Raw genomic sequence first — 72,089 nt, 5'->3', positions numbered from 1 at the left:
GATCTTTCACCTTTGATGACTGTATCAATCTCTTCACTTTTGTTTGTTTTGTTAAGGTCCTTTATTTCTTATAGGGTCAGTGTAGGTGTTTCATGTATTTCTAGGAATTAGTCCATCTAATTTACATTATTAAGTTTTTTGACATACAATTGTTCATAGTATCCTCTTATGATCTCTCTTATTTCTTTGGGGTCAGTGGTAATGTCCCCTCTCATTTCTGATTTTATTTATTTGTATCTTCTCTCTTTTTTTCTTTGTCGGTCTAGCTAATGGTTTTTCAATTTTGTTGCTCTTCTCAAAGAACCTACTTTTGTTTCTTTTTAATTCTATTTTTGTTGTTTTTGTTTATTTCTGCTCTGACCTTTCTATTCCTTTCCTTTGGCTTGGTTTGGGATTAGTTTGAAGTTCTTTTTCTAGTTCCTCCAGGTGTGCAGTTAACTCCTCAATTTTAGTTTTCTTCCTTTGTAATGTAAGCATTGAGAGCTATAAATTTCCCTCTCAGCTCTTCCTTTGTGGAGTCCCATAGGTTTTGTTATTTTTTTTGATGGGTAATTTTCATTTTATTTTTTATTTCTACAAGAGTTACTGGCACCTAAATTAAAATATATCCCAGGAAGGTGGGGCAAGATGGCGTCTGAGTGAGTGCACCTTATAATCACTCCTCCAAAGAAGCGGCTGAGTAGGGTTGGAGTCCTGCTGGGCCAGGCTGTTTCGGGTGTTTGCAGGGCAGGAGGTGTCTGGACGTCGACTTGGTGGGATGGTGACAGAGGAGATTCTTGTAAGAGGTAGAATTTTTCATGGAGGTGGGGCTGAATGCGGGACCCTTCCCCCTGGGGCTGGTGGCCCTGCGGTGGTGATTCCTGGAGGCTTTGCTGTGCTGGGGAGTTCCCAAGCCCTGAACGGGCTGCTTCAGGGACTTGCAGGGTGGGAGGTTTCTGGTAGTCGATTTGGTGAGACAGTGATGGAGGAGATTCTTGCAAGAGGCAGAATTTTGGGTGTCTGACATGGAGGTCAGAACTCCTGGCTAGATGCCCTCCCCGTAGGGCTGGCAGCCCATCTGCAGTGGTCCCTGAACTGTTTGTAGTACAGCGGCACCTCCAGGAGGCTGTTTTAGGGGCTTGCAGGGTAGGAGGTGCTGGAAGTCGATTTGATGAGACAGTGACAGAAGAGATTCTTGTGAGAGGTGGAATTTTGGGTTTCTGACACAGAGGTCAGAGTTTGTGAGCGGGACCCCTCCCCCTAGGGCAGGCGCCCAGCTGGGGGGATCCCTGAAGGCTGTGTTGCACAGTGCTGCTCCCAGGCTCCCTGTAAACCAGATGCGTGGTTCCCAGGTCTATGTTCCCTAAACCCTGGTGGTCCACACTCCAGAGTCTCACACCTCTTGAGTCTGTAATATCATAGACTTCCCATCCCTGAATCCACCGCGACCTGAGGTCCATCTGAGGTCCTTGATTATCCTAGCCCTCGGCGTTTGTGTTTTTTTTTTCCCCTCCTTTTTCTTTTTTTTTATTGTCTTGGTTGCTAATATTGCATTATCTCCTGGTCTTTTCTCCCATTTTCTCCCTCAAGGTCCTTTTTCATTTATTTAGGTTTTTTTTTTCTTCTTTTCTTTTTCTTGCTTGTCTCCCTTCCTTCTCTTTTCCCACATCCCTTTTTTTCCTTTTCTCTCTTTTTCTTCTTATTTAATTTAATTTAATTTATTTATATAATAGGTGTTGCAGGGAGCGCTTCATATTTGCTGTGTTTCCTCATCCTCCATTCCCTCGTTTCTGCGTGAATTGATTTTGGCCACCTACACTATCCCCTTTCTCCCACATCTTGCTGTACTCCATCATCTACTCTCTCTCTTACATTCCACCTCCCTTTCTTTGGCCCCCAAATTTTCTAACTTTTAATTTCTAATACCTTTGTTCTGTTTTCTCTCTTTTATCCATTCTTGATATTATTGTCTTTCCTTTCTCTTTCCCTCTCTCATGAAAACACTGGCTTTTTAATTCATACTATATTCCTTCCCATATTCAGTTGACTATCTCATTATAGGTACTCTACTTACTGCTATAACTCTACACAACTTACATGAGTCTAATATCCATTCTCCCAGATCTCATATTGTTGCTCTGTTAACATTTATTACCAATACTACTTTACACATTTTCTTTTCTTACACATTTTCCTTTCCCTGGCCCTAGTATTTTCATTCAAAGTGAACTTAGCCAGCAACAAGATATTAGAGTAAGAAGAACAAAGTGACAAAGAGAAGACATAACACTTAAACAAGGACAAAAACTAATTAATCCCCAAAACTAGACAAAGAAGCTAAGGAACTGATTAAACCCATCAAGATAAAATAATGACCAGACAGCAACAAAAAACTACAAAAAAAAAAAAATCAATAATCAGTAAAACATGGCCAAATCCAATAAACAAACTAAAAACCAGAAAGGGGAGCAGAACATCGGACAAATAATTAATGATCTCAAAATATATATCAGAGACCAACTTAATGAAGTAATGGAAGACATTAACAATATGAAGAAAACACTTGGAGAGGAAATTGCAGACATATGGAAAAAGATAGCAGATATGATAGGGATGAACACCACAGTTCAAGAAATTAAAAACACACTCTCAACAAATAGCAGCAGATTAGAAGAGGCAGAGGAGAGAATTAGTGACGTAGAAGACAGTACATTGGAAAGCAAATAGATAATAGAATTAATCGATAAAGAAGATAGAAAGAATCCAGCTAGGATGTAGGGACCTGAATGACAATGCAAAATACACAAACATACATATTATAGGCATCCCGGAAGGAGAAGAGAAGGGAAAGGGGACAGAAGGGGTGTTGGAGGAAATAATGGCAGAAAACTTCCCAAATCTATTGAGAGAGATGGAAGTACATGTCGAGGAATCACAACACACTCCAAACATCATAAATCCCAACAGGCCCACCCCAAGACATATATGTGTCAAATTATCCAATGCTCAAGACAAAGAGAAAATTCTAAAAGCAGCAAGAGAAAAGAAAACCATCACCTAAAAGGGAGGCTCCATAAGATTAAGTGCTGATTTCTCATCTGAAACCATGGAGGCAAGAAGGCAGTGGTATGATATAGTCAAGGTACTAAAAGAAAAAAATTTCCAACCAAGAATATTCTACCCAGCTAAACTAGCATTCAAAATTGATGGAGAGTTCAAAATATTCACAGATAAACAGAAATTAAAGAGTATGCCAACAAGAACTCTCCCCTTCAAGAAATTCTAAAGGGAGATCTGCAGGAAGAAGGGAAAAAACAGGGGAGGCAGAGTTGGAGGAGAGTGGGAGAGCAACAAAAAAGACAAAAAGAGAAGGAAAAACAAACAAAATATGAAAAACACAAGTCCAAACAAAATATGGCTAACATAAATAATTCCTTGAAAGAAATAACACTGAATGTCAACGGATTAAACTCACCTGTCAAAAGATTCAGAATGGAAGATCGGATAAGGAAATATGACCTATCTATATGCTGTCTACAAGAAACACATCTTAGACCCAGGGATTCATGGAGATTGAAAGTGAATGGTTGGAAAATAATCTTACAAGCAAACAATAACCAAAAAAAAAAAAAAAAAAAAAAAAAAGCAGGAGTAGCTATATTAATATCAGACAAAATAGACTTTAAATGTGAAACAATTGAGAGAGACAAAGAAGGATACTACATGTTAGTGAAAGGGACAATCTCTCAAGAAGAATGAACAATCATTAATATTTATGCTCCTAACAAGGGCACCTCCAAATACATGAGGCAAACAGTGGGAAAACTAGGTGAAAGAATAGATGCCTCTACAATTACAGTGGGGGATTTTAATACACCACTATCAAATTTGGACAGAACATCTCAAAAGAGAATGACTAAAGAAACAAAAACTTTGAACAGTATAATAGAGGAGCTGGATCTAATAGTCATATGCAGATCATTACACCCGAATACAGCAGAATATACATTTTTCTCAAGTGCACATGGATCATTCGTCAAGATAGAGCATATGCTAGGCCACAAAGAAGGCTTAATGAATTCAGAAAGATTGAAATCATACAAAATAATATTTCTGACCACAGTGGAGTGAAGTTGGAAATCTGCAAGGGCCAGAGGCCCAGATTTCACACCAAGATATGGAAATTAAACAGCACACTCTTAGAAAAACAGTGGGTCAAAGAGGAAATCTCAAAAGAAATTAATAAGTACCTTGAAACTAATGAAAATGATAACACAACATACCAAAACTGATGGGGTGCAGCAAAAGCAGTTCTGAGAGGGAAATTCATAGCCATAAATTCATACATCCAAAAAGAAGAAAGAGCAAAAATTGCAGAACTAACTGCACATATGGAGGAATTAGTAAAAAAACAACAAAGTAACCCCAAAGAAATAAATAACAAAAATAAGAAAAGAACTAAAAGAAATAGAAAATAAGAAAGCACTTGAAAAGATAAACAAAACTGAGAGCTGGTTCTTTGAGAAGATCAATAAAATTGACAAACTCTTAGCAAGAATAACAAAGAAAAAAAGAGAGAATATGCAAATACACAAATAAGAAATGAGAAAAGAGGTATCACCACTCACCCCACAGAAATAAAGACTATCATAAGAGGAAACCTTGAAAAACTATATTCCAACCAAAATTTCAACTCAGAGTAAATGGACAAATTCCTAGAACCACGTAAGCAGCCTAGATTGACAAAAGAAGAAACTGATGATCTCAACATCCAATCACAAGTAAAGAGATAGAATCAGTCATGAAAAACCTCCCAACTAAAAAGAGCCCAGGCCCAGACGGCTTCACAGGTGAATTCTACAAAACATTCCGGAAAGAACTAACACCAATCCTGCTGAAACTATTCCAAAAAATTGAAACAGAAGGAACATTGCCTAACTCCTTCTATGATGCCAACATTACCCTAGCACCAAAGCCAAACAAAGACATCACAAGAAAGGAAAATTACAGACCAATTTCTCTAATGAAACTACATGCAAAAATCCTCAACAAAATACTTACTAACCTTATTCAACAACACATTAAATGAATTATACACCATGACAAAGTGGGATTCATTCTGGGTATGCAAGGACGGTTCAACATAAAAAAAAAATCAATCAATGTAATACACCATACAAACAGATTGAAGAAAAAAAATCACATGATTCTATCTACAGATGCAGAAAAAGCATTTGACAAAATACAGCACCCTTTCTTGATAAAAACACTCCAAAAGATTGGAATACAAGGAAATTTTTTGAACATGATAAAGAGTATTTATAAAAAACCCACAGTCAACAGCATTTACAATGGTGAAATCCTAAAATCCTTCCCTCTAAGATCAGGAACAAGACAAGGATGCCCACTCTTTCCCCTTCTATTTAACATTTTCTCAGAAGCACTTGCTCGAGCACTGAGGCAAGAACCAGATATAAAAGGCATTCAAATTGGAAAGGAAGAAGTCAAAATTTCATTATTTGCAGATGGCATGATCCTATACATAGAAAACCCTGAGAAAACTACAATAAAGCTTCTTGAACTCATAAATCATTTTAGTAAAGTCACAGGTTATAAGATCAATGTGCAAAAATCAGTAGCATTTCTGTACACCAATAATAAGCAAGCTCAGTAGGAAATCAAGAAACAAATACCATTCACAATAGTAAATGAAAAATCAAATACCTAGGAATAAATTTAACTAAATATGTAAAAACTTATACACAGAGAACTACACAAGACTGTTCAAGGAAATCAAAGAAGACCTAAATAATTGTTAGGATATTCCCTGTTCATGGATAAGAAGAATAAATATTATTAAGATGTCTATCCTACCAGAACTGATCTACATATTCAATGCAATCCCAATAAAAATCAACACAGCATTCTTTAAGGAACTAGAAAAACTAACTATGAAATTTATTTGGAAAGGAAAGAGGCCCCAAATAGCCAAAGACATATTGAAAAAGAAAAACGAAATTGGAGGAATCACACTACCTGACTTCAAAACATACTACAAAGCTATAGTAGTGAAAACAGCATGTTATTGGCATAAGGAGAGACACACAGACCAATGGAACTGAATTGAGAGTTCTGATATAGATCCTCATATATATAGCCATATAATATTTGATAAAGCCATCAAACCCGCTCAACTGGGAGAGAATGGCCTATTCAACAAATGGTGCCTGGAGAACTGGATATCCATATGTAAAAGAATGAAAGAGGATTACCATCTCACACCTTATACAAAAATCAACTCAGTATGCATTAAAGACCTAAATATAGGAGCCAAGACCATAAAGACTTTGGAAAGCAGTGGAGAGAATCATATACAAGACCTTGTAATAGGAAATGGCTTCATGAACTTCACACCAAAAGCCCGAGCAGCAGAAGAAGAAATAGGTAAATGGACCACCTCAAAATTAAAGCCTTCTGCACCTCAAAGGAGTTTGTCAAGAAAGTAAAAAGGGAGCCTACACAATGGGAGAAAATATTTGGTAACCATATATCAGATAGGAGACTTATAACTTGCTTATGTAAAGAACTCTTATATCTTGAAAATAAAAAGATAAACAACCCATTTAAAAAAATGGGAAAAGATTTAAACAGACACTTCTCCAAAGAAGAAATACAAATGGCTAAAAAGCACATGAAAAAATGCTCCAAATTTCTAGCTATCAGGGAAATGCAAATCAAAACTACAATGAGATACCATCTTACTCCCATAAGATTGGCAGCTATGAAAAAAAACAGAAGAATACAAATGCTGGAGAGGATGTGTAGGAATGGAAACACTCATCCACTGCTGTGGGAATGCAGAAGGATCCAGCCATTCTGGAGGACAGTTTGGTGGTTTCTCAAAAAACTAACCATAGATTTGCCATATGACCCAGCAATTCCACTACTGGGTATATACCGAGTAGAACTGAAAACAAGGACACAAACCGATGTATGAACACCAATGTTCATAGCAACATTGTTCACTATTGCCAAAAGTTGGAATCAACCCAAATGCCCATCAACAGATGACTAGATAAATAAGATGTGGCATATACATTCAATGGAATACCACTCGGCTTTAAGAACAAATACACTACACACATACATGTGATTACATGCATGAATCTTGAGAACCTTATGCTGAGTGAAGCAACCCAGGCATTGAAGGACAAATACTACATGACTTCAATGATATGAAATAAGTAAACCAAGCTGCCTCAGAGAATTAGAGACTGGATGATAGGCTTACAGGAAATCGGGAGGTAGAGGAAGAATATAAGCTGACACCTATGTGGGTGAAATCTATGATAAACTGGAGGTAAGTATTTGTACAAGGAAGGGATAAAATGGGGGCATAAAGTTTCCTTTGGGTAGGGTTTTATGGGCTTGAGGGGGGCTAGGGATGGGAGGATGGGTAATATTGCCCAAGAAATTCGGGGGAGGGTGAGGCAACATACGAACATAGGAGATTGTCAGATATTTGGTTGAGAGTATAATGCTGAGAAAACCTTTACAAATATATAATAAGGAAAGTTATCTGTTTAAGATGCTTAAAGGGGATAATCTGATGCAGGACAGGCTACTAGGGAATATGTGAATGCTCATTTTGCCAGAGTGGGTTACATCATTGGGTAGAGACCCATATAATGAGAGTGAAGGTATACCCACATCCTGGGGAGGACTGATGTCATCAAATAGAGGGAACTGTATCTCTCAAGAGAAATGGTGGCTCCCAGGGCATTAGGGCAGTTGAGCATGTCAAGCCCTCAACACTGTTGCAGGTATCTTTGAATATGGCCCTTCAAGCGATGAAGACTGACTGTCACTGTGGGCCCTAAGGGGAGGAGGAAAGAGGTATTGAATAGATGGAACCAATGTAACTGTGTGGGCAATAGAAGTGTTCCACAAGAGTATGGAAGGATGGATATAAGACATGTAAAATTACACCAAAAATATATAGGGGCAGATAGGCTAAAATGTAAATCATAATGTAAAACATAAGATAAGTAAAAATTTAGAAAATTGTATAGTCAAAAATATAAACCATAATGTAAACACAAATGTTACCTTGTTTGAAAGCTATTGTCTCAATATCTGTACATCAGTTTCAGTAAGTATAGTATAAATATGTAAAAAGATTATTGCTGTGGAAGGGAAAAGGTTTTATGTTGGATATGTGGGAGTACTGTATATTGTATATATGAATTACTGTGATCTAAAACTCTTGTGAGGATAAGCTTAATAATTAGAAAAAAGAAAAGAAATGATAGGATGTAGACACTGAGGAAAGATGTAAGTAGTTGCCTTGTCAAGTTGCATACAGGGCAACACTTATTGCAGTGATGGAAGGTAAAACATCAAAAACAAAGCTTTTGCATTTTTAAATTTTTTGATACCCCAATTTATTTTTACCTTAAATTTTCCAAATTAATATGTATTCTATATCTAACCTCTAAACTCATCGCTATATTCTTATATTTATTTACTCTAAACTCATCGCTGTATTTATTTTACTAATAAGGGAACCTGGCCATATATTTGGCTTCATTTTTCAGGAAGTTTTGGATCACAAGAGGTTCAACAATGGCAGTGGAGGAATACCGGTGTGGGATGTTATTGACAGGGGTCACATGGTTGGCCGGGAGTTCTACAGGGCATATATCCAGGGTACATAAAAATGTTTGGGTATTTTCATAGTGGAAACAATTAAAAACAACAACTGAGGGATTGCTGAGTTCCTAGCCAGGGGAGCTCTATTACAGTCCCTAAAGGAACAGGAACAATCCCCCAAGTGCAAGGGCAACAATCAAAAAAGAAGGAAGGTCCAACAATGAGCCCTTGATACTAATGACTATGCTTGTGAGCCTGTGCACCTGAAATAAGAACAAGGCCTAGAGCTTCAGGGTGCCTTAGAGTTACCTCCTGAGGGCCTCCATGTTGCTCAAATGTGGCCAGTCTCGAAGCCAAACTCTGCATGTAAATGCATTGCCTTCCCCCCAGTGTGGGACATGACTCCCAGGGATGAGCCTCCCTGGTGCCGAGGGATTACTACCAAGTACCAGCTGATGACATAACTAGAAAATGACCTTGAATAAAAGGGTCAACTCGGACCAGCAGAATATCTCAGTCTACATATAATACCAAGAGTTAAAAATGCTTTTTGACCTGAATCAAGGGGGAAATGGAAAGGACAAATGAGTTTATATGGCTATGAGTCTCCAAAAAGGGTTTGGGAGGTTATTAGAGGGGTCGCCCTTATGCACACTTGAGCAGAGTCCCAGAGACAGATAAAGTAGATACAACACCAGGTATTGGTTCTTCTGAGGGCTACAGAGACCCACAGGTTCTATAGTTTTGGCAGATGGAGTCCAGTGCCATGTCAGTTGGCCCTTCTTTGGAGTTTGTGTTTCTGTGTGATGGAGCTGGACTCAGATGTGATCTTTTTTCACAAGCCTCTCCTGTTACATTTACCAGAACTGTAGTTGGTGCTGGGGTTTAATACATACCCAGAGGACCTCAATCTCTGGACTGACCATGTGATAGCCAGGCCCTGAGCCTCAACAGACTTCAGCTCCTACAGTCTGGTTTATTGGACTTACCCCACTCAGCTAACATGGAGTTGAAGAATGTCAACCACCACACCATGGAGCCAAGAGTGCCCACAACTGAAAGCAGGAGGATTGCATCCAGCATCCATGTGGAATCTAAGCCCCCCTTGACATAGATGTGGAGTGGACAAAACCAAGCCAAGGTCCACAGGATGGAGGAATAGAATATGGATTAGAGTGGACTTACTGATATTCTGTTCATGAGCTATTGTGATTAGTAATCGAAGAAAATGTGGCATTGGTGTGGAGAAAGTGGCCATGGTGCCTGCTGGGGTTGAGGAATGGGAGGAAGAGATGAAATGTGGAGGCGTTTTCTGGACTTGGAGGTGTCCTGGGTGGTGCTGCAGGGACATTTACCAGACATTGTATGTCCTCCTATGGCCCACTGGATGGAACGAGGGAGAGTGTGTGCTATGATGTGGACCATTGACCATGAGGTGCAGCGGTGCTCAGAGATGTATTCACCAAGTGCAATGAATGTGTCATGATGATGGAGGAGATTGTTGTTATGGAGGGAAGAGTAGAGTGAGGGGGTTGGTGGGTGTATGGGGAGCTCATATTTTCTTAATGTGATAAAAAAACATAATAGATTCCTAAAAAAAAAAAAAGTAAAATGTATCCCAAATTGAAGACATTATCTTCCCCCAAACAAGTGAAAGTTACATCTTAATTAATGGTCCCATGAAACATTCAGGAATTAATTCTTGAAACCCACTTTCGGCACCACAGAAACCAATGGAACATGTTATTTTCTCTGCACTGTGTACTATTATCTTTTATCACCTCCCAATCTTGCACATGCACATGCACATGCCTACGTTATTCATTTCAGTGTCAGTTTAAATGTTATTCCCTCTGAATTCCTCCTTTCTTGCTATTTTTTAAAAAAGTTACATTAAAAAAATATGAGGTCTCCATACACCTTCATCCCCCTCACCCCAATCCTCCCACATCAACAACCTCTTTCATCATCGTGGGACATTTATTACATTTCGTGAATACAGTTTGGAGCACTGCTGTACCACATGGATAATGGTTTACATTGTAGTTTACAGTCTCCCCCAGTCTATCCAGTGGGCCATGGCAGGACATACGATGTCCAGCATCTGTCCCTGCAGCACCACCCAGGACAACTCCAAGTCCTGAAAATGCTCTCACATCACATCTCTTCTTCCCTTTCCCTACCCTCAGCAGGAGTTAGACTCAGATGTGACCTTTCTACACATGCCTCTTCTGTTACTTTTACCAGAACTGTGGTTGGTGATGGGGTTGGTGTATACTCAGGAGACCTGAATCTCTGGTCTGCCCATGTGACAGCCAGACCCTGATCCTCAGCAGACTTGCAAATCCTACCCTTTGGTTTATTGGACTTACCCCAGCTAACAAGGAGGTGAAAAAGGTCAACCACCATACCAGGGAGCCAAGAATGCCTACAACTCCAAGTAGAAGAATTGCATCCATCATCCATGTGGAATCTAAGCCCCCTCTTGATGTAGAGGGGGACTATACATAATGATCCCAGGGTCCACAGGAAGGAGGAATAGAGTATGGATTAGAGGTGACTTACTGATATTCTACTATGGAACAATTGTGATTAGTAATGGAAGAAATTGTAGCATTGATGTCCCGGAGGTTTTGATATGTTGTGTTCTCATTTTCATTAGCATCAAGGTATCTGTTGAATTCTCTTGCGATTTCTTCTTTGACCCACTGATTATTTAAGAGTGTATTGTTTAATTTCCATATATTTGCGAATTTTACCTTTTTCCATCCATTATTGATTTCCACCTTCATTCCGTTTTGATCAGAGAAAGTGTTTGTATAATTTCAACCTTTTAAATTTTATTGAGACTTGTCTTGTTACTCAACATATGATTTATCTTGGAGAAGGATCCATGAGCACTTGAAAAAATACATCCTGCTACTGTAGGGTGCAATGCACTATAGATGTCTATTAGGTCTAGTTCATTTATCATATTATTCATGTTTTCAGTTTCTTTATTTATTCTCTGTCCAGATGTTTGAGCCAATGCTGAGAGTGGTTTATTGAATTCCAACTTTTACTTTAGAGACATCTATTTCTCCCTTCATGTTTGCCAGTGTGTACCTCATGTGTCTTGGGGTACTCTGGTTAGGTGAATAAATATTTGGTATAGTATTTCTTCTTGTTGAATTGCCCCTTTCATTAATATATAATAACTTTCTTCATCCCTTAGAACAGTTTTGCATTTGAAAACTATTTTGTCCAATTTTAGAATTGCTACACAAGTTCTATTTTGGTTACTATTTGTATGGAATATCTTTTTCAAGCCTTTCAGTTTTAACCTGGTTTTGTCTTTATGTCTGAGGTGGGCCTCTCTTTTTTTTCTTTTAAGAAGCTTTAAATTACATAAATATTACATATAAAATATAGGGGGTTTCCACATATTCCACCCCTCCCCACACACACTTTCCCCTCTTAACAACATCTTTCATTAGTGTGGTACATTTTTTACAATTGATGAACACATATTGAAACATTGTACTAGTTGGATACTATAGTATACATTATAGTTTAAAGTTTGCCCTGCACAATTTTATAGTTTTGACAAAATGTGTAATATCTGTATCTGTGCCCCATATTTCACCTATGCCTTCCTTTCTGTTCCCTCAGAACCTCTGGTGACCACTGCCTTTATATTGATGATACAAGTTCTTTCATTGCGAAAATAGTCATAAGTTTACTTTAATTAATAGTTGCTTTCCACTCTTATGTTTATCTATTCCTCAGTCTTGAGGATTCAGGGATGGTGATGTCCACCCTGTCTCTGACTGAGAGAGGTCTTTGATCCCATGGGGCAGATGGATGAAACTGTCTTGCTGGCAGTTGCAGATGATCTCCACTTCCTGTGATGGGCATTGTCCAACATCATCCTTTTGTTAGTTGTCCCAAGTGAGTTGACTGTGCTGGTGAATAGATGTTGCAACTGTACTGAGATTCAGGGCTCAAATGGCATATGAACAGCCCAAAAAGTTAAGTCTCTGGGGTATATATTTATCAAGTATAGTGATCATTATAGATTCAAATAAAAGAGGCAAAAGAGCCACGAGTAGGGAAATTAAGGAGGAGTCTAACTCTGTTATATTGGGTAAGATATATTCCAAAGTATATTTGCAGAATATTGAGATTATTTGCTCTGCCTATATTGTCTAGATGTCTCTAGAGCCCTCAGGAGCCCTGCTTTTGAGGCACTGTTTACTGTGGCAGTCAATGAGACCCTACTGAGACATGCATATGCATAACCCCTAGAAGAACCTTCTGACTCACTTTGAAGTCTCTCAGCCATAAAAACTCATTTGTATTTAATATTTCCCACTTTAGGTCAAGGGCTTTTTCCAGATTCATCACTAGTTGGTACTTTGCAATAACCTCTTTGTGTCAGGGAGGCTTATCCCAGGAGTCACGTCCCACGCTTGGGGAAGGCAGTGCATTTATATACTGAGTTTGGCTTAAAGAGAGAGGCCACATTTGAGCAACAAGGAGGCTTTTAGGAGGTAACTCTGAAGCAATATATAATATTAGGCTAAATTTCAATATCACTAGCAAAGATTTGTAAGTACAGCCATTAGTGTCAAGGACCTGGCATAATGGTCTCTCCTTCTTCACTAGGCACTGCCCATGTACTCAAGCATTCTTGCTGCTCTATTAGAGAATATAACAGGGACTTCAGAATGGGAATTCAATATTCTTTCAGTTATTATGTGGGACTCCACCCACTGAGACAATGCACCATGACCACTTGAACATATTCATATGCTATAAAGGCATGCCCCAGGTGCACCCTTCCCCTCAATTCCCCATCACTGACACCCTGCAATTGTGATCCTCCCCTGCCACAACTGTGATCCTCTCCTGCCACAGTTGTAACCCTTCTGCAATCCAAAATCTCCTCAAAAACAAAGCCAAAAAATAAATAAAATAAAAATAAAATATTAAAAATAATAATTAAAAATAACAAAATACTAAAATTAACATTAAAAATAATAAAATTAAATTAAAAAAATTTTGTCTCTTGTCACTGTAAATTCTGTTATCTTTTATGTACAGTGACAATTTCTTCTGTATGTTCCCCTGGTATTTTTTTTTCTTTTTCTTCAAAGACGCTTTAGATTACAGAAAAGTAACAGAAAATATAGGATATTCCCATATATCTAAACCCCTCTCCCCTCCCATTCTCTATCATTAATAACATTTTACATGTGTATGGTACATTTGTTACAACTGATGTACAAATATTGATACTTTGCTACTAACCATGGTCAATGGTATACATTATGGTTTACATTTTGTTTGTACACTTTTATACTTTGACAAAATTTAAAATGACCTGTATCTGTCATTACAAGATCATGCAGAGCAATTCCAATGCCCTGAAAATTCCTTTTGTTCCATCTATTTCATTCTTCCCTTCTCCCCTTCCTTGGAAACTATAGTAATCTTTAAGTTTCAATATTTGAAGAATAAAGTTCATAGTTACATGCAATGCTATTGAGGCCTTGACATGTTGATCTGTTTTCTTTTTATTAGGTATTGCCTATTTTCTTGAGAGTTCTTGCCCCTTTAGTTGAGAACATAGCAGAACTCCCTGGGATGGGAGTTTAATATTTTCTTATTTATTATTTATTGTGTGGGTCTCCACACACTGAGATAACACACTATGACAAGACAAACACTTTCATTTTCAATAGAGGCATGCTCTAGGTACACTCTATCCCTCATTTCATCCCACCCCGATGCCCTGCATCAGTAACACTCTCCTGCCATATTTGCCAAAAGAACATCCCCACTATTGTAGTTCTAACCACAGTCCTGCAAATCCCCAGAGTTCACTTGCTTTTTCCTCCAATCCTACCTCCAGTTCCATGGATGTGTCCAATCCAAGTCCCCACCCTACTTCCCCTCACATTCCTGCACACTCGAACCCAATTATATCATTGTACCACTATCACCCCCATCTACTCCCCAAATACCCCCTTCCACTTTATTATACATTTTGCTCATATTGAGTATCAGCTCACCATCCTTCTGCTCCCTTTTTGTCTCCTGATAGCCAATCTTTCAAACTCTATCTCTGTGAGTCTGCTCAATTTGCTTTAAGTCATCATATCAGTGAGGTCATGTAATATTCATCCTTCAGTTACTGGCTTACTGTAGTCAACATAAAGTCTTCAAGATTTATCCATGTTGTCCTGTGTGTTAATACTGCATTCCTTCCTATAGCTGAGTAATATTCTCTTGTCTGTATATACCACAATTTGCTTATCCGTTCTTCTGTTGATGGATACTTGGGTTGCTTCCAAGTTTTGGTAATAATGCCACTATGAACATTGGTGTTTGATTTGCATTTCCCTAATAGCTAGTTATGTTGAGGATCTTCTCATGGGCTTTTTAGTCATTTCTATTTCTTCTTTGGAGATATGTCTACTCAAATCTGTTTCCCATTTTAAAAATAGGTTGTTTGTCTTTTTATTTTTGAGATGTAGGATTTCTTTATATATGCTAGATATTAGGTCCTTATCAGATAGATGTTTACCAAAGATTTTCTTTCAATGAGTAGGCTGCCTTTTCACTTTCTTGACAAACTCCTTTGAAGTGCAAAAGTTTTTAATATTGAGGAGGTCCCATTTATCAATTTTATCTTTCATTGCTTGCACTTTGGGTGTAAAGTTTATGAAACCATTTCCTACTACAAAATGTTGTAGATGCTTCCTTACATTATCTTGTAGGAACTTTATGGCCTTGTTCTTGTATTTCGGTCTTTGATCTATCTTGAGTTAATTTTTGTATAGGACATGAGATGGTGATGCATTTCATTTGTGCATTTCATTTGTCATACAGTTCCCTGAGACTCTGTTCCATTTTTTCCATTCTCTTCTCTTTCTGTTCTCCTGTCTTTTCCAGTTCAAAATCACTAATTCTGTCTTTGAGCAATTCAAATGTGTTCTTATGTGTCTCTAAAGTATTTTAAATCTTATCCATCATGTCTTTCATTCCGATGATGTCGGTTACTTTTCTTTGCAGGCTTCCAAATTGTTCCTTTTTTTTTTTTTAAGATTTATTTATTTATTTATTTCTCTCCACTTCTCCCCTCCTGCCCCAGTTGTCTGTTCTCTGTGTCTATTTGCTGAGTCTTCTTTGTCCGCTTCTGTTGTTGTCAGCGGCACAGGAATCTGTGTTTCTTTTTTGTTGCATCATCCTGTTGTGTCAGTTCTCTGTGCGAGCAGCACCATTCCTGGGCAGGCTGCACTTTCTTTCGCACTGGGTGGTTCTCCTTACGGGGCACACTCCTTGTGCTTGGGGATCCCCTACATTGGGGACACCCCTGCATGGCAGGGCACTCCTTGTGCACATCAGCACTGCATATGGGCTAGCTCCACATGGGTCAAGGAGGCCAGGGGTTTGAACCGCAGACCTCCTATGTGGTAGACGGATGCCTTAACCACTGGGCCAAGTCCGCAGCCCAAATTGTTCTTTATTATCACCCAGTGTCTTCTTAATATCCTTTATTTCTTTAGTCATATTTTCTTTAAATTCTTTGAATTGATTTAGGAGAGTTGTGTGATTATCATTGATTAGTTGTCTTAAATCCTGTATCTCTTCAGTATATTTGGATTGTTTCTTTGGTTGGGCCATCTCTTCCTGTTTCCCAGTATGGCTCGCAAGTTTTTGCTGATGTCTAAATATCTGAATATGCTTTTTGAATTTGTTCTGGTGGCCAATTTCTTTCTCTTGCCTATTTTTTCCAGAGCTTTTCTTTGATATTTGGTTCAACTTACTCAAAGTCTCTAAAATTCCTCAGCATAAGTTATCAAAATTGGGCCAAATTACTAATGGGACACAAATTTTCTCCCAGTGGTTAGCATACAAAAGAACCAAAAACAGTTTTGTCTATGCAATTTATAGTCAGGAAATGCAGATGGCATTCATTAGTGCACCTTTCCATGGAGGTATTTCAGTCTGGGCTCTCCTGGGTTCCTGTGTTGAATTTCCAGAGCAGAGTTTCAAAGTGTGCTCTGCTAACTGAATTCACTGAAGAAAAGCCCCCTGACTATCCCTAGCTTTTCCCTTGAAACAGCTGCTAGGGAAAAGATGTCTATTCCCTCAGTCAGCTGCAGTGAGCCAAGGGTTTTACTTCAACTTAACATCTTGGGGGTGAGGGAAGGAACCCCTTCCCAGCTGCTGCACATACTCGACAACTCACAATTGTTGTTTTGGCTTCTTTGTCTCTCTGTTCTTCACCTTCCTGGAAATTGTGTAGCACTGTCCTGCTCTGCTGATCCCCAAAGTAGGTCCCTTGGACACCTTTTGGCCCTTTCTCCATTGTTTTTGTGAGAGCATTGAGCCCTGCCTGTTAGTCTGATGCTATCTTCCCATAATCCTTCTCTAACGTGTTTTTTTAATGTCACCTATTGTGTCTTTCTTTCCCATAAGCTCTGCTATTTTTATATTCAGGTTTCCAAATTCTTCTTTATGCTCACCCAGTGTCCTCTTGCTGTCCTTTATCTCTTTAGCCATATTTTCTTTCAACTCATTGATTTGATTTAGGAGATTTATATGAACTTCATTAATTAGTTGTCTCAAATCTTGTGTCTCATCTGGGGCTTTGATATATTCCTTTGTTGGGCCTTATCTTCCATTTTGTTAATATGGTTGGTAATTTTTTACTACTATCTAGGTATTGGATTTTGACAATGAGTTTACTCTGCTGCTCAATTTCTCTCTATTGTGTAGGGATTTAGTGGTGGGAGATTGTGTGTTACTGCGGTTCTTTGATTCTTGGTTCAACCTGTTCTAGCACTTTAGGATTATCCCTGTTAATTTGCTCAGATCGAGGCTATGGACCCAGTGCAAGGACCTTGGGGAGGGAGACTGTAAATGTCCCCCAAATCCTCTATTTTTTTACTTTTAATTTCCTTGCATGCACTTTCTTGGTCTGCCAGCAGATGGTGGTCTTTGGCAGCCCTCTCAGTTCAAGTCCTGGGCAGAGTGTGTTCGCTGCAATACAGACCTCAGCTATGTGAGGAGGAGCCTGCCTCAGGGCTCACAAATCAAACTTTCACAGAGGCTAGTCTCCAGCTTTGCTGGCAATCCCTTCCATTTTCCTGGGGAGGAAATAATTCCACTCCCCTCTGCATTCACGCACAAAAAAGTGTGGGTCAGCAGAGAGGGTTACTTGTGAGAGTTGGATCTCTTTTGTCACATAATGTGGACTCCCAGGGCAAACAATGGTGAGGCCCCACCCAGCATGGAAGTGCTTGTGGGGCAATGGAGGTCAAGTTTGTTGGCCAAAAGCTGAATCAGCCTTAGGCTGCATCCTTCTCTACACCCTTTCCTGGGGTGGAGGATCCCTGTAGCCTCTTCTGTCCATAGCCACCAGCTAAAGGCTGGAGAATTCAAAGCTGTCTGCTCTGAGGGTTGGGGGATGGACACTGGCAGCAGCAGCTGTGGCTTTTACTCTGTTTTCCCATTGCCTTTCTGTCTCCTTGGTGATGCACAACCTTCACCTGGTGCCCTAAGCCCTAAAAAATTTTTCTCAGGTTCTTTCTATCTTCTAGCTACTTTTCTGGGAGAGAAGTGAATCCTGTATCTCTCTAACCCTCCATCTCCCCTGAAGTACCTCAAATGCTTTGTGAAGCAGCTTGCAATTTCCCTCATTAATAAGTAAAGAAATGTACTGTTCTATATTTGTATGATCAAATTTTTAAATTTTGAAAAACATACTTTGATACCAACTAGGAAAAAAAAGAACAGACTGAGGTTTACAACTATACTGACTGAAAGAATGATGGTTCAAATATTATACTTATACAATGGAAATGTGAACTTTAATATAATTATCTATGATGACCAATAAGCATAAAAGCATTTAGTGGCCAAAGCTATATTTATTTTGATATATCTTAAATCTTTATAATCCATGTATCTCAAAAAATTTTCCACAAGTTTTCAAGGACCTGTGGGTCTCTGCGGCACAGAGGAGTAATGTTTATGCACACCTCAGCAGGGCCCCAGAGACAGTCAAAGTAGATAGAAGTCCAGGTACTGGTTCTCCTGAGGGCTACAGAGACCCACAGGTTCTACAGTCATGGCAGATTGCTCTGGAGTTCAGTGCCATGTCAGTTGGCCCTACTTTGGAGTTTGTGTTCCTGAGTGTGATGGAGTTGGACTCAGATGTGACCTTTCTACATGTGCCTCTTCTGCTACTTTTACTGGACTTGTGGTTGGTGCTGGGGTTGGTGTATACTCAGGAGACCTAAATCTCTGGACTGTCCCTGTAACAGCCAGGTCCTGAGCCTCAGCAGGCTTGCAACTCCTACCATCTGGTTTATTGGACTTACCACAGCTAACAGGGAGGGAGGTGAAGAAGGTCAACCACCACACCAGGGAGCCAAGAATGCTACAAATGTAAACCACTATCCATGTGGTGCAGGAGTGTTCCAAAATGTATTCACCAAATGCAATGAATGTGCCACAATGATGAGAGAGGTTGTTGATGTGGGAGGAGTGGGGTGAGGGGGGTCTGGAGTATATGGGGACCTCATATTTTTCATTTAAAAAAATAATAAAGAAGAAAAAAATCCCCTCTCCCCCCAAAAAAAAGAAAATGAGAGAAGAGAAATGGAAGAAAGAAAAAAACAGATTATGGGTCCCAGGTAGAGAGAGGAAAAGGGCTAAAAAGGTGTAAAAAGGGCTGATTTACAGACTAAAAGTCCCCATAACAGATTACAAGTCCCCAGGTCTACTTGTGTGCCAATCTTTAGGCAGTGAGAAAAGGTAAAACAGGGTGATTTAACTTCTGTGCTTGCTTTTTAAATCATTATTTTATTCTGCCCCTTTGCTAATGTCAGGGAAGGTATCCCAGTTGTTTGCTATTTTTATGGGTTATCCCATCTGTCAATCCCCCAGAAGGGTCCATTGAAAAGGAATATCCAGGACTTTTCCTTGATCCTGATAAAATCCTGTGCTGAATGTGGGTTCTTGCATGGTTCTTCCAGTGGCCATCTTGTGGGGTCTCCATGGCTATGTGTTCATGGCCATGATTTTCTGCCAGGTTCCAGATTAATCTCTTTATTTCCTAATCTAGTCTCCCTCACTTATGTGACTATTTATGCTTGTGAAAACTTGTGGGAACTATATACTAAAAAATGGTGAACTTTACTGTATGTAGGTTGAAATTTAATAGAAATTGAGAAAAGGAAATAATTTTCAATCAAAGAATATGAAGATTTTAAAATTGTGCTTCTACTGATTTTTTATGTACCCATGGAAAAAAATATCTCACTTCACTCTCCTGTGATTATTTTGAGAATATTAGATTTATTCTTTGAAAAATATCATTGCTTCCTGTATGGTAACATTCCCTCTGGCATCACTTTTCTTCTTGCTTAAATTATTTTATTAGAGTTATTTTGCAGAAAATTCTTTCAGTTTTGCATTTAATTTGTCCTTCATCTTAATGATAGTAGAGCTGAGTATAGAATTCTAGGGCTGCGGTTATATTCCCTCTGCACAGTTGAAGCTATTTCCCCTTGTCCTAGAATGACCACTGAAAACTCTGCTGTCATTCTGTTGTCTTAGTGGGTAATCTGTCTTCCTTTATCTCTCAGAGCATGTAAGAGATTAACATTTTCAATGATGCTCTACAGTTCAGTTGGTGTGTATTTCTTTTTATTTTTCCTGCTTGATACTTAGACAACTGTCCAGTTACTTTCAAAGCTGTATTGACCTCACTGCTGGCAGGAACAGTAACAGCAAGACACGCAGGCAAATGCACAAGCTGCACTTGATTGCCAAAAGGCAGAGGCGGGAGGATCTGGAAGTTACAGACTCCATAATGACAATCATTTTGAATTGTAAGGAGTTCGGATAAAAGGATCATAAATTGGGGGAGAGTACGTGGAAGTACATTCTCACAGTTGTCCTGAAACACACCTTATGATCTTAGGCAAAGGGCTGGCCAGGCAAGGAGCCCTTTTGCTCCTTGGTCTTGTTACTGTCAAAGAGTCAGCAATTATATTGGGCTCCAATTTTCAGGAAGTTCTGGATCACAGAGTGGTTCAACAATGGCAGCGGAGTAATACTGGTATAGGATACTATTGACAGGTGATATATGGCTGACAGGGAGCTATACAGGGCATATGTCCAGGGTGCATGGTAATGTTTGGATATACTCATAGTGGCAACAATTAAAAACTATAGCTGGGGGGGTACTGGGTTCCTGGCCGGGGGTGCTCTGTCGTGGTTCCTAGGGGAGCAGCGGCAGTCCCCCAGGTGCAGCGGCAAGGACTGGGAAGGAATGAGGGTCCAACAGTGAGCCCCTGATACTAACGACTATGCTTGTGGGCCTATATGCCTGAAATAAGAACAAGGCCTAGAGCAGCACTATGCCTGGGAATTTCCTCCTGACAGCCTTCATGTTACTCAAATGTGGCCAGTCTCGAAGCCAAACTCAGCATGTAAATGCAATGCCTTCCCCCCAGCGTGGGACATGACACCCGGGGATGAGCCTCCCTGGCACTGAGGGATCACTATCAACTGCCAACTGATGATGCAACTGGAAAATGACCTTGAATTGAAGGTTCGATGCGGATCAGCAGAATATCCCTGTCTACATATAATAACATGACTTTAAAATGCTGTTTGACCTAATGTAAGGGGGAAAAGGAAAGGAGAAATGAGTTTATATGGCTACGAGTCTCTAAAAAAGAGTCTGGAGGCTGTCAGAAGGATTGCCCTTATGCACAACTGAGCAGAGTCTAAGAGACAGATAAAGTAGATACAATCCCCAGGTATTGGTTCCTTGGAGGGCTAAAGAGACCCACGGGTTCTATGGTCATGGCAGAAGGGGCTCACTGCCATGTCAGATGGCCCTTCTTTGGAGCTGGTGTTTCTGCGTAATGAAACTTGGCTCAGATGGGATCTCTTTTCATAAGACTTTCATGCTACTTGACTGGAATTGTAGTTGGTGTTGGGGTTTAAGATATAATTAGGGGATTTGAATCTCTGGACTGACAATATGATAGCCAGGCCCTGAGCCTCAACAGACTCCAGCTCCTATAATCGGATTTATTGGACTCACCTCACTCAGCTAAGATGGAGTTGAAGAAGGACAACCACCACACCATGGAGCCTAGAGAGCCTACAACTGAAAGCAGGAGGATTGCATCCAGTATCCATGTGGAATCTGAGCCTCCTCTTGACATAGAGGTGCAACGGACACAATCAATCCAAGGTCCACAGAGAAAAGGTGGCATTGGAGTGGGAAAAGTGGACATGTGGCTGATGGGTATGGGGAATGGCAGGAAGAGATGAGATGTGGAGGTGCCTTTGGGACTTGGAGTTGCCCTGGATGGTGCTTCAGGGGCAATCACCGGACATTGTAAATCCACCCAGGGCCCACTGGATGGAATGGGGGAGAGTATGGGCCATGATGTGGACCATTGACCATGAAGTGCAGAGATGTCCAGAGATGTACTTACCAAATGCAATGGATATGCCATGATGATGGGAGTGAATGTTGCTGGGGGGGGGGGGGGAGTGGTGGGGTGGGGGTGGTGGGGTTGAATGGGACCTCATTTTTTTTTTTAATGTAATATTTTTACAAAATCTTTAAAAAATAAAAAAGAGTCAGCAATTTAGAAATAGGCCATCACCTTTTCCTGCAGCATTGAATAGAAGCCTCGGGCTACAGAGCTCATCCAGTGAGCAGAGTGCAGGGAAAGCAGGCCAGGAGACATACATGCCCAAGAGGATTCATTAACTTCCTGTTTCTGGGCCATTATTTCCAGGGGAGGTCAATTCAGCTGAGAGGAAAAGTCCCTCTGAATATACTAGTAGAAGAGAAGGAGAGGGAGGAGGTCAAGGGGTAAAGAGACAGCACAGCCTCCCCCAGGACAAGGCCCTGGCTCAGAGTTGGCCCCTGGGGCAGTGAGGATGGGCACAGCAATGTCCCTATTGTGCAGCTCCTTCAATATCTACTTCCCCCAGATTTCTGCTGCTTTTATTTTCCCTCCAAGATCTGCAGAAGTAGATGAAAGACAGAGTCCCTGGCCTCAAGAGCTCAGCCTGACAACTGCTCCATGAGTAGATGGGTTCCCTCCCTTAGAGACTGTATGAAAGAAGCAGTTTCTCCTGTTTCTTCACAGGTATAAGAACAGAAAAGTCATCTTGCTCCATAAGAAGGTTGTATTCACTGATTGTTTCCCACTGCCATCCTCAGGGAAGACTTGCAGAGAAATAGAAGTAGAAGGGGCTGTGACACCTGATCTCAGTCACACCCCTCAAACACATAAATCAATGGGATGCTGCTGAAAAAGAAAAGCATTGAGAGCATGTCTTAGACTTATTCCCTCCCCATTTCTACTGGCACATCCTCTACCTCCAACAACCTGTAGTTTGCCTGTGTGGTCTGTTCCTGGACCTCTAACAATTTCTGGTAAGGACTATCTTTCAGGGAAATATGTAGTCTCTGGTTATGTAGAGTTTTAAATAAAGTCTGAAGTCTGAACCAGAACCCAAGAACACTTATTAGTCTCTCTCCTAGATTCCATAGAATTGGGCTGCATACCAAATTCTCTACTCTTGGTATTTCAAATATGAAGAGAGAATAAATTTGAATTGATAAAGAGCTTGTCCTTTAACCCAAGCCTGGGTTCCTGGTTGGAGTCTCAGGAACTGTGTTTAGGCCCTGTGGGGTCTGCCGGCTTTTGATAAGGCACTGTTGAACCTGGGTCATGATGAATGCCCCAAAGCAGATGATAACCCTCATATGCTTTAGTGTTTTAGCCATTGGAGTCCTGTGGCCCCAGAATGGTCAATGGAAATTATTGAAATGCCAAATATATAAGTCACGATATGGGGAAATGATTTACAGAAAGATGCTTCACTTCCAGTTTTTAACATATATTCAGAGTTGTGTTTATCTCTCCAGGTCAGAGGAAGCATGACACTAACTCCTGCCAATCTCAGGCTCTCTCTGCTGTCTTCTCTCTAGCCTTGGGTACCACATATTAATAACCAGCTTTCCAGTAAGGAGGCCCTTTCTCTGTGACCCTCCTATCCAAAGAGGATGCTTTGCCTGTGCAGATGAGAGTGTAATGATTTGGGTCAGAGGCATGAGTGGGTGGTTACAATTCCTGAGCCTGATAACAACATACAATATTGCCCACACCTTTCAGCATTTCTCCTAAATGTGAAGATTCTGCTCTTCCTGGGCAGAGCCTTCTCTGTTTTCATACGTCTGAGAATTCCAGGTCCATCTCTTATATAACCTGCTAAGAAACACCTAAGTTTTCACTGATCCTAAATACTTAGCTCTCAAAGAAACAGTATTACAGACGCAGTTCCCTGCCTTAAACTCTTCCATCTCCTTTCTTAGGTTCAAAGAGAATATGGAGCTAGCCAAGAGATATAATTCAGTGGATACTTTAGTTGTTGTAATGAGATTTTGTCCAACCTTGAAGGCTGCAAACCAATGTGGGCATAGGTTAACTAGGAAAAGAAGTTTTTGTGCTTAATTTAAATGAAATTTATGTATCTGCTATGAAATTTCATATTAAAATGTGTAAATTGAAATGTAACTGGATACTTAAATCATGATCTAAATATTATACTTAAAACAAACATACAAAAAAATCAGTGGTGTGGGTGTCAGTTATTGTTTTACTACTAAGAGAGAAGATTTAATGTTGCATATTCAAGGATAATGTCCTAAATAATATTTTTACATCGTGATCTCTGATTTTAGATGTTACTGTGATCCCTCTTCTTCATTTAGATAATTATTTTATCAAGGTACAATCAAGTGTCAGATATTCAGAAATGAGAAGTTAAAGTCAATTATCATTGGGAAAGGTCTCACTTCATTGGATACATATGGACTATCTGTCAGAGGCCTCTGATATTACAAAAGTAGGAGAACCTTTAAGCAGAACTTCACTGAAGATTCATCTAGTAACTGAAGGAACTAATAGAATGGAGCCCTTGAACTCCACCCTGGGAAGTGGCTTCCTCTTGATGGGGATTCTGAATGATAGTGGGTCTCCTGAGTTGCTCTGCTCCACAATCACAGTACTGTACATGTTGGCTCTGACCAGCAATGGCCTGCTGCTCCTGATCATCACAATGGATGCCCGGCTCCACATACCCATGTACCTCCTACTTGGGCAGCTCTCGCTCATGGACCTCCTCTTCACCACTGTCGTCACTCCCAAGGCCCTTGTGGATTTTCTGAGCAGAAAAAACGCCATCTCATTTGGAGGCTGTGCCCTTCAGATGTTCCTGGCCTTGACGCTGGGGGGTGCGGAGGACCTCCTCCTGGCATTCATGGCCTATGACAGGTACGTGGCCATTTGCCATCCTCTGAACTATCTGGTTCTCATGAGGCCAAGGATCTGCTGGCTCATGGTGGCCACATCCTGGACCCTGGCTTCCCTGAGTGCTCTAGGACATACCTTGTATACTATGCACTTCCCGTTCTGCAAAGACCTGAAGATCAGGCACCTACTCTGTGAGATCCCACCTTTGCTAAAGTTGGCCTGTGCAGGTACCTCAAGATATGAACTCATGGTGTATGTGACAGGAGTGACGTTCCTCTTGCTCCCCCTTTCTGCCATTGTTGCCTCCTATGCATTGATCCTCTTTGCTATGCTCCACATGGCCTCAAGTGAGGGGAGGAAGAAAGCGCTGGTCACATGCTCATCGCATCTGATTGTGGTCGGGATGTTTTATGGAGCTGCCATATTCATGTACATTTTACCCAGTTCATTCCACAGTCCCAAACAGGACAACACCATCTCTGTCTTCTACACGATTGTCACCCCAGCCCTGAACCCTCTTATCTACAGTCTGAGGAATAAGGAGGTCATGGGGGCCATGAGGAGGGTTCTGGGAAAATACATGTTGATGACCCACTCCACCCCCTAGGAGGAACTCATAGCTTCAGCTCATCATTCCTTCTCCAAATCAGAGGATTTCTTCTATGAATCATGTACTCACAGTAATGCTAAGATTGTAGTGTGAAATAATTATAAGTCTAATAGGTCAAATGTCACATTCCATCAATCTTTTATATAATATCTGTGAGATGATACACACCCATTGTAAAATATCCTTAAATTTTCTCCTATGTAGCTGGTGAGCACAGTCTTTAATATTTCCTGCCTTGGGCCATCTCAACCTGTGCTTGGAAACCCATGTTGTGAAAAGAACTAGAAAAAGAAACTCTCTGAGGGCCTATCTTAGACTTGTTTTGTGTTGGGTCATCATTCTAACTCAGTTATCTAGTAGAAATGGTGGGGGATTACATTTCAAATTCAACATCATGCCACAGTGAGAAACAGAGTTTGAATTGATCAACTCCAGTAGGTTCTTAGAGTCAGAGTAGGACTTCTCCCCTTTAGACTAAATTCTTAGAAAAATAGGAAAGGGAAAGAGGCTCAGAAGTTTTACTGGTCTTCCTGTTATTTAGGCCAAGGGTTGCTTTAGCAATTATGTGGAAAGCATAATGGAGATGTGACTATGTTTGTATCCAGACCTGAGGAACAGATCACATTGATGACACAAATAAAAACAAAACCTACACTGACATAGTGCAACAGGCTGAAAGAAAGGGAACCTGGCATTTCTACTTGGAAGCTCTGACAATCTTTTTGAAATGGGATGTTTTTTACACTGTCTAAAATAAATATAAAAATAGAGAATTCAATAAAATGAAATGTGAAAGTATGAAAATTTGAAGGGCAGTATAGAGGTACAATTACATTTAGTGTTTTGATTAAATAAATGTGACCTTACATAGGTACAGATAGTTCTGAAACATCAAACAATTGTCAGGAGCTCTAACTCTTTAGATGGGTACCTGTGCATGTCTGTGTCCACATGAAAGAAAGGATAAAATGGAATTCATTTTCTAGCTAGCTTAAATATACTTTATTGTTATTACTTGATTTATCAGTGTGGGAATATTTATAATAAAATCTGGGAGCTTAAACCCTTGATTTAAGATGCTTCAAAACCCCTTGGCTCATATAGGTGGCATTTTTTTCCGAGGAACATCCTTTGAAAACTCAGAATTACTTTTTTTTCTTCACGGAAATAATTGTTAATTGCCTAATCTATAAAGCTAAACCAAATTCATGATAAAATAAGAAAATTCAGATATATAGATAAAAGGAAAAATCACATACAGTTTTCCTTTCATTATTTTGCTATGCATATATGTATTTTATTGAATTCTTACTTACATGTTGATTAAAATCCCACTTTTTTTGTCATTTAAGTTTTGGTGAGTCCTTTTCTTTATTATTCGGAGACTTTACAGAGATTACAGAGTAGTGGTAGGACTTGAGGCTAGAGTACCTGACTTTGAATTCTTGGTTCCTCCTTTATCATCTTGTGTCTTTGAAACTGCATTAGTAATTTCACAAGTGGTATTTAACTACTTAATCCATCTGTATTTTTATTTTGGCATATTATATATGGTAAGGATTTAAGATACTGTATTTCCATATAGCTGAATTTCATGTTCACATACTATTTATTAATGTTAATATTATTATTATTTTATAATTTCTTGACTTTATACTTTCTTCTTATAAATATAGTAATAAGGAGTATTTCTTGGTGAGCTCTCTAATTCCAATGATATCAAGACTCCTTTCTCTCATAAATTGGAAGTTGTGGTTCCTGGCAATATTCAGTGTTCCTTTTCAGGAATATAATTACTTGTATCACCTTGATATGATCTCTTTCTCATTCTCTGAAAATATCATTTCACATCTTCACTGTCAGCTTATGACCTTGCAACATATAACAATGAGAAAACAGAAAGAGTCTGATAGGAATTCCTTACCTTCAACTTCCAAATTTGCCAGCACATCGGCACATAGTGTTTTGCCTTTTGACAGAGTCTATCAGAGACCAAACCCACCATTAGGGTTTTTGATCCTGAGCTCCATTATCACTCAAAGACACTGATCTGCAATTACCCACTACTCTGCATCATCTCCTTCTCTACTGGATCATTGTTATATATTATAAATGTGCTCTAAGATCTGCCATTGAAAGCTGGAAAATGTGCCTACTGAAATTTCTTCACTTAAGCACCTTTGAAAATTCTAAACTAATTGAGTAGATTTTCTGTTAATCTAATTTTAGATGTTTACTCTTTGCACTTAGTTCCCTCAAGGATATTAACCAGGACTTTTCAGTTTTGCTTACAGGAATAAGATAACATCTCAAAGCAAAACCAGACAGAAGGGTATAAATTTGTAATTTTTCTCAGAGACAAAAAGCTTGATATCCTTGAATGGTCTTTTGAGAAAGGAGCCATGAAGGCCTTGTACCTGCACAACTGTGTCTAAACTGTGGTTTATTAGCCGCTGAAATCAAGGGCAAGTTGGATGTGCTTGACAAAACACAGCACTGAGAAATTGCATGCACCTTCTTCACAAGACCTTTCGCGCAACACTTGTTTGTTTTTGTTTTCTTTTTTTTTACTTGTTTTTCCTTTCAACTACTCCTCCCCTCCCCCCCACCCCCTTTTTCTTTCTTCCCTAATAAAACCCTAGCTCCCATTTTCACTTTGAACTGGTTTTGGGAAGATTCCCCCAGTTCATTGCTTGTGCACTCACAATAAATCACTTTCTCACTAAAAGACATGTTTGTCCTTTGTAGAGGTGGATAGGCAGGACCTGACTATTGGAAATAGCTGTCTTTATGGCAACACCGTCTTAAGGAACATGTCCCTTGAAGCCACATTCCCCCTCTAATTACTATTCCATTTCTCAAGGCAAACCATCTTGAAAGCTGTCTATACTCATAGATTGCATGTCCTTTTCTAGCATTTACAATGCAAGCACCGTAATCAGGTTTCTCTCCCCACCACATCACTCAGGTGCTCTTGTCAAAATCAGCAATAATGTTCATACAGCAAACTCAATATTTTTTTTGTGTTCATTCTATTCAACTTTCAGCCACATTAGACACAATTGACTACTCTATTTTCTTGAAACACTTTATTTCTGACCTCCAGATCACCACACTCACTAGACTTTCCATTGAACTCATTGATTCAGTCTTCATTTAGACCACTTCTAAAATATTGAATTGTCTTATGGTTCCAACATAAGCCTCTTTTACTTCTTCTTTGTTAAAAAAAATGTTATTAAAGTATATAATTCATACATGAACATACATAAACAATAAGTGTATAATAAAACTTGTGAACTTACAAAACAAACATTTATATCATCATACAAGGCTCTCATACATCTGCCACCACCAACACCTTGCATTGTTGTGAAACATGTTTTACAAACTATGAAAGAGCATTATCAAAATATTACTACTAACTATAACCCATATCTTACATTTGGTGTATTTCCTCCAACCCACCCAATTATTAACACTCTGTATTAGTATTATATACTTATTATTGTTCATGAGAGAATTTTCTCATATTTGTCCTGTTAACCACAGTCTACTTTCCACCACTGGATTTCCTGTATTATACCATCCCATACTTTGTAAAACCCATTCAAAATATGTATTTAGTGGCTTTCATTTTCATCACAGAATTGTGTTGTCATCATTTTAGGGATTATAGAACATTTTTGTTACTCCAAAAGGAAAATCCCGTACTCTGTTTGAGGTCCGTATTGAAACATATCTTCTTTCCATTGCTGCAAAATATTACAATATTACTGTTAACTATCAGACATAAGTTACATTAATAACTATCATCCATAAGTTACATTAGTTGTAATTTTCCTGTGTATCACCAAATCTTAGCACTTTGTATAAGAAAAACATTCTTGTATTTATATTGTTAACTACAGTCTTCATCTACCACAGAAATCAGTTATACATTTCCTAGATTATTCTCTAGTTTCCTTTAAATTGACATTTACTTCTGCATACTATCCCTTTCAGCCATAATCACATTTATAAATCAGCTGTGTTAGTTATACTCACTATAATGTGTTACTCTCAACTCTATTCATTTCCACACTTTTATAATTAACCTTATTAATAATGCTACATACATCAAGCATCAGCTCCCATTCTCAACTTACATTATATTTTCTAGTAACCTGTACTCCAGAGTTTACCTCCATGAGTTTACGCATTGTATTTAGTTCATATTAGTGAGGCCAAACAATATTTGTCCTTTTGTGTCTGGCTTATTTCACTCAACATAATGTCCTCAAGGTTCATCCATGTTGTCAAATGCATCCTGATTTCATTTCTTCTTACAGCTGAATAGTATTCCATTGCATGTATATACCACATTTTGTTTATCCATTCATCAGTTGATGGACACTTGGGCTGGTTCCATATTTTAGCAATTATGAATAATGTTATTATGAATATCAGTGTGCAAATGTTAGTTTGTCTCCTTGCTTTCAGTTCTTCTGAATATTTTCCTAGTAGTAGCATTGCTGGATCATATAACAGTTCTGTATTCAACTTCTTGAGGAACTGCCAAACTGTCTCCCACAGAGGCTGCATCATTCTACATTCCCACAAACAGTGAAGGAGTGTTCCTATTTTTCCATATCCTCTCTAGCCTTTGTAGTTTTGATCAGCATTTCCCCAATAGCTAGTGACATTGAGAATTTTTTCATGTGCTTTTTGGCCATTTTTATTTCCTCTTTGGAGAAAGGTATATTCAAGTTTTTAGCCCATTTTTAATTGTGTTGCTTGTCTTTTTATTAATATCTTTGAGTCATACGATCTCTTTCTATAACATAGATATCAAACTCTTATCAGATATGTGTCCCAAATATTTTCTCCCATTGAGTAGGATGCCTTTTTATGTTCATGACAAAGTCATTTGAAGAATGAGTTTAATTTTTAGAAGGTCTCAGTTATCTATTTTTTCTTTTGTTGCTCATGCTTTAGGGGTAAAGTTTAAGAAACTACCACCTACTACAAGATCTTGAAAATATTTTCCTACATTTTCTTCCAGGAGTTTTATGATTGTAGCTATTATATTTAGGTCCTTGATCCACTTTAGGGTTAATTTTGTATAAGGTGTGACATAGGTGTTCTCTTTTTTTTGATATGGATATCCAGTTCTCTCAGCACCATTTGTTGAATAGAATGTTCTGACCCAGTTGGGTGGGCTTCACAGCCTTGTCAAAAATCACTTGACCGTAGATGTGAGGGCTTATTTCTGAATTCTTGATTTAGTTCCATTAGTCAATGTATCTCTTTTTTTTGTCTTTATTTTTTTTAATGTTACATTAAAAATATATGAGGTCCCCATATACCCCCCACCCCCCTCACCCCACTCTTCCCATAACAACAACCTCCTCCATCATCGTGGACCATTCATTGCACTTGGTGAATACATCTTTGAGCACTGTTACTTCATATGGCCAATGGTTTACATTAGAGTTTGCACTCTCCCCCAGTCCACCCAGTGGGCCATGGGAGGACATACAATGTCCAGTAACTGTCCCTGCAACACCACCCAGGACAACTCCAAGTCCTGAAAATGCCCCCACAGCACATCTCTTCTTCTTTTCTTCCCATTCCAAACCCTCAGCACTACCGTGGCCACTTTCTCCATCTCAGTGTTACGTTTACTTCCATTACTAATCACAATAGTTCCAGAATAGAATATCAGTAAGTCCACTCTAATTCATACTCTATTCCTCCAGCCTGTGGACCCTTGGATGGTTATGTCCACTCCACCTCTATATCAAGAGCGTACTTAGATTCCACTTGGATGATGGATGCAATTCTCCTGCTTGCAGTTGTAGGCACTCTTGGGTCCCTGGTGTGGTGGTTGACCTTCTTCACCTCCCTGTTAGCTGGCTGGTAAGTCCAATAAATCAGATGGTAGAAGTTGCAAGTCTGTTGAGGCTCAGGGCCTGGCTATTACATGAATAGTCTAGAGATTCAGGTCCCCTGAATATACAATAAACACCAGCACCAACCACAGGTCTGCTAAAAGTAACAGGAGAGGCTTGTGAACAAAGATCATGTTTGAGTCCAACTCCATCACACTCAGGAACACAAACTCCAAAGTAGGGCCAACTGACTTGGCACTGAACTCCATCTGCCATGACCATAGAACCTGTGGGTCTCTGTAGCCCTCAGAACCAATACCTGGGGTTGTATGTACTTTAGCTGTCTCTGCGACTCTGCTGAGGTGTGCATAAGAATGTCCTCTCTGATGACATCCTGGCTCTTTTTTGGAGACTCACAGCTATATAAACTCATTTGTCCTTTCCATTTCCCCCTTTTATTCAAGGTCAAAAGCATTTTTAACTCCTGCTATTATATGTAGGCTGGCATATTCTGCTGCTCTGAGTTGACCCTTTTATTCGAGGTCATTGTCCAGCCACATCATCAGCTGGTACTTGTTAGTAATCCCTCGGTGCCAGGGAGGCTCATCCCCAGGAGTCATGTCCCATGCTGGGGGGAAGATAATGCATTTATATGCTGAATTTGACTTTGGGACTGGCCACATTTGAGCAACATGGAGGCTCTCAGGAGGTAACTCTTAGGCACCCTGCAGCTCTAAGCCTAGTTCTTATTTCAGGTGCACAGGCTCACAAGCGTAGTCATTAGTATCAATGGCTCATTTTTGGACCATTCTTCTTTATTGGTTTTAGCCATTGCACTTGGGGGATTGTTGCTGTTCCATTAGGGACTGTGATAGAGCTCCCTTGGCTAGGAACTTAGCACTCCCTCAGTTGTCATTTTTAACTGCAACAACTATGAAAATATCCAAAAATTTTTATGTACCCTGTATATATGCCCTGGAGAGCTCCCTCCCAACCATTTGGCCCCTACCAATAACACCCCGCACCAGTATTCCTCCCCTGCCATTATTGAACCTCTCTGTGGTCCAAAACTTCTCTAAAAATGAAGCCCAATATATTGCCAGGTTCCATTAATAGTAAAATGGAATATAGTGATTGGTTTAAAGGTTAGTGAATGAATCTTAATGACAGTAACATGCTTTTTTTTTTCTTTTTCTTTTTTTAACCAATGCATCTAAGTAATATATTAAATTTTAAAGTTTAAAGTCAGGAAGTGAGAGTTCTCCAACTTTGTTCATTTTTAAGACATGTTTTTGCTACTTGGGGCCTGTTGCCCTTGCAAATAAACTTGATAATTTGCTTTTCCATTTCAACAACAACAAAAGAAATTGGAATTTTTGTTGAGATTGCATTCAATCTGTAAATAAGTTTGGGTAGAACTAACATCTTAACAATATTTAATCTTCTAGTCCATAAACACAGAATGCCATTGCATTTATTAAAACCCTCCCTGGTTTCTTTGCCAATGTTTTGTAATTTTTGGCATATAGTTCCCCTATGTAATTGGTTTAAGTTTATTCCTAAATATTTGATATTTTTATTTGCTGTTATAAATAGAATTTTTTTCTGATATCATCTTCAGATTGCTCACCTGTAGTGTATAGAAATGCTATTGATTTTTGCATGTTAATCTTGTATCCTGCCACTTTACTGAACTTGTCTATAAGTTCTAGTAGCTTCATTGCATATTTTTCAGGATTTTCTAGATATAGGATCACATCATCAGCAAATATCAAGAGTTTTATTCTCCTTTTCCTATTTGGGTGCCTTTTATTCCATTATCTAGCCTAATTGCTCTAGGTAGAAATTCTAGCACAATATTGAATATTGCTAGCTAAAAATAGCAATATAAGCTAGCTAAAACTGCTAGCTTTAGATTTTTCATACATGCAATTTACCATATTTAGAAAGTTTCCTTCTCTTCTACCTTTTGCAGTGTTTTTTTTAAATCAAGAAAAGATTTTGTATTTTGTCAAATGTCATGTTTGTGTCAATTGAGAGGATATTGTGATTTTTCTTCCTCAATTTATTAATGTTGTTTATTGCACTAATTGATTTTCTTGTGTTGGAAAACCCTTGCACACTAGGTGCAAAAACCACTTGATTGTGGTGTATAATTTTTTTAGCATTTTTTCTTTATTTTAAAGAAGTTTTAGATTATATATACCCCTTCCATATACCCCTTCCCTCCCCCTTCCACATTTTCCCCCATTAACAACAACTTACATTAGTGTGGTACAGTTGTTACAACTGATGAACACATATTGAAGCATTACTATTAAGCATGGTCCAGAGTTTACATTATGGTTTACAGTTTGCACTGCACGATTTCATAGGTTATGACAAAATTATAACAGCTTGTATCTTCCATTGCAATAGCATGCAGAACAATTCCACTATCCCTAAAATGCCCATGTTACACCTATTTTCCCTCTCCCTCTCCTCAGAACCTCTGTTGACCACTGTCTTTATATCAAAATTACAAGTTCTTCCATTACTAGAATAATAATAAGTGTATTTTAGTCCATACTTGCATTCATCCCTTATGTTTGTTCATTCGTCAATCTCGAGGATTTGGGATTGATGATATCCACTCTGCTTCCAGTTGAGAGGGTGCTTAGATCCCATGGGGCAGATGGATGGAACTGTCTTGCTTTCACTTGTAGATACTTTCTGTTTATTCGGATGGGTATTGTCCATACTCATCCTTTTGTTATTGTCCTGTGTGAGTCCAATGAACTGGAGAGTAGGTTTCGGCTGCAACTCTCCTGAGATTCAGTGCTCAATCAGCATATGAATAGCCAGAAGATTTAAGGCTCTGGGACTTATATTTAATGGGTTAATTATAGGTTAATTATAGGTGTTAATTATAGGTTCAAGTAAACAGGGCAGAAGACTTATTTGTAGAAAAATTATAAAATGAGTCTAACTTTGATACATCAGGAAGATGGATTATGTATTCTATGGTAAGACCTGCCAATGGGATGCCAATTTCCTGGGATTTTCTGCCCTGCCTAGAGTGTTTAGATGTCTCTAGAGCCCATATTAGCACCCCTGTTGGAAGTACTGTTTAGTGTGGCAGTCAGTGAGATTCTCCTGAGATATGCATAAGCATAACTTCTGAAAAGACCTCCCAACTCACTTTAAAATTTCTTAACCATAAAAAATCATTTTATTTAATATTTCCCCCTTTTGATCTACATCTTTTTCCAAATGCATTACTAGTTGGCACTTGGTAATAATCCCTTGGTGCCAAGGAGGCTCATCCCTGGGAGTCATGTTTCATGTCAGGGGGAAGGCATGGCTTGTAGAGAAGCCACATTTAATTTGGCTTGTAGTGAAACCATATATAAGCAACAAGGAAGTTTGCAGGAAGTGATTTTGGGCAATATATATTACTAGGTGTGGCAGTTTCATATTATTTATGAATTCCAAAGCCATATTAATTATGTTTGTAAACTTTCTGTTCCTCTGGGTGTGATCCCCTTTGATTGTGTTAAATTCAAAGGCTTTACATTTACCTGATTAATTAGAATTATGACTCTGATTCAGCTGTGTCAGGGTATTGACTCCCCACTCCTTTGGTGGGCAGACACTCACACAGAAAAAGGCATGGCCGAGAAAAAGAGACAGCTCATTTGATATGGCAGAGGCCCCAGGAAGAGAGATAAGCCCGATAATACACAGCTGACCTTATGAAGAGACTAGAGTAGCTGAGCACTGGGGAAAGAGTAGAGCTCTATGTGAACCTACAGCTGAGATCAGAAGAAGCTGGGACCTTGGAGTCTTAAGAGGAAGAAGGAAGGCTGAACCCTCACAGACATTGTTCATCATCTTGCTTCAACTCTTGACAAATTACTTTGGGTAACAAAGTACCTCTTTTTTAAAAAATTGATTTTGTAAAAATATTACATTAAAAAAACAATATGAGGTCCCATTCAACCCCACCACCCCCACCCCACCACTCCCCCCCCAGCAACACTCACTCCCATCATCATGATACATCCATTGCATTTGGTAAGTACCTCTCTGGGCATCTCTGCACCTCATGGTCAATGGTCTACATCATGGCCCATACTCTCCCACATTCCATCCAGTGGGCCCTGGGAGGATTTACAATGTCCGGTGATTGCCCCTGCAGCACCATCCAGGGCAACTCTAAGTCCCAAAGGTACCTCCACATCTCATCTCTTCCTGCCATTCCCCATACCCATATCAGCCACCATGTCCACTTTTCCCACTCCACTCCAATGCCACCTTTTCTCTGTGGACCTTGGATTGGTTATGTCTGTGGCATCTCTATGTCAAGAGGAGGCTCAGATTCCACATGGATACTGGATGCAATCCTCCTGCTTTCAGTTGTAGGCACTCTAGGCTCCATTGTGTGGTGATTGTCCTTCTTCAACTCCATCTTAGCTGAGTGAGGTGAGTCCAATAAATCAGATTGTAGGAGCTGAAGTCTGTTGAGGCTCAGGGCCTGGCTATCATATTGTCAGTCCAGAGATTCAAATCCCCTAAATATATCTTAAACCCCAACACCAACTACAATTCCAGTAAAGTAGCATGAAAGTATTATGAAAAGAGATTCCATCTGAGTCCAGTTTCCTTGAGTTGGACCCGTTAGGGCCTTGTGACTGTAAGCATCTATCCCAAATGAATACTCTTTATAAAAGCCAACAAATTTCTGGTACTTTGCATCAGCACCCTTTGGTTGACTAATACACTAGGCTAAGTTTCAATTCCACAAGAGCAAGGTTCATAAGTACAGGCATCAATATCAAAGGACTGGCATATTTGCCTGTCCTCCTTTGCTAAGCATTGCCCATGTACTCTAGAGATACATGCCATGGTATGAGAAAATGTAGCTGGACTCCACATGATGGGAATTCTATATTCTTTTTGTTACTCTGTGGGTCTCCACTCACTGAGACAGCATCCCATGACCATATGAACACATTCATATTCCAAAGAGGCATGCCTCAAGTGCCTCCACCCATACATCTCCACATCACTGATACCCCACACCAGTGGTTCCTCCCTGCCCCAGTTACAAGACTTCTGCAATCCAAAACCTCCCAAAAAACAAAGCCAACAAAAATATAATAAAATTAAAAACTAAAAAGGAAATAAAAAATGCAAGAATAAATCAAATTTTTTTGGTATTATGCCTTTCATCACTGCAAGAACTGCTATCTTTTATGTATATTGACAATTTCTTTTTTCCACCAGTGTCTTATTTTTTTCACTTTATTTTTTAAAAAAATTAAGTTGTAGAAAAGTCACACAGAAAATATAGGGAATTCCCATATTCCCCCCACCCCCACATCCTCCCCAACCAATAACATCCTAAATGAGTATGGTACATTTGTTACAAATGAGGAATAAATATCCAAGCATTACTACTAAGCATGGTGATTATGCTATGGTTTACCTTTTGCACCATATTCTTCTATAGGTACTGACAAAATGTATAATGGCTAGTCTCTGTCATTTGAAGATCATGCAGAACAATTCCAATGTCCCCCAAATGCCCTATGTTCCATCCATTCTTCCCACCTCTTCCCCTCAGAACCTATGACAACAACAAAATTGCTATTTTTGAAGAATAAGGTTCATAGTTGCATGGATTAATACTGAGGGTTTGACATATTGGTCTGTTTTCTTTTATTAGATGTTGCCTATGTACTTGAGAGGCTCTTGCCCCTCTATTTGAAAATGTAGCAGGACTCACCAGGAGGGGAGTTTAATATTTTGTAGCTTGTTGTGTGGGTCTCCATTCACTGAGATAGCACCCTATGCCAAGATGAACACATTCATATTCTATAGAAGCATGCCCAAGGTGCATCCTTTCTTATATATTCTCTCACTACTAATGCCCTTCACCAGTGACTCCCCCTGCTATATTTGCCAAAAACCCCTACATTCCCAACATTGTAGTTTCAACCACAGACCTACAAATTCTCAGAGTTCACCTGTTCCTTCTCCATTTCTCCCTCAGTTCCATAGATAGCCCACCCCAAAACCCTCCCCCACTGTTCACCTCACATTCCAACATCATCAACCCCACTCACATCCCTACACCACCATTACCCTGCTCTACTATCAGACCACCACCTTCCACCTTATCATGGGTTTTGCCCATATAAGCATTGACTCACCACACTCTGTCTTCTGATAACCTATTTTCCAGACTCTAGCTCTGTAAATCTGCTCAATAGGCTTAGGCAATATCACTGGGATCATGCAATATTTGTCTTTTAGTGATTGTCTTACTTCACTCAACATGAGGCCTTTGAGATTCATCCATGTTGCTCTGTGTGTTAATACTTCATTCCTTCTTACAGCTAGATAATATTCCATTGCATATACCACATTTTGCATATCTCTTCACTTGTTCATAGACAAATGAGTTGCTTCCAACTTTTAGCAATAGTGAATAATACAGCTATGAACATTGGTGTACATATATCCATTCATGTCTCTGCTTTCAATTCTTCTGGTTATATACCCAGCAGTAAGATTGCTGGATCATGTGGCAATTCTATAGTTATCTTCTTGAGGAACTGGCAAACTGTCCTCCACGATGGCTGCACCATTCTCCAGTCCCACCAGCAGTGGGTAAATGTTCCATTTCCTCTACATCATCTCCAACATTTGTAGTTTTCTGTTTTTTTTTTTTTTAAATAGCCTCCAATCTAATAGGTAAAATTTGCATTTCCCTAATAGCAGCTAGTGATGTCGAACATCCTTTCATGTGCTTGATGGTCATTTGTGTTCCCGCTTTGGAAAAGTGTCTGTTCAAATGTCTTGCCCATTTTTAAAAAGGGGTGTTTGTCTTTTTATTTTTTGAGATGTAGGATTTCTTTATAAATACTGGATATTAGACCTTTATTGGATAGGTAATTACCAAATATTTTCTCCAATTGAGTAGGCTGCCCTTTCACTTTTTTGACAAACTCCTTTGAAGCACAAAAGTTTTTAATTTTGAGGAGGTCCTATTTATCTATTTTATCTTTTGTTGCTCCTACTACATTTCCTACTACAAGATTTCATAGATGCTTCTCTATTTATCTTCTAGGAATTTTATGAACTTGACTCTTACATTTAGGTCTTTTGAATAGGACATGAGATGGTAATCCTCTCTTATTCTTTTGGATATGGATATCCAGTTTTTCTTTGGGAAGTTTTTGATGACTGTTTCAATCTTTTGACTTGTAATTGGTTTGTTGAGCTCCTCTATTTCACTAGGGTCAGTATAGGTTGTTCATGTGTTTCTAAGAATTTTGTGTACGCTGTTTTGTTTCTTGGCATAGAATTGTTCATGGTATCGTTTTATGATCTCTCTTACTTCTGCAATGTCAGTAGAAATACCTCCCTCTCATTTCTGATTTTAATTATTTGCATATTCTATCTTTTCTTCTTTGTCAGTCTCACTGAGAGTTTGTCAATTTTGTTCATCTTCTCAAGAACTAACCTTTGGTTTGTTGATTCTCCCTATTAATTTTTGTTCTCAATTTCATTTATTTCTGCTCTGATTTTCATTATTTCTTTCCTTCTGCTTAGTTTAGGATTAGTTTGCTTTCTTTTTCTAGTTCTTCCAGGTGTGCAGTTAGGTGTTTGCTTTTAGCTCTTTCTTCTTTTTTAAAGTAAGCATTGAAGACTCTCTGTTTCCTTATTTATCTTCTATTCAGATGTTTTATCCAATGATAAGATGTTGTTTTGAGTCTCCTGCTATTAATGTAGAGATATCTGTTTCTTCAGTTTTGCCAGGATGTACTTCATGTATCTTGGGACACAAAGGTTAGGTGTATACATATTTATTATAATTATTTATTCTTGGTGAATTCCCCCTTTACTAATATATAATAAGCATCTTCATCCCTTATAAATGTTTTGCATTTAGAACTATTTTGTCTAGTATTAGTATCACTACTCCAGATCTTATTGTTGCTATTTGTGTGGAGTATCTTTTTCCAACGTTTCACTTTCAATCTGATTGTGTCCTTTCATCTAAGGTTAGTCTCTTTTAGGCAACATATGGATGTTTCATATTTTCAAAAAATTCTTTCTGTCAGTCTGTGTCTTTTGATGGGGAATTCAATCCACTAACATTCAATGTTGTTTCTGCAAAGGCATTATTTACTTCATCTGTTTTATCGTTTGGCTTTCCATTATCATATCTTACTATTGTCTGTCTTTTTACCTTTTAATTTACCCTGCCTAATAATCTTCAATTCTACACTTTTCTCAACATCTCTTGCCCTAGTTTTTTTTTTTTTTCCTTCTTCTTCTTCTTCTTTCAGGTTGCAGCACTCCCTTTTGTATCTCTTGTAGATATGGTCTTTTGGTAACATACTTTATCAGTTTCTGTCTGTGAAGACTTTAAGCTTACTCTATTCTGATGGACAATTTTGCTAGATACAGAACTCTTGGCTGGCAGTTTTTATATTTTAGTATCTTAAATACATCATACCATCTTCTCATCTTCATGGTTTCTGATGAGAGGTTGGCACTAAATCTTACTGAGATTCCCTTGTGCGTGGTGCTTTGCTTTTGTCTTGCTGTTTTCAGAATCCCCTCTTTATCTCTGATATTTGTCATTCTAAATAGTAGTTGTTTTTGGGTAAGTCTATTTGGATTTGGGGTGCCTTGTCCTTCTTGGATAGTGACATTTATGTCTTTCATAATGGTTGGGATGTCTTTAGTCATTATTTACTTAAATATGATTTCTGCCCCTTTTTCATTCTCTTCTCTTTCTGGGTCACTGATAATGAGTATGTTTGTGTGTTTCTTGTTGACAGTTAGTTCCCTGAGACCCTGTTCCATTTTTTTTCCATTCTTTTCTCTTTCTGTTTTTCCATCTTTTCAAGTTCAGCTGTTCTGTCCTAGATATCACTAATTCTGTCTTCATCAATTCAAATCTGCTGTTATGTGTCTCTAATGTAGTTTTGATCTCATCCATTGTGTCTTTATTCCCATAAAATCTGTCACTTTTCTTTGCAGGCTTTCAAACTGTTCTTTATGCTCACCCAGTGTCTTAATATCCTTTATTTCTTTAGTCTTATTTTCCTTCAACTCTTTAAATTGATTTAGGAGATTTATGTGATAATCATTGATTAGTTGTCTTAAATCCTGTACTTGGCAGGATACTTGGTTTGTTCCTTTGGTTCAGCCATCTCTTCCTGCTTCTTAATATGGCTTGTAATTTTTGCTGATGTCTAGGCATCTGAATATGTTGGTGAATTTACTCAGACCATCAATTTCTCTCTCTTGCCAGTGGACTTATTATACTGTACTTCTTTGATTTTTGTTTCAACTTATTCTGAATCTTTAAAATTGCCCAGTTTAAGTTATTCAAAATCTGGCCCAAGACCTATTGGGAAGCAAATGTTCTCTTAGGGGTGCAGAACAAGCATGACTTAAAAGAAGTTTTTCTCATTGCAGCTTCCTGGCTGTCCATCAGATGGTGGTCTTTGGTGAATCTTGCCATGGAGGTGGCTCTTTCAAACTCTCCTTGCTGGTGATTCTGGTTTGGCCAGAGCCAAGATTTAGAGTGCACTCTGCTGACTAAATTCACCAAAGAGAAACCACTCTCCTCTCTCCACTACATGCCTCCTCTTGCCAGAGAGTGAGACATCTGTTTTCCTTTCAGTTGGCTGCAGTGAGCCACAGATTTTATTTAGGCTACACTTCTAAGAGTGGGGGATGTGTGCCCTTCATAGCCACCATGGGAGTTTAGTAACTCATGATTGTTGTGGATTCTTCATCATTCTGTCCCTCATCCTCCTGGGTGTTGCTCAGCAGTGTCCTTGTCTGCTGACCCCTACAGCATGTCCTTTGCATGGACAGCTTTTTACTCTTTCTCTGCTGTTATATTTTCAGCTTCCTTTTCTTCTTATTCAACATCCTGTGCTTCAGTAATTTCATCATCTCATGTATTCATTGTATTTGCATACATTTTGATACCTGATAACCTGATCTCTTCCAAAACCCACAATCACTTAGTTAACTGCTGATGTGCCTTGATGGCTAGTAAGCATTTCCCATGTAATCCAAAACTGTATGCTTGATCCATCAACTTAAAATCTGGTCTTGTGATTTTTTTATTTATAAAAAAAAATAACATCATCATCTTCACATTTATTCAAGCCAAAATCGATATAGAATCCTAATATTCCTTCTTTGCCTTACCATTTCTAAATGGAAGATCCTATATACTCAGTTTATATCACATATTGCAATTCTTTTTACTTCTTTCCATCTCAATTATTATTACTCAATAAAAGAACTAAGCCTACCTATTAAATTTAACTTTGGGAATAAATTCACATGCTAACATTGAGACTGTCTCTAGAGTATATTCATCAATTTCAAACAGACTGCTTGGATTTTATTCCCAGGTTTACCACTTACTACCTATAAAACCTTCACAAGATAATTCCTTTGTTGCTCAAACCCTCATCTCTAAAAGGGTTTTAAATGGCACCAATCTGATACAGCTGTGAGGACTTAAGGAGTTTACATATGTAAAGTGCTCAGAATAGAGCCTGGGACACAATAAGCCATCAAAAGTATTTACTATGATAATTAATCCTGCTGAAACACCCAAAGTAAAAATTTCAGGCCAGTCATTAGGGCCTTCTAATGCCATTTTGAAGCATGGTTTGTCACAAGTTGCAATACTAGAACAAAACACTGAAGCAGACTTTGGAGTATATGTCAGATGTTTATTAGAAATAAATCCCTGTCAAAGGAAGGGAGAGGAAGTAAGTTTGGGCAGAGGGAGAAGTAGAATTGCAGCACAGGCTGGACAAAACTAGACCAGCCCAGTAGAAAGCTCTGGAGCAAGAATTGCTAATCAGAGTTGTCCTGTATCAGGCTGCATAGTTTGGACCTTTATATCATACATCCATCTAGTTGAACCATGGGTGCTTGCTGCTCCAGGAGGTGAGCTGTCCAGTGCAATGCTCTCTGCAGCTGAGACAGACTCTGAAGTTACAGAGAGTTGGGAGCTATCTATTGACCACACCTCCAACAGCTGGGCAGCAAATTTTTCTTAAAGGAATATCAGGGCAGCACATCTTTTTGTCTGCTGCCTTATTTGATAGGCTCACCCAATTGTTATATAATTTTCTAGAAGAATGTACCATTAATTGACTTTGTTATTTGCTTCCAACTAAAGGCACAGACTTCTGGAGTTACATGTAACTTTGTGGTCTGGTGTCCCATAAAGTTGCAAATAATTTAATAGTAAAAAGTAGAAATTATTAACCACAAGGACTGCAATTTATTGCCTTCTGGGACTTCAATTAGTTTTGAGTTTAACCTGACAAATGTATTTTAATATTTTAAATGTTTTAATCTTGTTTCTCAATTTTTTTAAACATCAGCATTGCTGTCTTGCAGTTTCCTTCTTTAACATGTTAATAAATACATCATTCTATATTTTATGATTATTTTTTTAAGGTTTGAAAATTGTACCTTGACATAAACAAAGGAAGAACAAAGACATGTTTACAAGTTATCTGACTGAAAGAATGACAGCCATATATTTTATAAAATAGTAAATATGAAACTTTGTATAATTATTTATGATGACCAATAAGCATAAAAGTGCTTTGAGATCAAAAGCTATATTCCATTGGTGATACTGTAATTCTTAATAACCCTTTTATCCCCAAAATTTAAAAACAATTTTGTAAGGAGTTTCAAGAAGTGCTACAGGGTAATTTACAGCTATAAATGCTTACATTATAAAAGAAGAAAGTCTTCCAATCGACACCTATCCTCAAAAGGGGAAGAAACAGGAAAAAAAGTGAAAATAAAGCCCCAAGCAAATAAAGGAAGGAAATAAAGATTAGAGCAGAGATAAAAGTAATAGAAAACAAACAAAACAAACAAAAAACATTAGAGAGAATCAACAAAACCAAAAGTTGTTTCTTGGAAAAGATCAATTAAATCAATAAACCTTTAACTAGATTAACAAAGAAGAAAGAAGATACAAATAATGAAAATCAGAAGTGAAAAGGAGGACATATTGCCATCAACCCTTCCGAAATAAAAGGTACTATAGATGGATGCTTTGAGAAACTGTATGCTAGTTGTAAATTTGTTATTTATCCAGTAAATTAGATAATTTTACTGTAGTGGACAAATTATTGCAAACACACTGCCTACTTACATTGACTCAAAAAGAAACAGAACTTCTTAACAAACCAATTACTTGTAAATAGATTGCATCAATAATCAAAAAATCTCCCAACAAAGAAAAGCCCAGGACCAGATCACTTCATAAAGGAACTACCAAACATTCCAAAAAGATTTAATTTCCAAAACACTGAAGCATAGGGAATTATCCCTAACACATTTTATGAAGTTAACATAACCCTCATACCAAAGCTGGATAAAGATACCACAAGTAAAGGAAACTACAGATCAATATCTCTTATGAATACAGATGGGAAAATCCTCAACAAAAATTAGCAAACTGAATCGAACAGCATATTAAAAGGATTATATGTCATGATCAAGTGGAATTCATTCCTGATATGCAAGGTTAGTTCAACATAATCAAATCCAATCAATTAATGAAATACACTACATGACAGAATGAAGGAAGAAAACCACATGATCATCTCAGTCCATGCAAAAAAGGCATTTGACAAAATCCAGCACCTTTTCTTTATAAAATCACTTAGAACATTAATAATGATGAGAAAATTCCTCCACATGATAAAAAAAAAAGTAGATATGAAAGTTCCACAGTTAATATCCTACTTAATGGTGAAAGATTGAAAGCTTTCCCTCTAAGATCAGGAAGAAGACAAGGATGCCCACTATCACCATTGGTATTCAATATTGTCATAGACGTTCTTGCCAGAGCAATTAGGCAGGAAAAAGAAATAAAAAACATCCAAATTAGAAAGGTAGAAGTAAAACCTTCCATTTTTGCAGATGATATGACCTTATATACAGAAAACCCTGAAAAATCCACAACACAGGTCATAGAGCTAATAGATGAATTCAGCAAAGTAGTAGGGTCAAATTTATGTGGAAGGGGTAAGAGGCCCTGAATAGTTAAAGTCATCTTGAAAAAGTAGAGTGAAGTTGGAGGACTCATACTTCCTATTCTTAAAACTTATGACAAAATAAAGAACAAAGAAAAATGAACAACAAAACACTTATTACAGTGTCATAGTAATCAAAATAGCTTGGTACTAACATAAGGACAGACATATAGACAATGGACGCAAACAGAGAACTCAGAAGTCTCCCTTTCAGGCCTCCCATACATCACCCCATCACCAACACCTTGCATTGTTCTGAAACATTTGTTACAAACTATGAAAGAGCATCATCAAAATATTATTGCCAACTATAGCCTATATCTTATATCTGGTGAACCCATCCAGTTATTAAAACCCTGTATTAGTATTATGCTTGTAATAGTTCATGAGAGAACATTCTCATATTTGTTGTTCTTTTTATTTTTCCTGCTTAATGCTTGGAAAATTGCTGGCAGGATCAGTAACACCAAGACACACAGGCAAGTCACAAGCTGCACTTGATTGCCCAAGGGCAGTGGAGGGAGGATCCAGTGGTTACAGATTCCAAAATGGCAGTCATTTTGAATTGTAAATAGTTCAGATAAAAGGGTCATAAACTGTGTCCCAAAATGCACCTATGATCTGAGGCAGAGGGTGGTGGGGCAAGGGGTCCTTTTGCTCCTTGGTCTTGTTACTGTCAAAGAGTCAGCAATTTAGAAATAGGCATCATCTTTTCCTGCAGGGTGGAATAGAAGCCTTGGGCTACAGAGCTCATCCAGTGAGCAGAGTGCAGGGAAAGTAGACCAAGAGACATGCCAAAGGGGATTCATTAACATCCTGTTTCTGGGCCATTATTTCCAGGGAGGTCAATTCAGCTGAGAGGAAAAGTCCCTCTGAATACAGTGGTAGAACAGAAGGAGAGGGAGGAGTTCAAGGGGTAAAGAGACAGCACAGCCTCCCCCAGGACAAGGCCCTAGCTCAGAGTTGGCCCCTGGGGCAGTGAGAATGGGGCACAGCAATGTCCCTATTGTGCAGCTCCTTCCCCCAGACTTATGTTGCTTTCATCTTCTCTCCAAGTCCTGCAGAAGTAAATGAAAGACTGAACTGGTGTCAAGACCTCAGCCTGGCATCTGCTCCATGACTAGATGGGTTCCCTCCTTCAGAGACTTTGTGAGAAAAGCAGTTTCTCCTATTTCTTCATAGGTGTAAGAACAGAAAAGTCATCTTCTTGCTCCATAAAAAGGGTTGTTTCCACTGCCATCTCCAGAGAAAAACTGCAGAGAAATAGAAGACCTGCAGGGAAATCAGGGGCCATGACTCATGATCTCACTCTTACCGCTCAAACATGTAAACCAACTGGCTGCTACTGAAAAAGAAAAGCATTGAGAACATGTTTTAGAGTTATTCCACCCCCATTTCTACTGGCACATCCTTTACCTCCAACAACCCAGAGCCTGCCTGTGTGGTCTAGTAGCTGGGCCTCTAACCATCTCTGGTAAGGACACAGTCTCTCTTTCAGGAAATGTGTAGCCTTTGATGAATGATGTAGATTTGAGAAATGGAGTCTAAGCAAGACCCCAAGAACACCTTCTATTCTTGTCTAGATTCCATATAACTTTTGGCCCCAAACCCCGATCCTTCCATACTTTTGGTATTTTGAATATGAAGAGAAAATAAATTTATGCTTCATCCCAGGCCTGCATTCCTGGTAGAAGGCAGTAACTGCTTTTAGGACCTGTGGCCTTTGCTTCCTTTGATAAGGCATTGTTGTGCCTGTGTCATGGTGAATGCCCCAAAGCAGGTGATACCTCTCTCATATACTCTAATGCTTTAGCCATGAAATTCCTGTGGCCCCAGAGTGGTCAATGGGGACCAATGAAACACAAAATATATAGGCCATAATACAGGGAAGTGATTTACAGAAAGATGTTTCACTTCCAGTTCTTTAACCATGTATTCAGAGTTGTGTTTATCTCTCCAGTTCAGAGGAAGCATGACACTGACTCCTGTCAATCTCAAGCTCTCTCTCCTGGCTTTGAGTACCACACATCAATAACCAGCTTTCCAGGAAGGAGGTCCTTCCTCCTTTCTCTGTGACCCTCCCATTCAGAGGGGATGCTTTGCCTGTGCAGATGAGAGTGAGGATTTGGTTCAGAGGCAGGAGAGTGTGGGTAGGATTCCTGAGCCTGATTATAACATACAATACAATGGTATTGCCCATGCCTTTCAGCATTTCTCCCAAATGCAAAGATCTGCATTTCCTGGGAAAAGCCTCTGTTTTCATACATTTGAGAATTCCAGGTCCATATTTTATATAACCTGTTAAGAAACACCTAGGTTTTCGCTGATCCTAAATACTTAGTGCTCAAAGGAACAGCATTATAAATACACACTACTATAGTCTTTACCTGTTCACCCTACTTTCTTTCTTAGACTCATAAAGCATATGGGGCCAGCCAAGAGATGTAACTGAGTGGATTATCTTCAGTTTTTTAAATGAAATTTTTCCCAGGCTTAAATGCTGCAAATCATTGTGGGCATAAGTCAAATAGGAAAAAAAGTGTTTGTGCTTTACTGAAATGAAATGTCTATATGCCTTTTGCAATTTCATATTTAAAGCAGGTCTATGTAGAAAACTAGCTGGATTCTTAAATCGTAAACAAAAGTTATGCTTAAAATATACATAAGAAAAATCAAGGGTATGAGCATCAATCCATTGCTATACTCTTAATGAGAGAAGATTCAATCTTTTTGGGAAGATATGTGTTCAAGGGTAATGTTCTGAATAATATTTTTATATAGTAACCTCTTAATGTTTAGTTATTACTGTGATCCCTGTGCTTTATTTAGGTAATTATTTTAGCAAGATACAGTCAAGTGTCAGATATTCAAAAATCAGAAGGTAAAGTCAGTTACCATTGGGAAAGTCTCACCTCATTAGATTTATATCAACTATCTGTCAGAGGCCTCTGATGCTACAAGAGTAGAGCACCTTTAAGCAAAACTTCACTGAATATCCATCTAGTTCTAGGTAACTAAAGGAACCAACAGAATGGAGCCATGGAACTCTACCCTGGGAAGTGGCTTCCTCTTGATGGGGATTTTGAATGACAGTGGGTCTCCTGAGCTGCTCTGCTTCACAATCACAGTCCTGTACATGTTGGCCCTGACCAGCAATGGCCTGCTGCTCCTGGTCATCACAATGGATGCCCGGCTCCATGTGCCCATGTGCTTCCTGCTTGGGCAGCTCTCACTCATGGACCTCCTCTTCACCACTGTTGTCACCCCCAAGGCCCTTGTGGATTTTCTGAGCAGACAAAATACCATCTCGTTTGGAGGCTGTGCCCTTCAGATGTTTCTGGCCCTGATGCTGGGGGGTGCAGAAGATCTCCTCCTGGCGTTCATGGCCTATGACAGGTACGTGGCCATTTGCCATCCTTTGAACTATTTGGTCCTCATGAGGCCAAGGGTCTGCTGGCTCATGGTGGCCACATCCTGGACCCTAGCTTCTCTGAGTGCTCTAGTATATACCATGTATACTATGCATTATCCCTTCTGCAAAGACCGGAAGATCAGGCACTTGCTTTGTGAGATCCCACCTTTGCTAAAGTTGGCCTGTGCAGACACTTCCACATATGAACTCATGGTGTATGTGATGGGTGTGTCTCTGCTGATACCCCCTCTCATTGCTATCCTTGCTTCCTATGCATTGATCCTCTTTGCTGTGTTCCACATGCCCTCAACTGAGGGGAGGAAGAAAGCCCTGGTCACATGTTCATCACACCTGATTGTGGTTGGGATGTTCTATGGAGCTGCCACGTTCATGTACGTCTTGCCCAGTTACTTCCACAGTCCCAAACAGGACAATACCATTTCTGTTTTCTACACAATTGTCACCCCAGCTCTAAACCCCCTCATCTACAGCCTGAGGAATAAGGAGGTCATGGGGGCCATGAGGAAGGTCCTGGGAAAATACATGTTGATGGCCCACTCCACTCCTTAGGAGAGGCCCATTGCTTGCCTTCCCAAATTCATTTCCCTTCAAAGTCAAAGGATTTCTGCTATGAGTCAAAAACTTATAAAAAATCACTACATGAACCATAGTTAGTGGGAATATTCTGATGATGCTCTTTCTTAATCTGTAACAAATATTCCACAACAATGTAAGGTATTTGGGGGCGGTATTGAATGGGATTTCTGCACATTATGCTGGATTGTTTCATAAGCTCACAACTTCTCTAATAAACATATATATATATATATGTATATAATGAAGCAAACTAAAATATAAAAAAATACAACTACAGTGCTGATTTTATCTTTTGGTAGAAAAGTGAAAGTGTTATAAGTGTAACCAAATGTGTTTAAGGATTTTTCAACTTTTTCTCCATGAATAAATTTTTAGGTATGATTCATATACTATTTAAAATTTATTTTTTAATTTCCAAGGTGGATACTGTGTTAAATGGACTTATGGGCTATCATCGACTTAGAACATGGTCCCTGATCTTGAGAGTCCATATTGCACCAGTGTAAAAATCAGAGTAAAGAACTTTTCCTGAGTGGCTTAAGCAAAGCCCACACAAAAAGAGGGGTCCTGGGATTAATACATATTTTAGTTCAATTAATTTAGTTAATTAATGTTTCTAAAAATCTATTAGCAACCTGTTTTAATGCCCAAGCTAGTATAAGTTTGCATATGTTTGCATCAAGTTTTCACTCCATTTCCTCTTTCCCTATATCTGCCATTCTGGCAACTGTTCCATTTAGATACCACAACAGGTGTTGTAATTTGTTTGTTTTTGCACGGGGATATTTTTACAGGGCCTAAAATTCGAACATTACCAACATGAATAAAGTAGATAGTGAAGGCCACCAATAAGTTAGGTCCATGGTAAATAGCTGTGCTTTTCCTTTATATAATAAACAACTAAGAAATAAACAGAACAATGTTTTTCCATTATTCCAAGGAGGTCTTGAAATATCACAATTGCAATGGGTTCATATATTTGGTTTGTGGGGGGGGTGGGGTGAGTCTGTTTTTGTGTATATTTGTCCTTGTATAGAAAGAAAGAGGTGACCTCCTATAACTAATTTTCTAGCCAGTTTGAATATACTCTGCAATTCTTAGTCTGTTCATGAATCTGGAATATTTAGAAGAAAGTTGTGAACAAAAGCTGTGAATTGAGTTTTGAAGCTTCAAAAATAACATGGTTGATTTGAGTGATACTATTTTTGAGATGTTTGTGGAAATTGACTAACACATTTTACTTAAAAAAAAATAGTACTGCTTCATATATAATCCTAAGAGAATTTCTTTTTAAAAATTCAATAAAATTTGAATCCTAGACAATAGGCAAAAACCACCTAAAATGTAAACCCAGAGATAAAGTTGTAGATGTTGAGAGAGGTTCAATTATTTGTGTATGAAAAGGCCAGGACTCCGTAATAATTTTGGGAAGGAAAAAGAAATTTATTTACAGCCAGCTGGACTCAGGAGCTTTCTGTTCAAAACCCAAGCCATGAATAAGGTTTTTGAGTTCTTTTTATACAGAGGAAGAGTTAAATGGTCCTTTGTTCCAGTGCTCAATAAGCTTGAATTAACACATATCCCCCACATTCTAGGTAGGCTTTTAGCATGAACTTCATACATTCCATGTAAGCTTTTAACACATTTGGTTTGCTTTTTCCCTGAATATTTAAAGTTTATAGAGTTTACGTTACTAAACTTTTTCCAGGACTGGAGTTGTTGCCATGGTTACCAAGGGCAGGGATGCAGCTCCCACCGCCCCACATACACAGCTCAGGACACATACAGCTCAGGTTATCTATGAAGAGATGAATAGCCCCTCCACTCTTAGCCGATATCATTCCCTCCTTTATGCAAGTTTAACTTGCTAAGATTTGGCATAAAATTATTGTTGGAGTTGAGGTGGGTGGCTGTTCATTATTTTGATTGATTACTACACTTATCAGTTTTTCAGTGAGGGCTTAAAGGCAAAGTTCTTGGGTAACATCCAGGGCTTATCCTGTTTTCAGAAGAAGTTCTCATCCTGGACAATAGAATCCTGGGGATGGGGCACCCCTAGCAGTCATCCTGGGGATCATTGGTGCTTACGTGGATTTCTTGCCAGGCTCCAGATCCATCTATTAATTTTATTTTACCCTTAGAGAGTTCACACTTTTAATCTTAAAGGGGTGCTGAAGGGAGATAATCTCTTTTCTGTAATTACTTCCTGCTGGCCATGGGTTTTAGTCCTTATCTAACAAGGTGTAAAACTTTGTTATTTTGAGGGGGCGGGGCAAGATCGTGTCTGAGTGAGTGCACCTTATAGTCTCTCCTGCAAAGAAGTGGCTGGGCAGCGTTGGAAATTCTTCAGAACCAGGCTGTTTCAGGATTTTGCAGGGCAGGAGGTGTCTGGACATTGATTTGGTGGGATGGTGACAGAGAAGATTTGTGTAAAAGGTAAAATTGAGGCTCTCTTTCACAGAGACAGGGGCCGCGGGCAGGACGCTCCCCCCTGGGGCAGGCAGCATGGCAGCAGCGATTCCTGGAGGCTCTGAGGTGCTGTGGAATTCATAAGCCCTGAGAGGGCTATTCAGGGGCTTGCAGGGCAGGAGGCCTGTGGAAACCGATCTGGTGAGACAGAGACGGAGTTTATTGTGAGGCATGGAATTTTGATTTTCTGACATGGATATCAGCACTTCCAGCTAGAACCCCGACCCCTAGGCCTGGCTGCCGAATCTGCAGCATCCTTAAATCAGTCGCAATAAAGAGGCATCATCAGCAGGATGTTTTGGGGGCTTGCAGGGTGGGAGGCGTCTGGAAGCCGATTAGGTGAAACAGATGGAGGATGCTTTTGCGAGGCATGGAATTTTGGTTTGCTGACACGGAGATCAGCGCTTCTGGCTAGAGCCCCGCCTCCTAGGCCTGGCTGCCAATCTGCAGGGTCCTTAAAATGGCTGCAATATAGAGGCGCCCTCAGCAGGCAGTTTCGGGGTCTTGCAGGTCGGGAGGTGTCCTGAAGTTGAATTGGTGACACAGCAGAGACTCTAGTGAGAGGGGGAAATTTTGGATTTCTGATACTGGAGGTCAGAGTTTGCGGATGTGACTGCCCCCCCCCCCCCCATAGGGCTGGCACCCAGCTGCGGGGATCCCTGAAGGCTGTGTTGTACTGCGGTGCTCCCAGGCTCCCTGTTAACCGGATTTGAGGTTGCCAGGTCTGAGTACCCTAAACCCTGGTGGCCCACACCCCAGAGACTCACACCTCTTGAGTCTGCAATATCACAGACTTCCCATCCCTGAATCCACCACTCCCTGAGGTCCATCTGAGGTCCTTGATTGTCCTAGCCCTCGATGTTTGTGTTTTTTTTTCTCTTTCCCTTTTCTCTTTTTTTTTTTAATTTTTATTTTTTATGTTTTATTGTCCTGGTTGCTAATATTACATTATCTCCTAGTCTTTTCTCCCATTTTATCCCCCAAGATCTTTTTTTCATTTATTTAGGGTTTTTTTGTTTTGTTGTTCTCTTTCTTCTTTTCTTTTTCTTACTTGATTCCCTCCCTTTTCTTGACCCCCCCCTTTTTTTTCTCTTTTTTTTCTTTCTTTTCCCTCTTTTGCTTCTTATTTTATTTTATCTTAATTATACAATAGGTGCTGCAGGGAACACCTCACATTTGCTGGGTTTCCTCATCCTCCGTGGCCTCATTTCTGTGTGAATTGATTTTGGCCACCTACACTATCCCTTTCCCCCCACATCTTGATATCCTCCATCATCTACAGTCTCTCCTATATTCCACCTCCCTTTCTTTGGTCCCTAAATTGTCTAATTTTAATTTCTAATACCTTTGTTTTGTTTTCTATTATCCACTTTTGATACTATTGTCTTTCTTTTCTCTTTCCCTCTCTCATGAAAACACTGGCTTTTTAATTCACACTATATTCCTCCGATATTCAGTCGACTACCTCATTATAGGTACTCTACTTACTGCTATAACTCTACACAACTTACACGAGTCTAATATCCATCCTCCCAGATCTCATATTGTTGCTCTGTTAACATTTATTACAAATATTACTTTACACATTTTCCTTTTATACACAATTGCTTTTCCCTGGCCCTAATATTGTCCTTCAAAGTGAACTCAGGCAGCAACAAGAAATTAGAATAAGAAGAACAAAGTCACAAAGAGAAGACATAACACTTATACAAAAACAATAGCTAATTAATTCCCAAGACTAGACAAAGAAGCTAAGGAACTGATTAAACCCGTCAAGAAAAAATGATGACCAGACAGCAACAAAATTCTACAAAACAAACCAGTAATCAGGAAAACATGGCTGAATCCAATGAACAAACTAAAAACCAGGAAGGGGAACAGAACTTCAAACAAGTAATTAAAGATCTCAGAACATATATCACTGACAAATTTAATGACGTAAAGAAAGAGGTTAACAATATGAAGACAACATTTGGAGGGGAAATTGCAGACATATACAAAAAGATAACAGATATGATGGGAATGAACACCACAGTTCAAGAAATCAAAAATAGACTCGCAGCAAATATCAACAGACTAGAAGAGGCAGAGCAGAGAATTAGTGACGTGGAAGGCAGTACATCAGAAATCAAACAGATAGTAGAATTGATCGATAAAAAGATAGAAAAAAATCCAGCTAGGACTTAGGGAACTGAATGACAATGCAAAATGCACAAACATACATATTATAGGCATCCCAGAAGGAGAAGAGAAGGGAAAGGGGTCAGAAGGAATGTTGCAGGAAATAATGACTGAAAACTTCCCAAATCTACTGACAGAGACAAAGGTACATATCCAAGAAGCACAATGCACCCCAAAATCATAAACCCCAAAAGGCTCACCCCAAGACATATACGTGTCAAATTATCCAATGCTCAAGACAAAGAGAAAATTCTAAAAGCAGCAAGAGAAAAGAAAACCATCACCTACAAGGGAGACTCCATAAGATTAAGTGCTGATTTCTCATCTGAAACCATGGAGGCAAGAAGGTAGTGGTATAATATAGTCAAGGTACTAAAAGAAAAAAATTTCCAACCAAGAATACTCTATCCAGCTAAATTAGCATTCAAAAATGATGGAGAGTTCAAAATACCCACAGATAAACAGAAATTGAAAGAGTATGCCAACAAGAAACTTCCCCTTCAAGAAATTCTAAAGGGAGATCTGCATGAAGAAGGGAAAAACAGGAGAGGCAGAGTTGGAGGAGAGTGTAAGAGCAACAAAAAAGACAAAAAGAGAAGGAAAGAAAAACAAACAAAATATGACAAACACAAGTCCGATCAAAATATGGCTAATATAAATAATTCCTTGAAAGTAATAACACTGAATGTCAACAGATTAAAATCACCTATCAAAAGATTCAGACTGGGAGTTTGAATAAGGAAATATGACCCATCTATATGCTGTCTACAAGAGACACATCTTAGACCCAGAGATTCATGGAGGCTGAAAGTGAATGGTTGGAAAACAATTTTACAAGCAAACAATAATCAAAAAAAGGCAGGAGTAGCTATATTAATATCAGACAAAATAGACTTTAAATGCAAAACATTTGTGAGAGACAAAGAAGGATCCTACATATTAGTGAAAGGGACAATCTGTCAAGAAGAACGAACAATCATAAATATTTATGCTCCTAACAAGGGCACCCCTAAATACGTGAGGCAAACACTGGAAAAACTAAGTGAAAGACTAGATGCATCTACAGTTATAGTGGGGGATTTTAATACACCACTATCAACTCTGAACAGAACATCTCAAAAGAGAATCACTAAAGAAGCAAAACATTTGAAGAGTATATTAGAGGAGGTGGATCTAATAGACATATACAGATCATTATACCCAAATACAGCAGGATATACATTTTTCTCAAGTGCACATGGATCATTCTCCAAGATGGACCATATGCTAGGCCACAAAGAAAGGCTTACTGAATTAAGAAAGATCGAAATCATACAAAATAATATCTCTGACCACAGTGGAGTGAAGCTAGAAATCTGCAAGGGGCAGAGGCTGAGATTTCACTGCAAGATATGGAAATTAAACAGCACACTCTTAGAAAAACAGTGGGTCAAAGAGGAAATCTCAAAAGAAATCAATAACTACCTTGAAACAAATGAAAATGATAGCACAACATACCAACACTAATGGGATGCAGCAAAAGCAGTACTGAGAGGGAAATTTATAGCCATAAATTCATACATCAAAAAAGAAGAAAGAGCAAAAATTGAAGAACTAACTGCACATTTGGGGGAATTATTTAAAAAACAACAAAGTAACCCCAGAAGAAGAAGAAAGAAAGAAAGAAAAAAGATAAGAGCAGAACTAATGAAATAGAAAATAAGAAAGCACTTGAAAAGATAAACAAGACCAAGAGCTGGTTTTTGAGAAGATCAATAAAATTGACAAACCTTTCGCGAGACTAAAAAGAAAAAAAGAGAGAAGATGCAAATACACAAAATAAGAAATGAGAAAGGAGATATCACCACTGACCCCACAGAAATAAAGACTATCATAAGAGGATACTTTGAAAAACTATATTCCAACAACAATGACAATTCAGAGGAAATGGACAAATTCCTAGAAACACGTAAGCAGCCTATATTGACGAAAGAAGAAATTGATGATCTCAACAAACCAATCACAAGTAAAGAGATAGAATCAGTCATGAAAAACCTCCCAACTAAGAAGAGCCCAGGGCCAGATGGCTTCACAGGAGAATTCTACAAAACATTCCGGAAAGAACTAACACCAATCCTGCTGAAACTATTCCAAAAAATCAAAACATAAGGAACATTGCCTAACTCCTTCTATGATGCCAACATTACCCTAGTACCAAAGACAAAGACATCACAAGAAAGGAAAATTACAGACCAATTTCTCTAATGAAACTACATGCAAAAATACTTAACAAAATACTTGCTAATTGTATTCAACAAAACATTAAACAAATTATACACTACGACAAAGTGGGATTCATTCCAGATATGCAAGGATGGCTCAACATAAGAAAATCAATCAATGTAATGCACCATATAAACAGATTGAAGGAAAAAAATCACATGATCATATCTATAGATGCAGAAAAAGCATTTGACAAAATACAGCACCCTTTCTTGATAAAAACACCCCAAATGATTGGAATACAGGGAAATTTTTTGAACATGAGAAAGAGTATATATGAAAAACCCACAGCCAACATCATTTACAATGGAGAAATCTTAAAATCATTCCCTCTAAAGTCAGGAACAAGACAAGGGTGCTCACTCTCTCCCCTTCTATTTAACATTGTCTTAGAAGTACTTGCTCGAGCACTGAGGCAAGAACCAGATATAAAAGGCATTCAAATTGGAAAGGAAGAAGTCAAAATTTCATTATTTGCAGATGACATGATCCTATACATAGAAAACCCTGAGAGGTCTACAACAAAGTTTCTAGAACTTATAAATGAGTTTCGTAAAGTCGCAGGTTATAAGATCAATGCACAAAAATCAGTAGCATTTCTGTACACCAATAATGAGCAAGATCAGGAGGAAATCAAGAAACAAATAACATTTACAATAGTAAATGAAAAAATCAAGTATTTAGGAATAAATGTAACTAAAGATGTAAAAAACTTATACACTGAGAACTACACAACCTGTTTAAGGAAATCAAAGAAGACCTAAATAAATGGAAGAATATTCCTTGTTCATGGATAGGAAGACTAAATATTATTAAGATGTCTATCCTACCAAAACTCATCTACACATTCAATGCAATCCCAATAAAAATCAACACAGCCTTCTTTAAGGAGCTAGAAAAACTAACTATGAAATTTATTTGGAAAGGAAAGAGGCCCCGAATAGCCAAAGACACATTGAAACAGAAAAACGAAATTGGAGGAATCACACTACCTGACTTCAAAACATACTACAAAGCTACAGTAGTGAAAACAGCATGGTATTGGCATAAGGAGAGACACACAGACCAATGGAACCAAATTGAGATTTCTGATATAGATCCTCATATATATAGCCATATAATGTTTGATAAAGCCATCAAACCCTCTCAACTGGGAGAGAATGGCCTATTCAACAAATGGTGCCTGGAGAACTGGATAGCCATATGTAGAAGAATGAAAGAGGATTACCATCTCACACCTTATACAAAGATCAACTCAAGATGGATCAAAGACCTAAATATAAGAGCCAAGACCATAAAGACTTTGGAAAGCAGTGTAGGGAAACATCTATAAGACCTTGTAAGAAGAAATGGCTTCATGAACATTACATCAAAAGCACGAGCAGCAAAAGAACAAATAGAAAAATGGGACTTCCTCAAAATAAAAGCTTTCTGCACCTCAAAGTAGTTTGTCAAGATAGTAAAAAGGGAGCCTACAGAATGGGAGAAAATATTTGGCGACCTTATATCCAATAAGAGACTTATAACTTGCATATATAAAGAACTCCTATATCTTGAAAATAAAAAGGTAAACAACCCATTTAAAAAATGGGAAAAAGATTTAAATAGACACTTCTCCAAAGAAGAAATACAAATGGTTAAAAAGCACATGAAAAAATGCTCCAAATCTTTAGCTATCAGGGAAATGGAAATCAAAACTACAATGAGATGCCATCTTACTCCCATAAGATTGGCAGCTATGAAAAAAATAGAAGAATACAAATGGTGGCGAGATTGTGAAGAAATGGGAATACTAATCCACTGCTGGTAGGAATGCAGAAGGATCCAACCATTCTGGAGGACAGTTTGCTAGTTTCTCAAAAAACTAACCATAGATTTGCCATATGACCCAGCAATTCCACTGCTGAGTATATACCCAGTAGAACTGAAAACAAGGACACAAACCGATATATTCACACCAATGTTCATAGCAGCATTGCTCACTATCACCAAAAGTTGGAATCAACCCAAATGCCCATCATCAGATGACTAGATAAATAAGATGCGGTATATACATTCAATGGAATACTACTCGGCTTTAAGAACAAATACACTACAAACACACGTGATAGCATGGATGAATCTTGAGAACCTTATGTCAAGTGAAGCAACCCAGGCATTGAAGGACAAATACTACATGACCTCAATGATATGAAATAAGTAAACCAAGCTGCCTCAGATAGCTAGAGACTGGAAGATAGGCTTACAGGAAATCAGGGGTTAGAGGAAGGATATAAGCTTACATCTACATGGGGGAAATCTATGATAAGCTGGAGGTAAGTATGTGTACAAGGAAGGGATAAAATGGGGGCCTAGGTTTACCTTTAGGTGGGGCTTTGTGGGCTTGAGGGTGGCTAGGGATGGGCAGATGGGTAATATTGCCCAAGAAATTGGGGGGAGGGTGGGGCAACATACGAACATAGGAGATTGTCAGGTGTTGGTTGAGAGTATAATGTTGAGAAAACCTTTTCAAAATGTAACTAGGAAAGTTACCTGTTTAAGATACTCAAAGGGGATAATCTGATGCAGGACAGACTCCTAGGGAATATGTGAATGCTCATTTTGCCAGAGTGGGTTATACCATTGGGTAGAGACCCATATAATGAGAGTGAAGGTATACGCACATCCTAGGGAGGACTAATGCCATCAAATAGAGGGAACTGTATCTCTCAAGAGAAATGATGGCTCCCAGGGCATTAGGGTAGTTGAGCATGTCAAGCCCTCAACACTGTTGCAAGTATCTCTGAACATGGCTCCTCAAGAAATGAAGATTGACTGCCACTCTGGGCCCCAAGGGGAGGGGGAAATAGATATTGAATGGATGCAACCAACGTAACTGTGAGGGCAATAGAAGTGTTTCACAAGAGTATGCAAGGATAGATATAAAACATGTAATATTACACAAAAACATATAGGGACCGATAGACTCATAATGTAAATCATAATGTAAAACATAGGATCACTAAAAAATTTAGAAAATTGTATAGCCTAAAGTATAAACCACAATGTAAACACAAATGTTACCTTGTTTGAAAGCTATTGTCTCAATATCTGTACATCAGTTTCAGTAAATATGGTATGAATATGTTAAAGGATTATTGCTGTGGAAGGGAAAAGGTTTTATATTGGATATGTGGGAGTACTGTATATTGTATATATCAATTACTGTGATCTATCACTCTTGTGAAGAGAAGCTTAATAATTAGGAAAAAAGAAAAGAAAAAGATAGGATGTAGAATTTTTCCAAATCAATATGTATTCTTTATCTAGCCTTTAAACTCATTGCTCTATTCTATTTTACTATTACAGGAACCTAGCATTATATTGGGCTTCACTTTTCAGGAAGTTTTAGATCACAGAGTGGTTCAACAATGGCAGTGGAGAATACTGGTATGGGATGTTATTGACAGGGGACATATGGTTGACAGGGAGTTATACAGGGCATGTGTCCGGGATGCATCGAAATGCTTGGATATACTCATAGTGGAAACAATTAAAAACAACAGCTGGGGGGGGGTGCTGGGTTCCTGGCTGTGGGGAGCTCTGTCCTGGTCCCTAGGGGAGCAGCGGCAGTCCCCCAGGTGCAACAGCAAAGACCAGGAAGGAATGAGGGTCCAACAGTGAGCCCCTTATACTAATGACTATGCTTGTGAGCCTATACACGTGAAATAAGAACAAGGCCTAGAGCAGCACTGTGCCTAAAAGTTCCCTCCTGACAGCCTCCATGTTACTTGAATGTGGCCAGTCTCAAAGCCAAACTCAGCATGTAAAAGCACTGCCTTCCCCCCAGTGTGGGACATGGCACCCGGGGATGAGCCTCTGTGGTGCCAAGGGATCACTACCAAGTACCAGCTGATGACATAACTAGAAAATGACCTTGACTAAAAGGTTCAACTCGGACCAGCAGAATATCCCTGTCTACATATAATAACAGGAGTTAAAAAATGCTTTTTGACCTAAATTAAGGAGGAAATAGAAAGGACAAATGAGTTTATATGGCTATGAATCTCTAAAAAAGAGTCTGGAGGTTATCAGAAGGATTGCCCTTATGCACACCTGAGCAGAGTCTCAGAGACAGATAAAGTAGATACAACCCCAAGTATTGGTTCTTCTGAGGGCTAAAGAGACTCACAGGTTTTATGGTCATGGCAGATGGAGTTCACTGCCATGTCAGTTGCCCCTTCTTTGGAGTTGGTGTCTCTGTGTGATGGAGCTGGACTCAGATGTGGTCTCTTTTCACAAACTTTCCCTGTTATTTTACTGAAATTGTAGTTGGTGCTGGGGTTTAAGATATATCTAAAGGATCTGAATCTCTGGACTGACAATATGATAGCCAGGCCCTGAGCCTCAACAGACTTCAGCTCCTACACTCTGGTTTATTGGACTTAGCCCACTCAGCTAACATGGAGTTGAAGAATGTCAGCCACCACACAATGGAGCCAAGAGTGCCTACAACTGAAAGCAGGAGTTTTGCATCCAGTATCCATGTAGAATCTAAGCCCCCTCTTGACATATATGTGGAATGGACACAATCAATCCATGGTCCACAGGGAAAATGTGGCATTGGTGTGGGAAAAGTGGCCATGGTGGCTGCTGGGTGCGGGGAATGAGAGGAAGAGATGAGATGTGGAGGCATTTTCGGGACTTGGAGTTGTCCTAGGTGGTGCTGCAGGGACAATTACTGGACATTATAGATCTTCCCATGGCCCGCTGGATGGACCATGGGAGAGTATGGGCTATGAAGTGGACCATTGAACATGAGGTGCAGTGATGCCCAGAGATGTACTCACCAAATGCAATTGATGTGTCATGATGATGGGGGAGAGTGTTGCTGTGGGGGAAGTGGTAGGGTGGGGGCGGTGGGGGTGAATGGGGACCTCATATTTTTTTAATGTAATGTTTTAGAAAAATGAATAAAAAATATAAAAAGCTTTGTTATTTTATTTTGACTGGAGGAAGATGGATCTGGAAATCTGTATGAAGCTGGATGAAGTTTTCATATGGTTAGTAAGATGATCATTCTGAATGAGACAAACTTAATTAAAATTTTGAAATACCTGTTTTGTTTTATTTTTAAAGGGGACCTTGGATTACAGAGGTAGACAAGGTTAGGTGTCTGTAAATATGGAACCTTTTTTAAAAAGTTGGTTGGAACAGTATATTTATATATTTTTTTCAGAGAGAAATTTTAATAGATAACAGTACTAGGTACTTAGTTTGTTTTGAAGACCTATTCCAGGCTGTTTAATGATTGGCACTCATGTGCTTCATCAGGTGCTTCTGGTGAACTGGCCCCTTTTGGGCAGTTGGTTTCACTCAGGATTAGTGTACCAAGTTGGAAATTCTTTTAGTTTTTAGCTGTGGAAGTGATCAGAACTACAGAATAAAGTTTTTTACATTTTTTTTTTAATTGAATAATTTCTGGTAATTTTGACTGTTTAATAGTTGACCCACTGCTAGGAAGCAAACTTTATTTTGCCACACAGTGGTGTACAGTAGAGTAGCATGCTGGCTGAGCCTGGTATTAATTAACCGGTTACCTGTAAACCACTGGTGGCCCCATTGTGTTTAGCTAAGATGGCTATTTTATTTTAAAGACATGTTTATTAACTATTTAGAAAATGAAGTTTACCAGGAATTTAACATGTTTAATGTACTTCTGTACATGATTTAGAATAGAAAAGATAACATTATAATTATTAGGCATATATTTAGAAAAGGATAAATGTACAGCACTTAATTAATGTACTACTTAATATATAAGGATTCTGAGTGCGATTAATAGTTTTAAGTTTTAGGTTTGTAATACTTTACATGTTAATCTTTCCATGGGAACAGGCCATAATGTTAATTTGTATTTAAGTTTTATTTATCGTTCTCTGGTGATTATGGCTCTACTTGGTATGTTCTTCATGCAGTGAGCAAGCTGCAGCATTGTTGATCCTAGAAAGAAGCTAGAAGGTAGTTTCCAGCATTTTAATGGCCTAATGCATAGTGCTCTCTGGCACTATGGAACAGTGCCAGTCTGGAGGTGACGTCCATTGTACATTTGGCTCTACTGAGCCATTATTGGCTGCTACAGGAGCTTGAAACTGTAATGTAGTATCTGTCGGCTTCAGGAGCACAACCAGAGGCATGATGTAGTAGATATTTTTATCGTTTGAGGAGTCAGTGACCAGCCTAGCCAATAACTCATATGAAGAGGCAATGTGTAATGTAGTCAAGGCCTAGTTTGAATGCACAAGAGAGTTTGACAAGTTTATCTCTTGATTTTATGTACCTTTTAAACATTCAAATGCAATGTATTACATATCAAATGACTTTGCTTACTTCTACAATTTTACCATGAAAATATTAGTAGGTATTTTACTTTAGTAATAGACAGAAAAAAAAAAAAACCAAACAAACTATTTTTCATTGTTAAAATGAAAACAGAAGATTTTTAATGGAATTAAGGTAACCTTTTATTATCATTACCTAAATATGCACCTTGCAGTGATTTTTAGACAGGTTTCATTACCATAAAGTTACTTTTTGCCATTAATACCAATCCAGGTTTTTAGTTAATGATGGCTTCTAGAACTGGAACCATTTAAAAGCTTCAGTTTGGAAGATGTTTTTACAAACCTTTTACAATTGACCATAATTATAGACTGGCAAATTTACTCTAGGTTACAATCAGCAACCAATGGAATTTACCCCATGAATTTAAGAGAGAGAGCAGGTTTACACTTAATTTAATTACATTAAACATGAGCTTACAGTTCCCATTATTTTAAAGATTCAACACATACAATTTTAACGTATTAACCTGGTATTTTATAAACCTAAGAGATAATACTTAAGGTAAACAAGTTGAAATTTTTATTGATTAAATAAAGAATGTTGTTTTTCTTTTTACAGGGGCTTAAAACCTTTGTTTTTGATAATTCTAAAACTGTGAATAATTTTAGAAGCATGCTAACTTTTAGGTTCTGGAATATAAAGCAATTATTTAACTTGTTTTAATTATAATTTAATGAGGATTTCATAGCTTTTTTTCCTAACAGTTTTATATTTAGATTTACATGATTTTTTATACTGTTTAGTTTAATTTGGGTTTATTTAAAACCTCCTTTTTTTGCTGGTTAATTTTAAAGTATAGTTTCCTTACTGATTTTCTGTCTGGAGGGAAACTGGAAAGCATTTGGGCTTCTGTTTAGATTGGAAAAAAATCAGGTATCTTTCCTCATTTTTTCTTTGTGACAGCCTGAACAATGGGGGAGGGGCAGTGTTACTTAGTAAGGCCTGGTACACTAGGAAGAGTATTGATTACTCCTGGAAAACCTGGCAACAGTTATTTCTGATTTCTGTTGGAAATGGCTAAGCAGAATTAATTTATATTATTTTAAAGTTCAAGGAAAAAGACAGTTTTTCCTTTAAAAGGGTAAAGAGGAAATGAGAAGACCAAAAATATTTAGAATGGCATAAACATGATATGCATAAACCCCTTTCCTTTTTAATTTAACTATAAATTTTTTAAGTTTAATTATTACATTGAATTGCTAAGGGGTGGAACAGTAAGATAAGGCAAATGCAAATGCAGTTTATAATTACCAACACAATAGTTGAAGACCAGGGGTGAAATTAGTTATAAAATAACTATAGGATAAGTTTAAGTAATAACTACTACCATCACAGTAAGCATTAGATAAACCTGATGTAGCCATAAATAGAGGTAAATTAATTCAGGCCACATTTACTCCATTGTAATAGCTTTAGTTATAAATTTATATATATATATATATATAAAGGTACTTATACAATGATTTTATTTCTTAGTTATGGTTTTTAGTATGCTTTACTTTAAGATGAATTGGATACCTTTATTAATGAAGTTACAAGAAACTTATTAGTAAAAACCTTGTGATGCTTTCCTGTTTTTTCTAGTAACTGAACAAATCTCATTTGAGGGTTATGCATTTAATTCACCAGCAAGACAATATTGGCATTTAAAGATTCATTTTAAGTTAACTTTTACTGTGATTTCTTAGGCATAAGCAAACTGACAAAATCCAAACAGATTTTAAAGTTGAACACAAAGTTAAGCATAGATTAAAACAGAATAATTCCATATATTAGCATTTTAAGGAACTCCCTGACCCTAATTGATGGCTCATGAAGTCTTATTTCACTTACTATTTACATCTTTTATAGGCACAATTGAGTTTAAACTGAGAAGTTTGAGGCTTATTTTTTTAATTTTTAAGAAGACATGACATAAGGTCTCTGGGTTTTCAGATTTATTTGTTTTTTTTTTTCCTGCATTTTTTCATGACCCTTCCTGCTGGCTATTCCTAGCCAAACCGTTAAAAGGGCTATAAAGTGATTAGAGGTTTATTGTTTCAAGCAATAGCTTCTCCTTTTTTTTTGACAAAGGTAATTTACCAGTTTACAGCTTTAAAACATTTCAAAGCATTTCTACATAGACTTTAAAGAGAGAGATTCAGAAAAGCAGAACCTGAGCAGAAATCAATTATGCAAATTTATTTTGGCCTTTGATGCCTAGGGAGGGAATTTTATTGCACTTATTCTGGTATTTCTAGGTACCCCCTTCACCTCCCTCCTTCCAGGCAGTTAGGTGTATAGTGATTAAATAGGAATGTGGCTTATGAATAGAAGGCTTAGACTCACTGAAGCGGGGCAAGCCACTCCACCCTTTCCCAGGCTTTCTGCTTTTGCTATGCATCCTCCTAAAGGGAGGGGGGCACGGTAGTGGTGGTGAGTTCTAGGCTGCTAAAATGGCTTGAAAATAACTTTTCAGGTTTGATGCCTTCCCAGGGACACCCGCCCAGGCAGGGCTATGATTTAAACTACTGGCTCCATCAGCTGCCATGACTGGGGCCAGTTTTAATAAACTTGGGTTCATGGTGCAGACATAGACATCCTACTGAGTCCCAGCAAATGAGATGGACCCAAAGATGAGACAGCAGAGCATGTGCAAACATTAAGACTCCATGGTTTTTCTTTATAAATTATAATGAATTTGCTCCTTTGCCAATGGCAAGGGAGGGTTCTAGTTTAACCAAATTCACCACTTTACATAATTACACACTTTAACACTAGCATTTAGCAGACACAGACAAAAGGACAAAACTTATCAATTTGACTCACAATTTCTATATATATATTTTTCTTTGGCATGGCTGCCTCTGCAGCCATTGCAAACCTTAGAAAGAAAGAACACTTAACATTAACATCTGACCAAGATTTCCTGCTTATGCCTGCTGTCTCTAAAATGAAGTCATCTGCAATTCAGCACCAAAACAAAAAGACTCTGGCTCACTGTTCAACCTTACATTCAGATCAAATCAAGTCTCATTGCAAAACTAATCCATTTTCCTGTAACCAAGATTTTCTAAATCCAGACCAATGTCCAGGATGTTAGAACTCAAACCTATAAACATCCTTTCCTCTTATAATCAAGCTTTCACTGTCTCAGTGGAGACAAGACCAGAACCAAATGCTAACATGCGGTTAGCCAAAACCAGACACCAGGATTCCCCTCCCCCCTTTTTTCTTTCAGACCTCGAGGAGACAGCTTCCCCCCAAATTTCTGGAGGTAATGAGGTTTCCTGGGAGGTGAATGGGTTCCATTTCCTAGCAAATAAAGCTAGGGTTTTCCTGACACTGTTCTCCCTGGGTGAGTCTTACCTTTTTCTGTGTTTGGAGACTTTTTTATTCCCAGAATTTTTTTCAGACCTTCCATTGCCCTTGATTTTTGTCAGGAGGATTCCAGGGGAGCTCACATCTTTTCTGGACTAAATGTAGCTCAGGGGTGCCCCGATTTGGGGTTCATCTGAGCCCTCCTACCCTCCTCAGAGATCCAGAAGGGGTAGCAAAATGCTACCTCCTCTGGCCTTCATTTGCAAATCCCGGATGAGCCCCCAGAAGTTGTAGACATTGAGAGAGGTTCGATTATTTGTGTATGAAAAGACCAGGACTTAGTAATAATTTTGGGAGGGAAGAAGGAATTTGTTTATGACCAGCCAGACTTGGGAGCTTTCTGTTCAAAACCCAAGCCCTGAATAAGATTTTTGAGTTATTATACAAAGGAAGAGTTAAACGGTCCTTTGTTCCAGTGCTCACTAAGCTTAAATTAACACATATCCCCCACATTCTAGGTAGGCTTTTAGCATGAACCTCATACATTCCATGTAAGCTTTTAACACATTTGGTTTGCATTTTCTCTGAATATTTAAAGTTTATTGAGTTTGTATTGCTAAACTGTTTTTCTGGGACTGGAGTTGTTGCCATGGTTACCAAGGGCAGGGATGCAGCTCTCACAGTCTCACATGCACTGTTCAGGACACATACAGCTCTGGTTATCTACAAAGAGATGAACAGCTCCCCGCCCCTGCCCTCTTAGCCTATATCAATAACTCCTGCATGTACTTAGGTGAATTTTCTACCATTTTTAGAGCAGATATACATTTTACTGAGTTGATATGTACATTTAGAGAAAAACCTCTATGTAAAATAGAGATTTTTTTTTTGTCAATCAATATATAGTGCTTTTGCCCCTTTGCTATGCGGTGGTAATATAGAGCAGGGGCAAAGAACCTGGGCCCATTTTATCAGAGTACCAAGGTTTGAATTCAGTCTCCCCCTACTTACTGGTATAAGTTTAGGCATGTTACTTAACTTCTCTATGCCTAAATATGCACATCCATAAACTGTAAATTGGCAGTAATAAGACCTACTTTATACTGTTATTGTGGGGATTAAATAGCTTGGTAAATATAAAAGACATTTAGAGCAACACCCAGCATATAACGAGTGCTTAATAAATCTTAATACTTATATGAACTGCCCTGAAAACATACTTTTAAGTGATCAAATAATATTATATTATGTGGATGCTTTATAATAAAATTAGTTATTTCATCACAGGCATAAATTAAGTGTTGTTTGTGTGTGTAAAATCAGCAATATCAATCTCTTGGGTTTGTTACGAATTTTTTTTCCCTTAGAATAAATTCCTCTGAGTGGAATTACTGAAAGCAAAGCAAAAGACCTCTTTTGAGTTTTTGATATAAAAAGACCAATAGATTTTTTCAACATATAACCATTTTATTAATACATATTAATAAAGCATAAATCCATCCAAAATGTACAATCATGGGTATTTTGTATAATCACAGAGTTGTACATTCATCACTTCAATCATTTTCAGAGCATTTTCATTATTCTAATAATAATAATAAACAAACAAAAAACTCATCTGTTCCCAATCTCTCTATGCTTCCCCTGGTGTACATAGATGCTATTTTGTTTCTATCTTTCTAGGTTATTTGTATTTATATTTTGTAAAAACAGTGTTATTATATATGCAATATCACCCTTCTCATATTTTATGAGGTTTCACTATGCTATACAGCCGCATGTTATATTTTTTAGCTTTTTTTCTAGTAATATACATAACTTCAGAATTAACCTTTCAACCACTGTCATGCCTATATAGTAGGTCTGCTAGTTACAAACACTATCATGTGCTTTCACCATTTCTATTCTTTTCCAAAGATTAACAAACAACTTTTTACCATTTTTGCACATATTACACCTCAGTTTTCCATTCTCTAAACTCATTCTATTTTCTGGTGAGCTATATTCTAATTATTAAATCCATGAACTAAATATATAAACAATATATATTTAGTTCATAATAGTGCAATCATAGGGTATTTGTCCTTTTGTGTCTGGCTTGCTTCACTCAGTATAATGTCCTCCAGGTTCATCAGTGTTGTCATGTGCTTCAGGACTTCATTTCTCCTTACCACCACACAATATTCAATTGTGTTTATACACCATAATTTGTTTATCTACTCACCAGTTGATGGGTATCTGGGTTGGTTTCCAACTTTTGGAAAACAAGAATAATGCCATTATGAACATCATTGTGCAGATATCTATTCGTGTCACTAATCTCAGTTCTTCTGGGTATATACCCAGTAGTGGTATTGCTGGATTACATGGCAAGTCTATATTCAACTTCCTTAGGAACTGCCAAAAAGTCCTTCACAGTGGCTGTGCCATTCTACATTCCATCCAATAGTGAATAAACATTCCTATCTTTGTATATTCTCTCCAACACTTTCAGTTTTCTGACTTTTACATGTATTCAGCTTACCATGTTGAGAAAGCTTCCTTCTATTCCTGTCTTTTGAAATATTTCCATCAAGAAAGGGTGCTGTATTTTGTGAAATGCCTTTTCTGCATCAATCCAGAGGACCATGTGATTTTTTTTCCTTCAAATTATCAATGTGGTTTATTACACTAATTGATTTTCTTGTGTTGGACCACCCTTGCATACCTGGTATAAAAGCCATTTGATTGTGGTGCATAATTCTTTTAATGTGCTCTTGGATTAGTTTGCAACTATTTTGTTGAAGATTTTTGCATCTGTATTCATTAAGGATATTGGTCTGTAATTTTCTTTTTCTTGGTATTTTTACCTGGTTTTGCTATTAGGGTGATGCTGATTTCATAGATTGAATTTGGTAGCATTCTTTCCTGTTCAATTTTTTGGAAGAGCTTGAGCAAGATTAGTATTAGATTGTCTTTGAATGATTGGTAGAATTCACCTGTGAAGCCATCTGGTCCCAGAATTTACAACTTTGGGAGGTTTTTGATATCTGTTTCAATCTCTTCAGTTGTGATTTGTTTGTTGAGGTCTTCTGTTTTTTTCTAAGGTTAGTATAGGTGGTTAGTGTGTTTTTAGGAATTTGTCCATCTCCTCTACATTGTCTAGTTTTTTGGCATAGGGTTGTTCACTGTATTATCTTATGATCTCTTTTAATTCTCTGGGGTCAGGGGCAATGTCCTCTCTCCCATATTTGATTTTAATTACTTGCATTTTTTCTCTTTTTTCTTTGTCAGACTAGCCAATGGTTTATCAATTTTGTTAGTCTTCTCAAAGAACCAACTTTCTCTTTTGTTGATTCTATCTATGGTTTTCTGCTCTTGATTGTGTTTATTTTTGTTCTGATCTTTACTATTATTTTCCTCTGGCTAAGTGTGGGATTAGTTTGCTGTTCTTTTTCTAGTTCTTCCAGTTAGATCTTCAATTTTAACTCTTTCTTCTTTTTTAATGTTAGCATTGAGGGCTATAAATTTCCCTCTCAGCACTTCCTTTGTGGTGTCCCATAGGTTTTTATATATGTTGTTTTTTTTTTGCATTCATCTAAAGATACTTCCTGAATTCTCTTGCAATTTATTCTTTGACCCACTGATTATTTATGATTGTGTTGTATAATCTCCATATATTTATGAATTTTCCATTTTCCATCTGTTATTGATTTCCAGCTTCATTCCATTATGATCAGAGAAAGTGCTTTGTATAATTTTAATCTTTTAAAATTTATGGAGTCTTTTTTTTCATGCTGCTATCTTTAAAAATTATTATTATCATTTTTGTCAGGTAGTAAAAGCTTTGTGTGTTATTGGAAAGTAACATTTTTTATCTCTCAGTATAAAATTTATAGTAAATAATTTAGGAGTTGTGTATGAAACCATTTCAACCATGTTTTTTTCTGTTTCTGTTTGATTTTTTTAATGCTATCTAGACAATGGCAGAATTCTCTGGAAGAACAAAATTCAGGTCTCAAATAAAAAAGAAATAAAATTTGTTCTATTTTTGTAATCAAATGTTAATTTTTCTTTAAGAATATACAATATTATGAAATCCAGATAGAAGATTACCTACACTGAAAAGGGTCAAAGTAGGCCAGGACACATATTATCTACTAGAATCGGCACTTTGGAAAAGCACTGTAATTCTTTTGGGCATCTAAGGTGGTATTTAGTGCCGTAATTTTCATAATAGAAAATGTAGTAACTAGAAAAGATTGGTTCTTGGCCCTTAAAGGCATGCCACCTTCTATCTTCCTAAGACATTTTAGCTCAAAATACAGTGATATTTAAAAATAACATAACGAACTTACCAAATCCAATGGATGTGTCATGATGATGGGAACGAGTGTTGTTGGGGGGGGGGGAGAGGGGGGGGTGGGGGGATGGGGTTGAATGGGACCTCACATATATATTTTTAATGTAATATTATTACAAAGTCAATAAAAAAAAAATAACATAACGAACTCTAGAATTTGGAGGCCATAATTTTCCCTAAATAGTTTGCAATTTCTTAAATAGGAAAGACAGTGTAGTTTATATTTATAGAGCTCTTAAAAAACTTAAAGGTGTACACATATAAATTATTCCATTTTATCCTTATTCAAAAAAAGAAAGAAAACACATAAAGGAGTTATTTTTACATTCTCAATATCCTTATTTTCAAAATGAGGAAGAAAGGCTCAAAGAGGCCGTTTGCTTCACTGAAGCCTGTGAGTATCAGAGACAGGACAGAAATTATAGTTATCTCTTTATTAGTAGTAGTGTATCATAAATTCCCCAAAAGCCAAATATTATGGAAAAAAGTTAGCAATATTGTCCATTTGTCGTCTAGTTACCTCTGAGTTGTAGTATGTGTCAACTTTTGTGTTGGAATGGTGGATTATCACCATTCTGAAGGATAGATGAATAAATCTTTAAAAACTTTTTGACATAAAGTGCCCTGCTTTAGAAATAGTGGTTGTGAACCAGTTTCTTAATTCAGGGTAATCCAATATTGTAATCAGATAGCATGTCTTTGTGTTACATAACCATTGATTTAATAACTATGCTTCAAACAATGATAGGATAATTTACTTAATATGGCTGTAAAGTCCATTGAATATTTCTGTTCAATATTATTCTCTTTATTCAAAAGGATAGAGGTAACATTTTCCATCAAACTTGCAATTAATGGGGGGGGGGTGTAAGCTTATTTTTCTGAGTTGTATCTTGTAGAAATTTAGTTTTTTTTATAATACAAAGAGGACAGAAGGAAATAAATCAAGTGGGCCTTGGCTGGCAGTCAGAATAAGCTATAGAGTTCTTTAAGAGCCCATAAAGCAAGTCTGTTGAATTTGTGGGCACCTAATTTTGAATAGGTTTAGATGTTGGTTTTTGGTCTATCCTGGAGAAAGATCCGTGAGTGCTTGAAAAGAATGTATATTCTGCTGTTTTAGGGTGCAGTGCTCTATATTTGTCTGTTTGGTCTAGTTCATTATTATATTAATCAAGCTCTCTGTTTATTTATCCTCTGTCCAGGTGCTCTATCCAATATTGAGAGTGATATATTAAAGTCTCCAACAATTGATATAGAGACATGTATTTCTCTGTTCAGTTTTGCAGTCTGTGCCTCATGTATAATATCTTGGGGCACTCAGGGTAGGTGCATAAATATTTAGTATAGTTATTTCTTCTTGGCTAATTGTCCCTTTTATTAATATATAATGATGTTCCCTTATAACAGCTTTGCACTTAAAGTCAATTTTGCCCGATATATGTATCACTACTCCAGCTCTTGTTTGGTTACTATTTGCATGGAATATCTTTTTCCAGGCTTTCACTTTTAACCTGGTTGTGTCCTTACATCTGAGGTGAGTCTTTTGTAGGCAGAGTATAGATGACTTGTATATTTTTATCCATTCTATCAATGTCTTTTGATTGGTGAGTTCAAGTCATTAGCATTCAATGTTATTACTGTAAAGGCATTACTTACTTCATCCATTTTGTTCTTTAGCTTTCTGTTCTCATATCTTACTATTATCTGTCTCTTTATCCTTTAATTTATCCTACTTAATAATCTTCATTTCTTCACTCTTTTCCAAGTCCCTTGCCCTTGCTTTTTCCTTTCAGGCTGCAGCACTCCCTTTAATATCTCTTGTAATTCTGTCTTTTGATAACATATGATATTAATTTTGTTTTTTTGTGAAGACTTTAAACTCACCCTTCATTTTGAAGGACAGTTTTGCCAGATACAGAATTTGTGTCTGGCAGTTTTTCTCATACCATACCTTAAATATGTCATATCCCTTTCTTCTCACCTGCATGGTTTTTGATGTGAGGTCAGCCCTTAATCTTATCAAGGTTCACTTGTGTGTGATGCTTTGCTTTTTCCTTGTTGCTTTCAGAATCCTCTTTTTGTTTCTGATATTTTCATTTTAAATAGTAGGTGTCTCAGGGTAAGTCTATTCAGATTTATTCTGTTTGGGGTGCATTGTCCTTGGATATTGGTAGTGATGTCTTTCATAAGGGCTGAGAAGTTTTTGGTCATTATTTCCTCAGATATTCTTTCTGCCATTTTTCCATTTTCTTATCTTTCTGGGACACTGATAATGCATATATTTGTGTATTTTGCATTGGCATTCAATTTTCTGAGTCCCTGTTTCATTTTTTCCATTCTTTTCTCAGTCTGCTCTCCTGTCTTTTCCAGTCTGGATGCTCTGTCTTTAAAATACTAAGCTTGTCTTTGAACAAATCTGCTCTTATGTGCCTCTAAGCTATTTTTAATCTCTCAATCACCATGTGTTTCATTTTCATAAGCGCTGCTACTTTTCATGGCAGGCTTTCAAATTGCTCTTTTTTTTTTTTAAAAGATTTATTTATTTATTTATTTCCATGTCCCGCATT

General features: G+C 38.1%; 2 protein-coding genes across 2 annotated transcripts; both read left to right on the top strand.

Moving 5' to 3' along the window:
- The first annotated feature begins 24,642 nt into the window (after positions 1-24,642).
- On the top strand, positions 24,643-25,593 carry LOC101432914 (olfactory receptor 2AG2). The gene has a single exon (XM_004466936.2). It carries the CDS (start codon positions 24,643-24,645, stop codon positions 25,591-25,593), a length of 951 nt encoding a protein of 316 aa, XP_004466993.2.
- Positions 25,594-47,606: 22,013 nt separating this feature from the next.
- Positions 47,607-48,557, top strand: LOC101445987 (olfactory receptor 2AG1-like). Its single transcript, XM_004466953.1, has one exon. It carries the CDS (start codon positions 47,607-47,609, stop codon positions 48,555-48,557), a length of 951 nt encoding a protein of 316 aa, XP_004467010.1.
- Positions 48,558-72,089: the final 23,532 nt, after the last annotated feature.

This window comes from Dasypus novemcinctus, chromosome 10 (assembly GCF_030445035.2).
Source record: "Dasypus novemcinctus isolate mDasNov1 chromosome 10, mDasNov1.1.hap2, whole genome shotgun sequence".
Classification (NCBI taxonomy): domain Eukaryota; kingdom Metazoa; phylum Chordata; class Mammalia; order Cingulata; family Dasypodidae; genus Dasypus; species Dasypus novemcinctus.
The sequence above is the reverse complement of the archived record's forward strand: the minus strand, read 5'-3'. Positions and strand labels throughout refer to the sequence as shown.

Excerpts from the sequence above, each read along its gene's own strand:
- LOC101445987 (XM_004466953.1), top strand. The coding sequence starts at position 47,607 with ATGGAGCCATGGAACTCTACCCTGGGAAGTGGCTTCCTCTTGATGGGG.
- LOC101432914 (XM_004466936.2), top strand. The coding sequence starts at position 24,643 with ATGGAGCCCTTGAACTCCACCCTGGGAAGTGGCTTCCTCTTGATGGGG.